The sequence below is a fragment of the Ananas comosus genome, linkage group 9, assembly GCF_001540865.1.
Source record: "Ananas comosus cultivar F153 linkage group 9, ASM154086v1, whole genome shotgun sequence".
Taxonomy (NCBI): domain Eukaryota; kingdom Viridiplantae; phylum Streptophyta; class Magnoliopsida; order Poales; family Bromeliaceae; genus Ananas; species Ananas comosus.
Window position 1 is genome coordinate 9,404,351 of NC_033629.1, and position 72,089 is coordinate 9,476,439.

Below are 72,089 nucleotides of genomic sequence, written 5' to 3' on the forward strand. Positions count from 1 at the left end.
TCTGCATGAGACCATTGAACTATTTGATAAAGTTTAGACAACTCTATTACCAAAAACTAAAAGTTCAGATATTTAATTACAAAAATGCTAAAGTTTAAGAAACAACGCTACCGGTACACCCCAAAGTAGGGTGTACATTTTACACCCGCTCCATTTCAAGAAAAATTAATAATCTACCTCTCACATTAACTTCTTTTGTTTTTATTAAAAATTATTTAGATTTTTATCAATTCTAGGATGACGAGGGTGAGTTATATACCCCTTTTTGGTTGTACAAGAAGTATTTTTTAAGTTTAAAATTAAGGACTATGCTTGAGTTTAAAACTGCCCTTTTAAATAGTAATATGAAATTCCTCTAATTTAAATTTCACTTTTAAATTTTAAGTATTTAATTTTTAAAATTTAAATTTATCGTATTTAGAAATAAAACTATTTCTAAAATTTCTATAATTTAAATTAATGCATAATTTGAGAAGCACTAAAACATTTAAAGTAGATTCCTAAATTAATGCCTAATAATTACATAAATTTGGTTAATCAATTAATTTCCTAAATTAGTGCTAATTAATGCATAAATTTAGGACCTCAATTAAAAATTTCTTTAAATATTGTATTATTTAATTACCAAACTAACCTTGAATAAAATAATTCTTTTACCTGCTAAGTATTAAAGTTATATTTTTATACTCTATTAATCAACGGTTAAGATTTTTTTTTAAAAAAAAAAAAAAGTACCGAATCATTTCTCTTCCTTTATACATCACACTATCAAATTGTCTTAATATTAGACTTCTCCACCAGAAAAAAAAAGTCAACAATTTTTTATTTTCTTAATTATCAGTAGTAACTATATAGAGCCACGAGAGACACACGAGTAGTTGAGATCTAAAATAACAGCTGCTACAATAGTTAACATGGTGTCCGAGAAAGGTCTCAATTAATTACTTAATTTCCTCCTTTACACAGGTTTCACATGCATTGAGTATTAAAATATAATAAAATTTTCTAATTATTGGTGAAGGAGCATAATTTATATCTATAAAATATATAAATCTCCATCGTATCACCAAAAAGGCTCTTCAATGAGTCACGCCTCCACTTATGGCAAACAACCAGTGAGTAGGTTCGGCTTGAAATTAATTTCGAGCCTAAATTTAAGCTCAAGCTTGGATTGAAATTAATTCGAGCCGAGCTACGCAGCGAGCCTAATTTCAAGTCGAGCGAGCTCAAGCCTAAACGAGCGCTTGAAATTCTGAACATTATACGATCAATAGTTTAATTTGTATAGAACATTATCTATATATTTGATACAAAAACATGTCTAATAGTTCAAAGTACAAAATAATTATATGAAAATATAGTATTATAATTAAAAAAAATAATTTATGAGTTGAATATCTAATTTTTTCAGCCTCACATGTCTTTTCTTCCGCCTTCAATTTCTATATTATTCATTTTCATTTATGCAGTCAAAATAAAATAATTTTATAGATAAATATTGGATTAAACTACCCAATCATATATAACTAAAATTAAAATTTTAATGAATAATAATTTTTTTTACTTTAAAAATATTCTATATATTTTTTCAAGCATACAATAAAAAGTAAGGTAGGCAACGGCGGGCATAGATGTTACTTGGTAACTTAGAGGGCTTCTGGCTTGGCCACTTAGGTGAGAGGCAGAAAATGAGAAAGAGAGAAAAATATTGAAAAATTAAACTCTATAAAGAAAAGAAAGAAAGAAAGAAAGGAAAATTTATAAATTTAGTAAAAAGTTTGCTCTTTTATTTGTCTATTGGGTTTGTTTTTATGGCAACAATATTAGCCAATTTTAACTAAACTCAGATTATTCACTCAACCTATATATAATTAAAATATATTATATTTATATTTTTTAATATATATATATATATATATATATATATAGTGTAGAACTACTATGCTATCGAAATATAGAGGATTTATTGTTTTTGAATTTTTGACTCTTTGATTAAAAATTGTATCGTTGAGATGATTGCGGTCTCCCCTAGGATTAAATAATACTCATAGGATTGAGTGGTCCCTATAAGGTAATAATAATATTAATCCAAAGATAAGAAACGATTAAAAGGATTGATCTAAGAATCAAAAAATCGAAAGCACCAGATCTCTATACTTTCGATAGTATAGTAGCTCTACTATATATATATTCGAGCTTTTCGAGCTTTTCGAGCCTAATTCGAACGAGCCGAGTAATACTCAAGCTCGGCTTGAAATGAATTTCGAGCCTTTTTTTTTTGTTCAAGCTCGGCTCAATTAATTTCGAGTCGAGCTCGAGCGAGCCAAATATCGAGTCGAACGCGAGTCGAACACGAGCCGGCTCGCTCATTTGCCAGCCCTACCAGTGAGAACTAACTTACCACATAGCTAATAGGACTTTTTGATTAATGTACGGTAAACCGATTATAAAATATGTATCAAAAATAAATTTTTATAATACAATAAATTATTTAAATATTTTATATTACACATACTATATTGAATTTTATTTTATAATACTAATTATCAAATATTTTATCAATCATTCAATATGCTTTTGTGGTGTATAAAATACTAGTATACACTATTGAAAGCAAAACTTTTTTCTCTTGGAATTATGAGTGCACTCTATTAAACATTCTCCACACCAGATGTATATAAGTATATACACCACATACTTAAAATCTCCAACAGGGATTTTAAAATTTAATTCAGTAAATGTATTTAAATTATTACATTTTGTACGTTAAATATATTTTATTAAGTTTTAATATTATAACAGCCTGACTAGCTAGCAATAATAATAACTCATTTGGCCCAAAACATCAACCCAAAATATTTAAACACAGTTATTATTACCAGTGTCTATGGTCTCTTAAATACTCAATTAAAACTCCATTCTCATCCAATATAGAACTATTGGAGTGCCACAAACTCTCCCCATTTTGGGTTCCAACGTTCTCGTCAACCCAATCACACACACATCCCAAAATCACAAGGCGATATGAGACTTATTTTGCCAACCTTGTTATTCCGATGAGAACTTGCCACATGGCTAATAGGAAGTTTGGATGCACCCAGTGCACCGTAAACCGATTAAAAAATATGTATCAAAGATGAATTTCTATAGTATAAATTATTTAAATATTTTATTTTACACATACTATATATGTCGTATTTTATTTCAGGGGGCTCTACAGCTGGTGTTACACATGAATAGACTTGGGGGGATTTATATCCTCCTCGAGAATCATTATAGCAGCTTTTACCACGGAGACCCCCCCCCCCCCNCCCCCCCCACATCCTTCTTCAACCATGACCTGACACCTTCGGCACTTGAGTCTGTGTTCCCCTCTCTCGGCATTTTCTGCCAATTGTGCAAACGGGCCCACCCTGGCTGCTCCTCTCGGGTTGGGCCTTCCAGGGTCTGACGCTACTCCACGATCGGGTGTAGTTTCGATCATCTGGCCAGCTTGGGTCCACACTTCGTCTCCTTGGGTTTGTGCTTGGGCTTGGTCCTGCTGTAAACCGAACTTCTGTAAACCCAACTTCAATCTGCTTCGGGCCAAAGGTAGCCTCAACCTCAAGTCGGTTTGGGCCGGCTGCAGGATCGACCTTCGAAGGCCTTCTGACTGCCGCTGAGCCCCCACTCTGCTACTCGAACTTCAACGGGCCACTACTATGCAGCCAAATACATATTCTACTCGGGTATCCTGCAATGGCCGGGATGGACTTCGGCAGCTCACTACCCGCTACTACGATTGCAACCTCTCCCTGTTACTCACTCCCAATCAGACCCCCACCCTGCGAACTGGGCTCATCCTCACTTACGCTGGACTCGGGGACTCAACCTCTCGACACTGCTTGTGAAGACAACATCGCTCTGTTTCAACCAAGATCGAGTGCACGCCTTTAGAACCAAAGGGCGAGCTCTGCTTTATGCAAGACTATGCACAGGAAAGCGCGCCTTCTTGGGGACGAGACTGCTGAATCCGGGACAGCTTCGCGCAAATGGTCAAGGAAGAGGGTCAAGGCGAAAAGTCTTTTCTGTGGTGTGAAGCTGTCTGATGCTGGTGCTAAGGAGTTCCACAACTTCCTATGTGGGAAGGTCTAGGCTCCCGACATCCAAGGTGGTTTAGATGTCTTTCTTGTGCGTGTTGCTGTTTTTGATGTTTAAAATATTATGTTGGAATGTCCGAGGTCTTAACGACGCCTCTAAGCGACGCTGCGTCAAGTTGGTAGCTTCTAGCTTCTTTAGTGCTGTCGTTTGTTTACAAGAATCAAAAGTGGACTATGTTTCTCGTTCCTTTCTTCGCTCTTGTTGTGGCTCCTCCTTTGATAGGCGTCAATTTATTCCCGCATGCGGGGCTTCCGAAGGCTTAATCACTTGTTGGAGTTCCAAATACTTCTCGTGGAGCGAGGTCATCGTCAGGAAATACTCTCTTTCCCTTCGTTTAACTAATCTCACGAGCAGGACGACCTTCTTTCTCACGAATGTTTACAGGCCTCCTACCTGGGACGGAAAGGAAGAATTTTGCTCCGAACTTCTATCTCTACAAAATGTATGCACTTCAAACTGGGCTATTTGTGGAGATTTCAACTTCACCAGAAACCATTCTGAACGAAAAGGAAACTCCTGGAGCACTAAAGCCATGACTATGTTCTCGGATCTAATAATCAACCTATCAGTTATCGATTTACCCCTGTCTAACCAATGTTTCACCTGGACTAATATGCAACATAGACCCTCTATGGCAAAACTTGATAGATTCCTTATCTCAACTGAATGGGATCATTCCTTCCCTCATTGCAACGTTAAGGCACTACCTAGGATCACCTCCGACCACTCTCCGATTGTGCTGTCAACTGGATCTCATCACTCACCCGCACCTCGGAGATTCCGCTTTGAACGTGTTTGGCTCACCAAAGAGGATTTTCACTCAAAAGTGCCTACCTGGTAGGACGAAATTCCAGCCAAGGATTCGGCAATTCTAACGATCACAGCCACACTCAGACACTGCAGAGCTAGAATAAAGGAGTGGTGTAAGACGAACTTCCACAGCATTTCCTACTCGAAGAGGCAGCTGCAGGAGGAAATTCTTGCTATTGATCACTTAGAAGAACAGCACGATCTACCTCTGGAGCTAATAGATAAAAGGGCGATTCTTAAATCACGTCTCCACGTAATCCTAGAGAAGGAAGAAATCCTGTGGAAAACTAGGACCAAACAACTTTGGCTAAAAGAAGGAGACGGGAATACTAAATTTTTCCATGCGATTGCTAACGGACGGAGGCGCAGCAACTTTATTGATGTCATCGAAGACAGCAATGGCAGAGAAATCTCTAATGAAGAACTTAAGAGATCATGTTTCTTCCAAGCCTTCAAGCAACGGTTCGGTCAAACAGAAGCTAACCCACCTGCCTATGGAGATTGGAGCAGTCTTTACCACTCTAATAGACTGAGCAATTAACGCTGGCTCCCTAATGTCACCATTCACTCTAGAGGAAGTTAAATCTGCTACATTTTAACTTGGAAGTGATAAGGCCCCTGGACCAGATGGCTTTTCTCTTACTTTCTTCCAAACTTTCTGGGAGACGGTAAAAGCCGACATTTTTAACGTTTTCACTGATCTATATGACAACAAGGTTTTTATTGGCCCATCTGACTATTCTACTGTGTGCCTCATCCCCCAAAAGAAGGAGCACGCAAGGTTAACGACTACCGTCCGATAAGTCTCATTAACAGCATTCAGAAAATTATTTCTAAGGTCCTTGCCAACAGGCTCGCTCTTACTCTGCCATCCATAATCTCCTCAACGCAATCGGCATTTCTTAAAGATCGACTACTGACTGACTCGTTCGTCATTGCTAGTGAACTAGTCAACTGATGCTCCAAAACTGGCAAGGATTGCATAAGCATCAAGATTGATTTCAAAAAAGCTTTTGATAACGGCAGCTGGGCCTTTCTGAAAAGTATACTGCATTGGTTGGGATTCAATGACAAATGGTGGGCCTGGATCGAACAGTGCATCTGTAACGCAAAAGTCGCCATCCTGGTCAATGACATCCCGACCTCGTGGCTTAAAACAAGAAAAGGGCTCAGACAAGGCGACCCTCTCTCCCCCTACCTCTTTATCTTGGTGGCCGACTGTCTGGCTAGGCTGACCAACATCGCGAGGGACAACAACCTACTTTGTGGAATCGGACCGTCGATCGACTGTCAAACAGTGCTTCAATATGCGTATGACACAATCTTTTTTTCCGAACCTAGGAAATACATCATGCGGAACCTACAGTTTATTTGGAAAATCTTTGAATGGGTATCTGGACTCTGAATTAATATGGACAAATATGAGCTATACTACCTGGGACCGGACTCACATAAAGCAGACAGACTCGCTAATATCTTAGGATGTAAAGTCGGGAACCTACCGGTTCGCTATTTGGGGCTACCGCTGTACAATAAGCGCCTCCGTAGAGAGGACTGGGCGTGGTTATCGACCGTATAACTGCACAAATTGAAGGGTGGAAAGCTAAACTCCTCTCCCAAGGGGGTAGAATAACACTAGTCAACTCGGTCCTTACTAACTTACTGTTATTCTATCTATTCATCTTCAAAGCGCCGCAGTGGGTTCTACACCGGATAGAAACTCTCAGAAGAGCCTTCTTCTGGAAAGGAGGCGACATCATCTCTGGAGGAGCATGCCTTGTCAATTGGACAATAATCTGTAAGAGCAAGAAAGATGGTAGGTTAGGGATCAAAGATATTGAATCTATGAATTTGGCACTTTTATCGAAATGGTGGTGGCGCTTCTTTAATGAGCCGCATCTACCTTGGTGCAAAATCATCAGGTCTCTTTACTACACTAGGAGAAGGCCCCTACACGAGGGTCGAACCTTTGTTCCTTACTCGCAATGGTGGAAGAGTGTGGTTTGTTGCCATAACATCTTTAAATGTGGTTTATCTTTCAAGCTTAGTGACGGACGAAATATCAGGCTGTGGTCTGACATCTGGACAGGGAAAATGCCCTTAGGCACCTTGTTTCCAAAAATCTATGCAACTATTGTGCACAAAGACACTCAAGTATCAAAGTGCAGGAATGCAAATGGATGGCATTGGCGCTTTATCACTAGGGGTTTCCAGGCATCTCAATCAGCCCAACGCCGATCACAGCTGGCGCTGCTCAAAGACTTGCTTCTGTACAGCAGACCTGATTTACCCAAATGGAGATGGACCTCCAACCAACAGTGTCACGCCCCGGGGTCCATTTTCGTTTGAAAACACAGCGAAAATAGCTAGAATTTTTTTTTTTTGAAAGACCTGACCCCAGGGTATGCCAGATACGCCACAAATACAGAGAGTTCACTGATCACACGGACAGAGTCTCCCCTGTATTTGCACGGCGTCGCACAAGTACAACAATTAAACAGGATACAACCACAGCTAAATGATTATAGAAACGACTATACAATCATTCATTCACCATTCACATCACAGTTATATATTCAATATTTAAATATAAATCTACATCTATCAGTTAAAACATTTCCAACTCAGAAACAGATTTTGAAATACTAAGATACAAAATCCACAGAAAACCTTTTAAAAACTACTCCCTACATGAAAACTTTTATCTTTTAGAAACGCTACCACGAGGGGTAGAAAATCATTCAACATTTGAAATCCACAAATCCTTTTTATTACATCATAAATCCAACTGAAAACTCAGATATTCAAATAATATAACAAAACTGAACCATAATATATCTAAGTTATTTATTCAAGCATGAAGGATAAAGAATAACCGACACGGGACGAAGCTCTATCGTACGCTAGACACGCTCCTCACCAGCTGTCCCACTCGGACCTGCGACGTCACCTGTAATGGGGGCGGGGGGGTGAGAGCATGTAAACATGTCTCCCCTCCTAGTGAGTACCCCTCGCCCACCCCAATAGTCCCACATCGGATGGGAATGTAGTTGTCATTGGGTTTATAAGAGACTTAGACACTAGTAATAATAACTGGGCTTAAGTATTTTAGGCCGGTGGTTGGGCCCAACGAGTTATTATTGCTAGTGGCTGGGTCGTTACATTTGGTATCAGAGCCGGTTCACCAGCTGGACATGTGTGGCGAGTCTCGGCTGAGCCAGGGTCTAGATGACGGGCTAGCGAGACAAGTCTAACATCGCCTGGTGATCTTGGGCTGTGTGTGATTGGACTGACGAGGACGTCAGGGCCTTAACGGGGGGAGTCTGTGACACCCCAATTGTCCCACATCGGATCGGAATGTGGTTGTCATTGGGTTTATAAGAGACTTAGACACTAGTAATAATAACTGGGTTTAAGTATTTTGGGCTGTTGGCTAGGCCCAACGAGTTATTATTGCTAGTGGGCTGGGTCGTTACAAATAGTTTACAGTCAAATCCTCATATCAGCTCCTCAATTATGGTTGAATTCGAGACCGGATGAACCAACACCTTTGGGGATTGAAAATACCAATCAAAATCAAAATCTTCACCTGGCTCTTACTTCGAAAGAGACTACTCACTGCAGACAGGTTGCTCACCAGAGGCATGGCCCTGGACCAACACTGTGTGTATTGTGCGGTGCTACCAGAAAGCTGTGATCATCTTTTCTACAACTGTGTTTTCGTTCGCTTCTTATTTTTTTTCGTGGCAGGCCTGGACGTATCACCTGATGCCCTGGGGGACGTCCGCGAGCTTTGGTTCAAAGTAACCGAAACTCCCGACGCCACGGCTAGAACTAGAGGCTTAACCTTCCTGACGGCAATCTGGTCGGTCGTCTGGACTGACAGAAATTCGACTATTTTTCGAGGCATTTCCCACAACGGCGTTCGATCTTTTGAGCACATCAAACTATTGACTTCGGACTAGACCTCACTTCACTCAGCTAGCACTCCCCCCCTCTTCTGCTCTCCCTCTCTTTTTTTATTTCTATATTTTTTTGTTTCTTACTTTAGATTTTTTCTGTACTTCTTTTTGGACTCGGAGGCCTCAGCTGTCTCCATCTTGTATGCTTAATTCATCTTGCTTTATGAATAAAGCAGGTAGCTTGCTACCTAATTCTCAAAAAAAAAAAAAAATACTAATTATTAAATATTTTATCAATCATTCAATATACTTTTGCGATGTATGAAATTTTAGCATACACTAAGTGAAAGCAAAGATTTCTTCTCTCTTGAAATTATGAGTGCACTCTATTAAGTATTTTCTAGACCGGAAGTGTATAAATATATACACTACATACTTAAAACCTTCAATAGAGATTTTAAAATTTAATATAATAAATATATTTCAATTATTACCCTTTGTAGATTTGATATATTTATTTAAGTTTTACTATTAAAAATTATTCCTTTAATATAAGTTGTGATATATATTGTGTTAATATACACCAAGTGCATATAATATTAATTTCTTTTCTCTCTAATCAATTTTAACACGGTAAGGATAAACTCATATATTTGGTAATTTAGAATAAGTCCTCCAATTTTTATTGTTTAGTTAAAAATTTTATTTATAAAATAGCTATTAAAACTATTAAGTTTGATTGAATTTTTAGATGAGATATTTGAAAATTTTAATTCTATAAATACTGAAAGTTAAAAAATATTAATAAAAAAGATTAGTTTTTATAATATATAAAAGGCTGTAAGAGCTTTCTTTTGTTATAACTTTTTTTTAATTTTAAAATTTTTATAATTATTGACTGAAATATCTGAAATATATCAACTCTCAGCGAAGCGCAAACCTTATACTAGTTAAAATAAGTTGATGAAAGATATAAATCAAATCGATAAGGACTTGCTTGATTTATCTATTTTAGACTCTTAAATCTAAATAAAAATTCACGGACTTCGATAGTTGTCTTATGTTTTACAAGAATCGAACTCCGATTCTTATTTCATTCTGAAACGAAAATAATCCAATCTATTTCTAATATAGTTTGACTTTGAATTCTGAATTAACGCATTTCAGAATAAACTACTCACAACTCTCTCTCCCACGAACGTCTTTTTTCTCATCTTTCTTCATCATTTTTTTCTTGCTTAATCATAACATTCTGTCAAAATCCTAAATAGCCCAATTGTTCATTCCGATTTTCATTCCAATAATAAATCAAATAATTATGGATCATCCATATTCTACTTACTATTTTATTGCAATTTAGTTTAATTGTCTATTGGCATGGTAGTCATGAATCAAAACTAACAAAGGGTAAATTATACTTTTGGTCCTCAAATCATGAAACACAAGACATTTTAATCCTTAAACTTTTTGAATTGTAGCAATATCGTAATTAATAATAAAATAATAATTAAGATGCTATATCATTTAAATATTAGTAATTAATTAATATTTATTCAAAAAAATTAGATTGTGAAACTTGATTGCAGTAATTTAAAATATTTGAGAATTAAAATGTCATAGGCCTTATAGCTCGAACTAGAAATGACAAATAATTAAAATTTGAATACTAAAGTGTCGCGCGCTCATAGTTTAAGTCAGAAAATTACAACGAGTTAAATTTCGAGAACTAAAATGTCATGCCTCCTGATATACACCCATTCAATCTAAAAATGAAAATTTTTTTTACTAGTTACTAGTCACATAATATGAGTAACGAATAATTTTGCACTTATGAATGAGTACTAGGATGTAAGATGTACATCAACTTTTTGATGTACAACTATCTTTTTTTCAATTCTAAAAATTGAATGAGTTACCGATCCTCCCTAGAGCAAGTGGCAAAGGGCTTGGTGGTTGATACCCGAGGCCCAAGATCGAATGCTAGTTGATTCATATTTCTAGTTAAGTTTATTTCTAAATAAAATAAACGAAGTGGGTAGCATACTACCTATCTCTCAAAAAAAAAAAAAAAAAAAAAAAAAAATTGAATGAGTTGATTTCAAAGTAAGGTACAGCACAGGAGCCTCCAATTTTTTAACTAGATATGAATGCTGCAAAAAGCGTGTCCTTGGTTGGATTGTTGGGTGATTAACGGCGATGGCGATGCCCAGGAGGAGAGATCCAACGGTGGCTGGCTGATGTAGACTCATCGGACGGCTGAGATTGGTCGAGAAGTGGTGAGGCAATTAATAAGCTGATCCACCTCCCACCAACCTGCGTGGTATCGTCCTCGCTAATTACTTTGCGCCACGTGTCCAATAATTAGACGTTGGATTGTTTAATTTTCATTTGGTTTTGTTTATAGGTTGCAAATGCGTGCACGGCACTCGTTCGTCTGGAAATGTCACCGGGTACGGATATTCGAAATTTTATCTAAATTCAAGTCCGAATAGAGCGGATATATTCAATACTAAATGAGTACGGATTCGAATATAGATATCAAAAATAAAAATTCGACAGATATAAATTTGGATATGAATGTTGACCGTACCCATATCCGAATCTGAATCCGATCCGAATCCGAATTTATTTTGCATTATATATAATATATATAATTAAATTTGATATTATATTTAAATTTGTATTTTAAAACTTTACATTTAATATAATATATTTTGAAATATTGAAAAAATAATAATTATTTCGGGTTCGAATTTTCGGGTTCGGATTCGGATTCAGATTTCGGATTTTTGGTTGGGTTCGGATTTGGATATGAATTTTTAAAATCCGTCGGGTTCGGATTCGGATCTCAAGTTTGGAGTTAGGTTCGGATTTTTTAAAATCCGCCCCGAATCCCGCCAGTTGACATCTCTAGCTTGTCCGTCGCCTTTGCTGCTGCCGTAGTATGTTTACGTTGAATTTATGACACAACCAGAGTCTGCATAAGATCATTAATGAGCGAATAAACATTACTCTATGCTAGTAGATTCGAAGTTATTAAACTTAAGCTTTTACGTTATATTGATGAATTCTATTAGACATGTCATATTCTTTAAATATATGTAGGCTTAAGGAGCGTTTAGTTCGGTGTAAAACGTACCAAAAAATTATTTTCGGTATGAAAAATATTTTTTTACTTGTTTGATTCGACGTAAAAGTATTTTTACCGATTTCAAGAAAAATTAAAATTTTTCTTTTTCACTGTTTTTTGACTAAAAACGAAAACATAAGCTGCATAAAGCTTTTTTCGTTCATTTTTTTTCAAGCAAACTAAACAAATGTGAATTTTTTCATTCAACCAAATGAATATTAATAAAAAATTATTTTATTTTCCTACAAGCTAAACACTACAAAATGTAAAATTTTTTCATCGAAATTTTTTTTTTACATAAATTTATTTTTTACGAATTTACGTTGAACCAAATGGACCCTTAGGTCGGATAAGGATTTTCTGGCCTTGCCATATCACCGTCGACAACATAGGCATTTAAGCCAAAGATCAGGGATCTTTAATTGTGCAAAAAAAAAAAAAAAAATTACGAGGCTTCTGAAGTTTGTAATAATACGTAATTTATTTTTACAATTCATAAGGTTGTACTGGTTATTTCTAAGATTTGTAGAACCAAGCAATTAAACCTAATTTTTGGGCATCTATAATTACTATTAGGGTGCGTTTGGTTCGCATTATGAAAGATTACTAGGAATAAAAGATGTCCGAGAATCTTATTCCTATTCATTCTATTACTAAGAATGTGGAATTCCTGTGTTTGGTTCGCACGGTAATATTAATTAGCCATGTTATTTAATATTGCAAAAAATATACAATTAATTAATTAATTTATTTATTTAATTTTAGATAATGTTACCAAAAGTTTCAACATCTTTTTAGAAAAAAGGGAGAGAGAGTATAAGTTAGAGAGAGAGAGCATAATTAAAAAAATAGAAAAAAAAATATAGTCGAAATTAGAGGGAGTGAGAGAGTTGAAATTTTAGAAAGAGAGAGAGAGAGAAAGCTTAGTTTAGAGAGAGAAAAAAAAAGTTGAATTTTAGAGAGAAAAATAAGTTTAGAGAGAGATATAAGGTTAGAGTGTAAAGAAAAATAATATCAATTAGCCAGCGGATAGGAAGAAAGAAAGAGATTAGACATATTATGATTACCCCAATCGATTAATATGAGGATACCCGCCACCCTCAAGGGAATGAGATTAGTACTTTGGGGTGAATCTTATTCTCAAGTGAATCCAATATTACCAACTAGATTACTTAGTGCGTTTAGCCAAATACCGTCATATTTTTTTACTCTCATTGAATTACTAGGAATCTTTAAAAGATAACGCGAATCAAACGCACGCTTAGTTTATTCCTTTTGTAACTATTGATTGATCATAAGAGAGTACTTCCCACTGCTAGATCCAGTTTAAGTCACCACATGTCTATTAAAATCCATCCGGTAATTATTGTGACTGTCCGAATTTTCTTTCAGACTTCTCCGTTAGCTAATTTTTAGTCAGCAGGAAAAGAAAAAAAAAAAAAAAACTTTTTAATCAGCTTAATTTCTTCTTCAATTCCTTCTCTATTGTTTTCTCCATATTTTTGGGTCATATATCTTCTGAGACCTTTCTTTTCTTTCATATATGCTAATTTTTTTCGGATCTTCTTCAAGATCTTTTAGAACTCTTATTGGTTTATAAGAGCCTTTTTTTATGAAATGATCGAAATTAAGAGTTATTAATTCTCTATGTATGTTGTTGGAGATTTGGTGCTGGATTTCAGTTTTGAATGCTTTTTATTTTTATTTTTATTTTTTTATTTATTTGGGCTTAATTGTTAGACTTTGAATTTATTTTTAGTTCTGTGGATTGAGAACCAACATCAAATTAATGCACCATTTAAACTTCTTTTTTCCTTTATTTTATTTTGATTAGATTGGAATCGTCATCAATATCTCATCCTTTGTAGTTCGTAAAGTTGGATTGGACTGTTTGGCCCGGCCAAACTGCATTAGTCCCTACGATGAGCCGTCTGGCATCATTTTTGGAACATGTTTTCGGAGGATGGAAAGCCGCCCAAGTACCAGGGATGTCAGCAGGTCATATACGAGGCGGATTTTTAAAAATTCAAATTCGAACCCGACTATCGAGCCCAGAATTCAAAAATGAAACCAAATTTTTGACGAATTTTAAAAATTCATATACAAACTGAAACCCGATTAAAATGTAAAATCCGAATCTAAACATGAATCCAACATGTTTCAAAACATACATTATTAATTCTAAATTTTTAAAATACAAATTTAAATATAATATCAAATATTTATATATAAATTATATAATGTAAAATTAATTCGAATTCAGATCGGATTCAGGTTTCGGCTTGGGTCGGGAACAAACAAAATCTTTGCCTGAATTCAAATCCGTTGAGTTTTCGTCTTTTCATATCCGTATCCGAAGCTATAACCGTTTAGCATCGCATAAATCCACTCAGTTGAGATTCGAATTCGGATAAAATTTCCGGAACGAATACCCATCAACATCCCTATGCCCAACCACAGAAGCAAACCTAACGGAGCTTCTGTGGTGAAAAAATGGGGTTAACCCCAACCTTGGAATATTTTTCATTTTTTGTTCCAGCTTATTTTGTAGAGGTTAGTCTCTTTTGGTTTAGAATTTAAAATTTAATTTAAATTTATGCTTATATTTTATATGTAAATTAAAATTTGAAACTCAAAATTAGATTTTTTTAATTCAAATTTTAATTTTAAAATTTGATCTTGGATTCCAATTTCAAATGTAAATTCTAATTTCGAAATTGAATTTTAAATTTTTGATTTTAGATTTACATTTTTTTAATTTGAATTATTTGGAATAGAATTTTTAATTCAAATTCCATTTTTTTACTTAAATTTAAATTTAGATTTAGATTTTAAACTTAGATTTTAATTTAATTTCAAACTTTAGTTTTGAATTCCAAATTCAAAAATTAAATTTTGAATTTAAATTTTAAATTCAAATTTAGATTTAAAATTAAATTTTATATTCAAATTTTAACCAAATTTTGAATTTAATTTAAATTAAATTTTAATTTGATTTTGATTTCTCTCTCTTGCCGTCTCTCTTGTTAATTACTTTTATTTTTATAATTAATTTTTGTTATTGATACCTGTTGAACTTCTAGCTTTTTACTTTAAATTATAGTAAAATAAAAAAAAATTATTTGATATAAAATTTTATTAAATATTAGCTACTAATGGTCTTAAATCTATTTGCTAAAAACCAACTAATATTAATAACTTTGATAGAATTTTTGAAAAGTTTGAGAAAATTGTTAATTTAATAGATCAATTATTTTAAATGGGAGGTTAATAAATAGAGTCCGACTACTATACTCTTACGAGTAAAAACTTTTTTATACTCATAAATTTTCGACCATTAAATTTATCTCTTTCACCATTTTTATCCATTAGTTTATACTATTTCAACCAACCACCCACTCATATAGACCACTATCATCCTAACCGGACGCCGCTATCTTCTTAACTGCACATCTCTTTATTAAACGGCCGAAAATTTATCAGTATAAAATAACTTATACTTATAAGAGTATAGTATCCCTAGCCTAATAAATAATAATTAATGAGACCTTTTAATTAAATTTATATATATTTAAATATATTTTAATTTGTTTGTGATAACTTAATAAAGTTTCAACCAAACAACTTTTTATAGCGGACGATACTTTAATAACAAAAACAGTCAAACGCTTTAGGTATCGTTTGGTTCGGGTATAAGCAAGAACTAGCTATTACAGGGATAGGTACAAGTATGGGGATAAGAAAAATAGCGTTTGGATGAAAATTGGGTTGTTCCCGAGGATAAGAAAAATATTAGGAAGTTTTATATAGAAAATGGAGGTGTTGGTGGGGATAACCGAGAACTACTATTCTCGGGTAAAAATTAGCGTTTGGGTATAAAGGGGGGGATAAGGGCCTATCCCTATCCTTATTCCCAAACCAATACAGTTTTTGTTTACAGCACTATACTATTTTATACAGTGCCTTTTTAATGGCAAACAGGGCCAAAAGTACAATCCAATTCATCTAGCCAGTTCTGAGTCTTATTTCAAATAATTTATGGGCCTAGAATGCGTATATATTTGCGAACTAGGCCGAGCAAATTTGAACCGGCCCCAAAAGAAGCCCAACCCACCCAGTATCTACTCAGATTGTTACACTTTATAAGTACATCATATAAACTACATTATTAGAACCACAAAACAAGAGTCTAAGTCGAACCACAAAACAAGAATTTTTGCACACACCTATTTACCATGAGTCAAATATTGATCATTTTAGTACCATCATTGATTGTTCTGAGCACTTTTTGACTCTTTTTACTTTTTATACACGTAAATCTTTAAAATAGTAAGGACTACACAAATTACATATAATAAAATTGAAGCTTGATTTTGATGTTAATAATTGAAGGGGAAACTTCAATTCGCCTCTCTCTAGTTTTGCCTATTTTCACTTAGCTACCCTATTATTGTAAACTTGTTGAAATATTTTATTTTAATTACTGTCTTATAATTTTTATCGTTCTAAAGATTTACTATTGAGTGGAGTATCAGAATATTGGGTCCCTTCCATTTTTTTTTAATACTTTTTTATTTTTATTTTTTCAAAAGAAAGGGTCAAAAAAATTTAAAAAAACTACTTATCTCTTTTTCTTCAAAAAATAATTATTTAAAAAGTTTTTAAAAAATTGGCATAATTATGTAAATTAAAAAATGTAAATCAAAAGTTTATAATTTAAAAACTACTTTTCTCTTTTTCTTAAAAAATAAATTTAAAAAAAAATACAAAAAAGGACAAGAAGAAAGGGGAAAAACCCGGGTTGGCACGAAACCCGGCCCAGGCCGGGCCTTCCCCTCTAAGTAAATGGGCCGGCACAGCCCAGCCCGGATTCCTAATTGGGGCGGGCCATGCCGACCTTTGGCCCGAATCGGCCCGAAAAATGTGGGCCGTGCCAGCCCGGCTCGGACCACATTACACCCCTAGTTACAGGATTGCAGAGTGAGTACATATGTGGTTATTACCATAGTTAAGGGGCTGATTAGTGTTTATTCTTAGGGCCTATTTCATTTATAGTACTTTTTAAGATGTCTAGAAATGACATTTGAAATTTTATGTTTATTTTATTTTATAACAATAATTTGATGTGGCATGAATTATAATTTTTTCCGAAATCTTATAATCCCCTCTATAACATAGGATTAGAAGATCCACCTCTTTCCTTGGTAATTGTTTTTTTAAAAAAAATAAATGATTTAAAAAGGCTATGTATTCTTTTGTTAATTTTATACTGGTTTTTTCCATACAAAATCCACTAGTTTTGGGTTTTTGTAGAAAATAGGCCATAATTTATGTTTTTACAGATTGGGTCGAAATTTTTTGAAAACTAACCAAAATATCCACGTGCCTTAAACATCTCATCTCTCCCTTTTCCACTTCCTCCTCGTGCGCCTCTATCTCCACTGCTGCCGATAGCCTCGAGGACTCATCCTAACTTCACCACCTCCTTACCACCCGTCGTGCGTAACTACGCCATGGTGTTACTGATGATCAAGAGAAAGATAACAAGTTTAAGCTGCTCGTCATCATGGCCACTCAAAGCTTTGCCAGAGATTGACATGAAGGTGGCAGAAGAGGAGGGCGGCGATTGTTGGTTGAGAATGCTTCTAAAGCATATTCATGGCACGAGCATGGGTGACGATGGCCAAATGGTGGCGGTAGTGAGAGAGAAAATTCTAGCAGACAATGTGATGTTGAACTATTTAAAAAATATATTGTTTGGACATATGTTATACTATTTAATAAAAAAAAAACTTATACTATTTTACAGTTTAATATGCATATCAAATAGGGAAACTTTTTTGGTAAATTATGCAACATATGTTCGAATAGTGTAACTTTTCTAAAATAGTGCAACAACGTGTCGTCCGTTAGATTTTTTTTTGCATTCACTACCACCACCACTTCATCGTTGCGGCCCCGCTCACAAATCCGCTCACGAGCCTACTTCAGGTGCATCCTCGACCAATGATCATAGCCTTTCTCCTCTGTCATCTCAGTCTCCATCTCTACCAATGCTCTGAGCAGTGGCACCGTTGTCTCTATAGTGACGACATTGCCGGAAAAACGTTGAGAACGGCCACGACCATGAGCTACTCAAGTTTCATCATTGTCCTTTCACTCGTGCATGAGATTGATTGGGGAGGAGTGTGGCAGAGACGTTGGTTGGTGGATGAGAAGTGAGAAGAAGCAGGAGGAAAAGAGATCAGGGAGAAAGAGCATACAAATATTTTGGTTATTTAAAAAAAAAATCATGCTGAATCTGTAAAATCGAAAAAAGTGACCTACTTTTGAAAAATTGCAAAACTAGTGAATTTTTTTATTCAAAATTACCATTTTATATTTATTCTAAAATTTTAAATTGATCATAAAAGACAAATAAAATTATTAATCTTCTAAATTTAGGACTATTTACATAGATTTTATATACTCAAATAGTTATTATTTTTATACGACTAATTTTGTGTAAAATAATATATAACCAGTGAAGGGGCCACGCCTCGCAGCAAATAGTACGAGAACATCAAAATATTCTCTTGTGTACCTCACTTGCCACACCTACCAAAGGTCCCTAACTGTTGGCGGTGGAGATGGGTTTGACGATAGCTTGTCTGACAATGGTAATAGTCACGGCAACGATGATCCCTTCGGTCGCGCCGAAGAAGGGAGGTGGGCGCTCATTAGTGAGAGAAAGGGAGAGAGGGACACGGCGATGTAGAAGGAAAGGTGAGAGATATTGGAGAGATTGTAGATGGCATTAGACCGTTTAGATGGATTAATTAAAAGTCTGGTGAAGGAGAAGGGAAGAGAAATGAGAGGAAGCAACGTGAAATGTGGATTATTATTTATCTGTCACGCCCCGGATTACACTTTTCCCGGGCGCGTCAACAAATCCGCCGTATAAAAAGGAATTTTCCCTGTATACGAAGCGATAGTTGTACCTGTAAATCAAACACTACTACGAACAGTAGTAGAGAGCTGCTAGAGAAAACAGAAGCTAAACAAACTGAGTTTCATATACATAGTCCAAATCCAAAATATAAAACTACTCGCACTGGCGAGTTAAAGATAGGTATGTACATGAACTCCATCAAAACAACTACCTGCAGTAGGGCGCCTCTAGCTCTGTCAGTCGGGTAGGGCTCTAGCTCGCAATGCCCTTGCCTCGATCCTGATCCGCGGAAGGCACAGTAGCCGAAACCTGTGGCTCTGCAAAAACATAGGAAACAACTGGGCGTGAGAACTACTGTAAAAACAAGTAGTCCTCAGTGGGTACCGCCCAAAACAACATCGGTCCACCCACTAAGTCTACAGAAGGGAGCAAGAATAGCCGAAAAGCAGGAAATAAACTCAACCGCTACACATCACTATACTATCATGCTCTACACTAACCAACTGTAGGAAATGTCAAACCTGACCCAATCCAATCGGGACTGTAAGCATACCCGTCCCCGGGACTGTAAATACACCCGTCCCTGCCCCGTTACGACTATCGGGCTCTATCCACACTAACTGGTTCGTAGAGAGCAAGTCCAACTGGCATGAGCGACACCAACGCGAAAGCACAAAGCCTGACTCCGGAGTGGCACTCGTGGGCGCTACCCAACCGAGTATGCAGCGTATCTCTGTCGAGCTCAATCAGGCTCCAACTAGCCAAAGTCAAGTAAACAGGGTCAAAACAGGTCTACAAACCAAACCCACGTGCCCTCGGCACAATCTGTGACCAAAACAAGAATCTGGGTCCACCGCTAACCCGAACGGCACCCAACGACCCGAAACAGCCTACACTCTGCTGAAAAATAAGCTCGGCATCTCAGCACGAGCGTAAATGCCTTCTAAACTACCCCAGGTACCCATCGCAACGATACTGCAACGATACAATCGAATCACGGCTCCTTGAGCTAAATCTAGTAGTTTAAGCATATGACGGGTCAAAACGCAGGTTTTCTCCTAAGTCAAAATTCAAGTCCAACATGTATAATATAAACATTCATTTCAGCATGCTTTTATATTCATATTACATCCAAAATGCTAATCGATGAATTAAAGCATGATATACAAAATCGAACTATACACGTCGACTAAACATGTACTTAGGAGCGAAACCGATGATACACCCACCTCTAGTGCAATTCCTGGCAGCAAGATGGTCTCGGATCACAAGCAACACTGCTGGAAACACCTCCAAACCAGCAACAAAGCCCCTCAAGATCTGGATTTACAATTCACCCAAAAATCCAATAAAACCATCAATTTACCAAAATTTCAGCACTTAAGCTTAATTATCTCAATTCCAATATCAAAACTCACCTAATGATCTCCAAATCGGGTGAGGACAGATCCAAATCTAGCAACTACTGATGGGTGATCAATCTCAGGTCCAAAATCCCACTGCCTACAAAGTTAGCATCAAGAAAAGCTCAAAAATTCCAATTTCAGCTCAAAGTCAACAGCAGTCCAGAAAAATCTCAGTTCGACTAAGCTAACCTCAACCAAAATCTGTAATTCAGGGCTTCGTGGATTCCTCTGGAAGTCAAGAATCCAGCAAACCAAGTTTCGTCGAAATCCGACCTTCCTACGTCGCGCACGAGCCAAAATACTGGAGGTCGTCGTTGAAGAACTGCAGAATCAGCACTCCATCAAGCTGGATCAATGGAAATTTGATGAAATTTGAGGCAAATCCGAGGGTAGAGATGCTAAAAGAGGCTTCTCTATGAAGAAGGGAGGAAAAGAGCAGCAAAGAGGCGCATTCCATCTATTTATAGTGAGTTAGAATAATCCAAAAAGCCTCAGGAACTCAAGCTGCTATCCAGTGTCCCTGCAGAAACGGGCGTTTCTGGGCGCCCGGAACCATGTTCTGGGCGACCAGAACATCCCGACTGCACAAACCGGGCTCCTCGGACTCTCCGCTCATGGTGTGCTGCGCCCGTAAATGGCTCCGGCGGAACTCACCTACCGCCTGCCACGCGTCGAAGCAAGCGATATTCACGATGTCGAATTTTCGGACCCACATCTGGGCGCCCGGAACATGGAATCCGAATTGGCTTCCAGTTTCAGTTAAATTCAACACTCAGTTCTGGGCGACCCTAAAAATGTTCTGGGCGCCCGAATCTGGCAAAACTCCAGTTTTGCCTATTTGAGTGCGCCGAGTCCAATTCTGCATCCAATTCGTGCAGAATTGACTCTGACTCAGTCCGACACTCTCCAGAGATGTCGACTAGTCACTAATACTGAAGCCAATCCTATCCAAAGATCAAGAACACTACATCCTAATGAAATAAGGATATGAATGAATTATATGTTTCTTATTTATTAAGAAACATACTTCTAACATCCTAATTGATATTTCTATCCTTATCTCTATGTGAGAATCAGGATATCTATTCTTATCTTTATCTCTTTATAAGAATTAGGATATTTAAAATGATCCTGATAATCTATATGTATGAACCTTTTTTCTCTGCGATCTAGTACTTAAGAAAAGTTAAACTGATTTCTTCCTTCTTTTCTCCGCATTCTCTTTGAGATTTTCACCTACATTTTTGAGGTTTTGGAGGGTTTACGATAGTGGAGGCTCTAGTAGCCTTCCACGATCGATGATCAAGCATAGAGATCTCGACATGACGTTCAATCAAAGATTGAGAAGGTTGTCGCAGATCTAGGAGGCTGTAAGATGAGTACGATGATCCGACAAGTTCTACTGCTGGAACTACAGTAAGTATGAGGTTTTATAATAGTAGTGTTTTCTCGCTTTTGCAAACACTTCTAAATATTCATTAGTTGCCCATCTAGTAGTATTCAGAAAATTGGGACACTACCATTTACAACCATCTTTACAAAGCCAAAGAGAAAAAAAGACCAAGTATTTATTATTGTCTATAAGTAATTAACAACACATCATTCACTACAAAGCAAATTATTGTCTGCAAGTAATAACACACATCGTTCACTACAAAGCACAAGCACAATAAATAGAATAAATCAGCACCAACAATAGCAACATGGAGATACGCAACTTCTACTTCTTAGGGATTGTCACACTTATCATCATCTCAAACACCCCTTTGATATCCTTGTAGGGTGACATGAGCACCACCAAACCTTCATTGTTAGAAGAAAAGGATGAAGGAGATACCATATGGTATGACACATGAACCGGCTTATTCCCTTGTGTTAGTGCCAACTCCTTAATCCCAAACGGGTCCCATTGCACCACCTTAATAAAGTTGTCCAATTGAAGATCGATGGCCGGTGATGGTTCCTCTACCCTTGTGCATGATTCTATCCTCAAGTCCTTGGGAACACCATTGCCGTAGTTGATCATGAGGCAGAATTTGTCCACTACTTTACCGTTGACTCTCTCTGTAGCTTCCTTCAGGCAAGAAGACGCGATCGCCTTGTAGGGTAATTCGTTTCGGCCTTCATTGTAAGATATTTTGAATAAAATAGTGGCAGTACTTGCAGCACCAGAATCAAAGGGGATAGATTTAAGGTACTTGGGGCGGGTGGGCGTCTGGTAGTGGCCAAAGTGGAAAATTGAGTTTTTCATAAAGAGGCCTTGGCCTAGCATTTTGGTTTGAGTTTCCACCGATGATTTGAGGAATTGGATTAAAAATAAAGGGTCGGCTAAAAGGAGGCTACAACTGATTCCAATAGCGTATCCATCCCCTTGAAATTGTGTCACCTATAAAAATAGATAAATAAATGATTAAATGATTAACATAAATGAAAAGTTCAGGTGCATTAACTACCTTTCGGTGTGATACATAATGCCACTTAATTGTACTAATATACCAAGATAAGAAATTAGTTGAGAACTTCCTTGCATAGACCACATGCACAAAAGAAGTAACTTGTGTTGTAACTTTGTGCATATGTATATGCACTATGTACTTAAAAAAGTATTGATACAAGGCATGCTTATATGCCTATGTATTTCTTTCTTGATGATCATACAAGTGCTGTTTGCAAGATATTAATGCAAATATTAGAATGACTATAAATTTCAATTATGAATGCTACATATTATATAATCATTATTTAGCGCAGTTGATTGCTATTCTTATAAATACATTAGATATTTTTCATATTCCAAATTATATCCTATCCTAGAAAGTACAAGAGGATAATCTGCACTTCACTTTTAGAAGACAAAATTCTACAAAAAATAATTATGCAACTTTGAACTTCACATATGAAAGTTAACTTCACAAATAAAAACTTTACGTTTTATGCATGTCATATATATTGTATCTAATTCTGATGATAATTCTATAAATTATATTTTAAAAACTTTATTTATTTTGTAAATAAAAAGTGCATACGATATTAATGGATTTATTTGTAAAAAAAAATCTATTATTTTAAATATAAAAGTTACCTAGAAGGATAAAACAATCAAAAAATTTGAGCTGATAAAATTTGAAGTAGAATTATTTTTGCAATTTTATTTTACTCTATGCGGATTTACTATCTAGTTTTTAACCCTTTGATGAAAACTATAGGGTTAGAATAATAATGGTCCCTTAGAGTTGAGTGGTGGTCACCCCAGGGTTTAGTGGTAGTTGGTGAAATAGTATTAATCTAATGGTACAAATAATTAAAGAAGTAAATCTAACAGCTAAAGCTGAATAGCCAAAGGTTCCAAATGCTATTAATAGCATTCTAGCTCAATTCTACATATAGAGTTGGACTGGATTACTATTAATAGTATTTGGGCTCTTTTACCATCAAGTTACCTTTAATGAAAATTTCAGGGTTAGGATGATAGTGGTCCCCTAGGTTGAGTGGTAGTCTCCCGAGGGTATAGTGGTAGTTAGTGAAATCGTATTGATCAAATGGTCGAAACAATCAAACTAATGGCTAAAAATTGGATAGCAAAAGAGCCTAAATACTATTAATAGTATTTCAACTCAAATCTACCTATAGAGTTTCCTAGAGTTCCCTAGGGTTAAGGCGTGGTCCAGCTCAGTTTTTAACCTCTGGATGAAAATTGTAGGGTTAGGATGATAATTGAACCTATGGTTGAGTGGTGGTCTCCCTGGCTTTAGTGGTAGTTGGTGAAATGGTATTGATCCTATGGTAGAAATAATCAAAAAAGTAAATCTAAAAACCACTAGACCCTGGAGGACCATTACTTAACCCTAGGGGACCACTATCTTCTTAACCGTATTCCAGCCCAACTAAATGAGTTGGGCTGGAATACAGTTAATACTATTTGGGCCCTTTTACTATCCAGTTGTAACCTTTGGATGAAAACTGTAGGGTACGGAAGATAGTGGTCCTCTAGTGTTGAGTGATGGTCGCCTAGGGTCTAGAGGTAGTTGGTGAAATAGTGTTGATCTAATGGTAGAAATTATCAGAGTTAATCTAACAGCTAAAAACAAGATAGTAAAAAGGCCCAAATATTATTAATAGTATTCCAGCCCAACTCTACGGGCGTGTTTGGTTCACTTTTTTTTAACCTTGGAATCCAAATCGGAATAGGCGAATCCGTTTGTGGGTGTTTGGTACGTGGGAGTCCCATTCCTATTCCGATTCCCGAGTGGAATGGAAATCCCCCAGTCACCTCTTTTTCCAATCCGACCTCCTAGGCCGGATTGGAAGTTGAATCGGGACGAAATGGATATTTATTCAGATTAAATTTATTTTTTCAACATTTTCAATTAAAATATAAGTTTAAATTTAGAAATTAAATATATAATTTTAAATTTTAATTTGAACTTGAATTAAAAATTAAAATTTAATCAAGTATTTTGAATCTAACTTATGAATTTGAATTTAAATTAAATTTTAATTTATATAAAGTTTTATTCAAATTTTATTTAAAACTTAAATTAAATTTATGAATTCAAATTAAAATTTAGACTTAATTTTAAGTTTGAATTTGAATAAATTGAAATTTAGTTTTATATTTTGAATTATCTACTCAACTTCAAAGTTTAATTTTTTTAAAAAAAATAGATTTAAAATTTTGACATTATTTCAAAATTTTGATGTAAATTTTCAATATTTAATTTTCAATTTTAATTCAAATTAATATATTATAAAGATAAAGCTAGTATAATAATTTGATTACGTTTTTTATATCTACCTAAGGTCCTGAACCAAACACCAACAATGGGAATGATTTATTCCGATTCCGATTCAGGTTGTGAATCAAACAGAATTAGGTAATGAGTCATTCCAATCCGATTCTAGCTTATTTCGATTCCGATTCTGATTCCGATTGCGACTTCGAACCAAACGCGACGCCCTATATGTAGAGTTGGTTGGAATGCTATTAAAAATATTTGGGCCCTTTTGCTATCTAGTTTTTGACCTTTGGATAAAAATTGTAGGGCTAAGATATACTAATCCCCTAGGGTTGAGTGGTAGTTGGTGAAATAGTATTAATCCAATAGTAGAAATAATAAAAAGAGTAAATATAACGACTAAAAACAGGATAGCAAAAGAGCCCAAATACTATTAATAGTTTTCTAGCTCAACTTAATTACATATAGAGTTGGCCTGGAATACTATTAATAGGATTTGGGCCCTTTTAGTATCCAGTTTTTAACTCTTGAATGAAAATTGTAGAATTAGAATGATAGTGGTCCCCTAGGGTTGAGTGGTGGTCCCCCAAGCGTTTAGTAGTAATTGGTGAAATAGTATTGATCCAAAGATAAAAATAATCAGAGTAAATCTAATGGCTAAAAACTAGATAGCAAAAGGGCCCAAATACTATTAAGGGTGTGTTTGGTTCAAGTTATCCTAACAGGATTATAGGCAATCCTGCCAGGATTACCGTGTTTGGTTCATCCGCTATGTAATCTAGTCGTTAATGTAGCATTATAAATCGAGCAGGATTACACCGAAAATATTAACGAGAGGGGGGTCATGTATCTTGCATTACTGAAAACCGGTAATACTACATATTATGTAAAATGACAATTTTACCTCTAACTCTCGAAACCCTTTCAATACGTTATTTTTAAAAAAATATTGTTTGTAAACAGTAAGAAAAAGTTTACGAAATATGGCTAAGGGCAATTTTGGAATAGACTATACTTTATTGTCCAGATTACTAAATTTTATAAACAGAACCAAATATAGTAACGCTATAAACACTGCAATCCAGCATTACATTACTGTATTAAACCAAACGCACTAATACAGCATCAATAGTAATCTCATTTAGAAATTCAAAATATCTGGATATATCAAAATACTCTGTAATATTACATAACTCGAACCAAACGCGCCCTAATAGCATTTCAGCTCAACTCTACATATAGAATTGGGCTCGAATACGATTAATAATATTTGGATTTTTTTACTATCCAGTTTTTAACGCTTGGGGGAAAATTGTAGGGTTAGGATAATACTGATCCCTAGGGTTTAGTGGTGGTCACCCTCGGGTTTGGTTGTAGTTGGTGAAATAGTATTGATCCAATGGTATAAATAATCAAAGGAATAAATCTAACGGCTAAAACTGGATAGCAAAAGGGTCCAAATACTATTAATAGTATTTCAGCTCAACTCTACATATAGAGTTGGGCTGAAATACTATTAATAGTTTTTAGGCCTTTTTACTATCAAGTTTTTAACCCTTAAATGAAAATTGAATAGTTAGAATGATAGTAGTCACCTAGGGTTAAGTGGTGGTCCCCCTAGGATTTAGCATTAGTTGGTGAAATAGTATTGATTCAATAGTAGAAATAATCAAAGGAGTAAATTTAACAGCTAAAAATTGGATAACAAAAGGGCCCAAATACTATTAATAATATTCCCGCCAAACTCTAAATGTAGAGTTGGGCTGGAATATTATTAATAGTATTTGCGCTCTTTTACTATCCAGATTTTAACCCTTGGATAAAAATTATAGGGTTAGGATGATAGTGGTCCCCAAGGGTTGACTGGTGATCCCTCCAAGGTTTAGTGATAGTTGGTGAAATAGTATTGATCCAACAGTAGAAATAATCAAAGGAGTAAACCTAACGACAATAAATTGGATAGCAAAAGGGCACAAATACTCTTAATAGTATACCAACTCAACTCTACATATATAGTTGGGCTGGAATACTATTAATAGTATTTGTGCCCTTTTGCTACCTAGTTTTTAACCCTTAGATGAAAATTGTAGGTTAGGATAATAGTAGTTTCTTAGGATTGAGCGGTGGTCTCCCAAGGTTTAGTTGTAGTTGGTGAAATGTTATTTGTCCAATAGTAAAATCATAGGAGTAAATTTAACGACTAAAAACTAGATAGCAAAAGGCCCCAAATACAATTAATAGTATTCCAGCTCAACTCTACATATAGAGTTGGCTTGGATACTGTTAATAGAATTTTGGCCCTTTTACTATCCAGTTTTTAATCTTTGAGTAAAAATTATGGATTTAGGATGATAGTGATTCCTCTAGAGTTGGTATAAGCGTGGTGGGTCCTACAAGACGTCTGTGTGATGTTAATAATCAAATGTATCTTTAATTAGTTAAATAATTTTTTATAAAGTAAAAATTATTAAGAACTTAATAGACTGGTTGTGATTTTTTGTAATTGCTGAAGTAATATATTTTTCACATGTATTGAGGTTATAATTCAGCATAATATTCTTTTTAATGAGGTTTACAGGAGAAAAATTCAATCCAAGGTTGGCGATAAGTGACACTTATTGATCGAGCAGTTTTTATACATGGAACCCATAATAACGCGCCTGGATATTAAGATACGTTTGTGCCTTAATACCATTAATTTTGAGAGTGGAGATAAATAGTACAAAGTTAGTGAGAAGGTTTAATGTTACTGGTAATCATTAGATAGAGAGAAGGTCGCAGTGTTAACTAGTGTCTATTTTAGTGTATCTTAGATTACAGTGAGCACGAAATTTATAAAATAAAATATATGAATCTAATAAAAATCATAATTTTAGGTTATGTGTGGAAAATTAAATAACAGAATTGTATAACTTGAGTGGAGTAAAGGTTATTGAATGGTATTGATGGAGTCCATTTCAATGAAAAAATTATTATTACTACACAGTACAATACACTATATAAAAGTTTTGAAGTTTCACCAGGTGTAGTTAGCAGTTTACCAACGCGATCAGTGTACTTTTATGATACATTTCATGTGTGTTGTTTGCCTTAACGTTTTGAATACACTGATTACAGTGTTATAAATACAGATTAGTTCGATTATAGCTCGGATGCGATGCTGTAAGTTGAAGACTGTATGATATAGTGACTTTAAACTCTAGCAGTTGAACTACTCTATTCATACCTGCAGCAACCTCTGATCTTAATGAAGATGATAGTTATATGCATATCTCAATATTTCATTTACAGTCCGGACAGAGTAAACTGTTTCCTTGATTTCATTCTCAATCTATGGTAAATGATGTTATGGTTCATGAGTAAAAGCAACCAAATGGAAGTGGAGGTCGAATGAAGAGGTAGTGATTTGTCATCATATGCTATAACAAGAAATCTACCACCAAATGGAATTTGCAAAGAAGAGAAAACGGCATTTCCCCAAATACAAATGAATATCATGGTCCTAAGCGAAGATATCAATGAGTCAGGCCATTAACTAAAAGTATCATAACTTTATCGGGTATAAAATGATCAAATTGTATATGAGCGATACAGTGGTATGGGATTCATGAACCCGGTCTATGCTCATTATCGAAGAGTTCTAGATTTTGACTGAGTGAAAACCCATTAATAGAACAATCAACAATGTATATATAGTTATGTGACTATATATAGAAGTAGCACCGAGAGAAGACTTTAACCGACTACCAAAAGGACGCATGGAATGGGATCCTAAAGGGATAACTTCCAGCGAGATGATGGTAGCGGAGACAGCGATTGTAGTTACCTCGTATAGAAAGCCGGTTATGTCTATAGGTGATTACTCAATGGAGAATTTTGAATAGCCCAGTGCGAAGGAGTCCGAACCAAGCAGAATATTAACCGAGAACTAGGAATGAGCAAGTATTAACTAATGTAAAATGAGAAACCACGCTAACGATACATCCTAAAAGGATAAGCTACCAATGGTTTTATCAAAGTGCCCAGTCCCAAGTAATGATTGAAGAGATGGTAATGCACTATGTTGAGGTAGGGGTGAAATTCCGAAGTGATGACAGTAAACATTGTCTCTTTAGGAAGGCACGGTAGCGGATTCTGCTTCATGGATGCCTATCCGGTTTCCTACCGGGGCATTATGAACAAGTTGAGCGAGAAGGGTTGGAGACAACCGTTGGATGTTTCTTACATATTAAGGTGCAAAAGGACAACGGAGGTGAGTTGGCGTGTGTTATTCACAATAGTTATTGAATCATAACTGGGTGAAAAATGCGATCAAAAGTAGATCTAATGGTTGTGAAAAGCTTGGTATTAGCACCAAGCTGCTTCGCATGCTATTAATGATAGTAGTCCGGTAATGATATATTAATATATATATATATATCTGTATATATATATATATTATATATATATATATATATAATATTATAGCGACGAGAGAGAGAGAGAGAGGATTGATGAGAGAAGCAGAGAGAGAGAGGTCGATTGCCGGGGAGACGAGATGAGAGAGACGCAGAGAGAGAAAGAGTTGGGTTGCGAATATATTGGCAGCATTTGGCTTTTTGCTATAAGTTTTTAAACATTGGATGAAAATTATAAGGTGTTAGGATGATATTAGTTCTTAAGGTGAGTGGTGCCCCAAGACTTGAGTGGGCCTAACTGAATTATAATATTAATTTATAATCCAATGTATTAGAAATGAATCAAAAATAATTGATACAAAGGCATAAAAACTGATAGCACAAAAAAGGACAAATATCTACTAATAGTATTCTTAAGCCCGACCCTCTTATATAATATATATGGCTGGGGCTACTATACTCATATGAGCTATAGAGCCTTTTACTCATGACGCTTTTTCGACTCTTCAAATGAAAAATGTTGCTGTTAGGACTGAAAAGTGCGTTACGCGTCTAGTCCTGTTGATGTGAGGCCCCTAGCGTTGAAGGTGTGGCTGGTTGGTTGAATAGTATAATCTAACAGGGTTGAAAATGATTAAAGAGGTAATTTTTAACGCGCCAAAAACTTATGAGGATAAATCGGCCTCTATACTCATAAGAGTATAGGTTAGCCTCCTCGTCTCTTCTCTCTGCGCCTCTCTCGTCTCTCTCTCTCTCTCTTCTCTCTCTCCTTATATATAATATATACTCTGGATAGAGCACCGCGAAGGCAAGGGCTGCGGGGCTCGCCAGTTCACCGCCGGCGGCGAGCCGTCTCCCTGTTAGCCAATCGGCGAGCGGTCCTGTAAACCTCGCGGCTTAAGGTTGTTCATGTATAATGATATCGTATCGTATAGTATATTAGTATGGCTGGGGGCTACTATACTTTTATGCAGTACTAGACGCCCCTTGTATCATTAAATTTGTTAACCGTTATATTGATGGGATGTGTGGTAGGATGATGATGGTTCCTTCACTTCTAGAATGATAGTGGTCCCTTTAGGATGAGTAGATACGTTGGTTGAATAGTATGATCTAACGGATGAAAATGATCAATAAAATAAATCTAAGGCCCGAAACTTCATGAGTCATAGGGAGCTAATACTTCATAAAAGTATAGTAGGGCGGGCATAAATACTGGGGTGGTATCCTATTAGTAATATAATTGAGCTAGAATATTTTTAGCAAAGCACAACCCCTTGGTTGCTTCTGCCCGGGGTTTCTATTCTCTGTGGATTCTCACTCTTTGATTAGTAATAGCCCGTTGGATGAATAAAGCATTATTCGTCTACCAACTATCACCATCATCCCAACACATCCTTCCATCCATATTGGCTAAAAATTCAAAAGCATCACTCTTGATGTTTTGAGAGTATTCTAGCTCAACTCTATATATATATATATATAATACGATTATGGTATGTAATATGTATTATATATATATAGTATATATACTATATATAATATATATATGGTATTATATGTAAATATATTATAATATTCTATAATATGCTATATAGTAATATATATATATATATATATTATATTATATTACATATGTATATAATATATATATACATAGGTTATATATATATTTATATATATATAATATATATATATATATATTTATATATATTGTATATATATATAATTTATATAATTGTAGAACTAGGCTGGAATCACTATTTAATCAGCACACAGCTATTTGGCTGCTATTACGCTTTTTATAACCTTTGAATGTGAGAAATGTGGAGTGGTTAGGATGATGTAGGCCGCCTAGGAAGTGTGAGGATGTTGGTTTGAATTAGGGATAATCTAACTGGTAAAAATAATCAAAGGTTATAATCTAACGGTTTGATTTGTGGAAAACCGAATTAGCCACCAATCCTTTAGTGTTTCCAAGATTTAGTAGTTCTAGGCGGACTCTCTCGTCTCTTTTCAATTCTCTCTGCTCTCTGGTCTCTTCTCCTCTCTTCTCTATATATATATTTATATATATATATATAATATATATATATACATATATATATATAAGCCGGACGCTCTCTCTCTCTCTCTCTCTCTCTCTCTCTCTCTCTATATATATATATATATATATAGAGTGAGGCTACTATACTTCTGAAAGTACGGAGCCTTATATATATATAGAGTGAGGCTACTATGCTTCTGGAAGCACGGAGCCTTCCATACTTCCACGTCGTTTCCATGTTGCAACTTTCGAATTGTCGATCGGCTCTGTTAAACTTAATCTAGAGTATTTGAAGTACCCAGAAAATAAATTATTCGATTTTTCGATATTATTTGCCTAGTGAACGAAGGGGCTCAAAATCGACGGCTGAAAATAAAAATCTTATAAAACGTGATAATATAACATTAAAATTTTAGATCAAAGATATTGATCTTGTTTTATATAATATAAAGAATTTGCTACCAAAATTTCACGTGATTTGGATATTTCTATGCCGTTAAACTTGCAAACGGCTTACTACGACCATTAAAATTATTGATTTTGAGCCCCTTCGATCACTAGGCAAATGATATCGAAAAATTATAAAAGGTACTTCAAATACTCTAGATCAAGTTTAACGGAGCCGATCGACGATTCGAAAGTCGCAACATCGAAAACGACCTGAAAGAACGAAAGGCTCCGTGTTTCCAAAAGCATAGTAGCCTCTTATATATATATATATATATATATATATATATATATATATATATATATATATATATATATATATATATATGTGAAAGGTGTGACGCCGACTTTCCCAGGGGAATGATGAGGGGGGTCACCAAATTATGGATACTCGTCTGCACGCTTACTATTTTAACTCTTTGAGGTCTTAGCACACCCAAATGCCTTAAGCCGGGTTTTAAGAGTTTAGCCTAATGTATATTTCTATATAGGACTATTCTGGGTTCTTCAAATCTCCCCCTCTTTAAGCCCTGACGTCCTCGTCAAGGCTTCAGACTCACACAATACCAGGCGATGTGAGACGCATCTCGCTAGCCCGTCATCCAGACCCAGTGCTCTAGCGAGACTCATTACATTCCGGCTGGGAGTATATCGCAGTAATTGGCTCTGATACATCACTGTGAGCCCCGACTTCCCAGGGGGTCACCCATCCTAGGACTACTCCCGTCCTAGCACGCTTAACTCTCTTAACCTCTTGGGTCTAGCCACCACCCAAAATGCTTAAGCCGGGTTAAGAGTTTAGCCCTATTATATCTCATATATAGGACTATCTGGGTTCTCACAAAAGGTGAGGTCCCACGACATATGTGGTTAACATTGCTCAAAATACGAATGGCAGAGCCATCCAATAATATATGGAAATAGAATTATCATTTTGGGCATGTTTGGTTCGTACATTTTGGATCCGGAATAGAAATCGATTTGATCAAATTCTGCTAATTTTGTTTGGTTCACAGGAATCAGTCTGGGACTCCCATTCTGGATCGGAATGGGAATGGTCCATTAGCTTACAAATTGATTCTGGTCTCCAAGCCCGGATTGAAGTTTCAATTCTAAGCCCACACTCACCTTTTCCTAAGGCCCAGCCCAACGTTTCTTCATGTTATCCATCCTTTCTCTCCTTGTAGGCCTGTACCAATCTCTTCCCTCTTTTCTCATCATTAAAAAAAAAAAGTGACATATCATTCTTTATTATAATTTTCACTACAACAGAATTTGGTTATAGGGACACATGTTTGGGACACTTCTGTGTAAGTGTCTCATTTATGCCAAAATTTTTTAAATAATATACTAATGCCTAAATATAAAGCCCAATTCAATCAAAAATAAAATGTTACACTACTCAACCCACCCCATCCAGCCCGTTTGGCCCGATTACAAACAGAAAAGAAAAAAAAAAAATCAATTACCATCTTCCCTTCTCCCCTTACTCAATCCACTGAAATTCTACTGAAATTCTAGACGAAAAGCCCTTTCCTCTCCTCCTCCTTCGTCATCGCAGCAACGAGGTAGAGTTCCGGCGGTTGCTAAATGCTTAAATAAGTGTTGGTAAATTAGCAGCACTCTTTTTAGCTTATAGCGACACTCTTTAACTGTCACTATATACCTAGCGACCCCACATATAGCAACACTTTTTAAAAGTATCGGTAATTTAGCCAGCAGCACTTTTTTTGACCTATACCGATATTTAAAAGTGTCGCTATGAACCATTTTTGTTGTAGTGTTTATTCAAAAAAATTTATGCATTTTTTTTGTAATTTCTTGTATAAAAATTTTTAAAATTAATTCTTTTTTTTTGGCATAGCTCTAACTTGAGAGTACTATTAATTTTTTTTTTATAAATTTTAGATAGTTTTATAAAATTATATTTAAAAGTAAAATTAGTATTATGTTATTCTATTATTTTTTTACTTTGTATCAACCAAATAGTGAAATAAGAATAATTCATTCCAATTTTCATTCCAGAAATAAACCAAACGTCTTGAGGGAGTGGGGCAATCCAATTGTCATTCCAATTCATTCCTATTCCATTATTTATTCCAATTCCACTCTTGAACCAAACAAGCCCATATATGTAGTGCGGTTCTTTAAGGGCCCCTTTTTAATGAGATTTTGTCAAGATAATTTGATAAATCATCTAACACTCGAATCTTAAATGACCTTTTCAATGTAGAATGTTTTTGTTCGAATCTCAACACCACATCAAGATAGCAGATTTATAGAATGCCCAATAAAGGAGAACGAAGTCTTCCTCATTCTTTTATTTTTTTTGGTATATATGTTCAAAAATAATATAAAATAATTAATGTAGGTAAGGGGATATTGGAGTGCTCATATATGCCTCTTTTGCCTTTTCCAATTATTGGAAGACATTTCTAAGTCAATAGGATAAGGAGATAAAGGCATATGGAATTTCTACCATAGACACAGATGCAGGTAAACCAAACCCCAACTAACAGGAACTAATAAGGCTTGCTTATTACTATGACAAGCATGATATAGACTTCTCAAACATGTCAATTACTTGAAGTTTGGCCGTTGCATCTCAAATAGTATTTCTTTGGCTGAGGCTCTAAAATTCATTCAATCTACGTGTCAAATTGTTTTGGAAGTAGCCAATTCATGAAAGGTATCAATAATGTTAGCTAGAGATTATGCCTTCTTTTCATTGTTATATATTGATTTGATCCATGCACCAAGTTCATGGAAATTAATTGGAAGTCTAAATTAAGTTGGGCGTTAAATTGGACTTGGCCCGGTTTAATTCCTATGTATTGCGCCCAATTCAAGTTGGCTCTGGGGTAGAGTTACTAGAGTAGGATAAGGATAAGAATTCACTTATATGTATATGTGAATACCATGTATACACATCACGCATGGTACGGACGAATTCAATATAGACACTTCACACTTTTTAATAGATTAGAGGTGACGGTTCCCTTTAAGCCGTATACACAAGTGCAAATTACTACAGAAGTGCAAATTAATAGATTACAGGTGACGGTTCTCTTTAAGCCGTATTATTATTATATATACAGTTGAAATTAAATTTAAATTTAATTATTATTACAATCAGTGAAAATTAATATAATAACTAAATATTAGTTAATCTTAAATATATTCACAATAAAAGAAAGAGATATTCATAATGGTGTCTGTGGGCCGGGTCGGGTCTGGATAGTTGATATACTGTATCCGTATCCTAAAAAGAAATTAGTAGAAAAAAAACATATATACCCTAATATTTAACTTTCGATCGGATCTGGGTCTGGATACTTAATTAAGTTAATAATATATCCATCAAGTTTATTTGAGTGGGTCTGAGTAGTGACTACCCGTATACTATCCGCCTTAAGATCGGATTTGGATCGGATATGGGTCGTGTCTAGATCGGGTATGGGTCAGGCCTGGATCAAATATGGACACCCGTATGCATATATTTTTTATAGATTTTATTAAATAGTTTATGGACAAACCATAAATCTCTCATTATAAAAAATTTCCATTCTACTTAGTTGCACCGTCTAATAAAAGTAGTTTAAAAGAAAGATTCAGGGTTAAACAAATAAGGAGAAAATAAAAAAATAAAAATGTCCCATTGAAATACACTGAGACACTTCGTCTATAAGTCCTATTGAAATTTATCCCTCAATTTTAAATTTTTTTTATTTACTATCGGATATTTCACTAGGTCCCGGTCTAGGTCCGGATCCAGATCCAGATTTGAAAACTCTTCCAAACCCTACCCATTAAAATGTCGGGCTCGGGTTGGGTCCAAGTCGGATATGGATATAAAGTATCCGGATCGATATCCGAAACTTTAATGGTAATTTTTTTTACCCATATACTATTTATTATTTATCAGATCTAATTCGGGTTCGGGTAGGATCTAAGTAGGGTTTGGATTGAATATGGGATATCAAATATTTTGAACGGTTTTAAATATTAAACTATATAAAAATATTTAATAAAAAAATATTATTAGAAAATAATGAATTAAAAGTTTATTTCATTACGTATTTATTTCCAGTGATTTATATTCTTATATTTATATTTCTATTCTTATCATTGTATTTTTTAAGACGGCTCGGTGGAGAAACCGAAATTTAAAATAGGTATTTTTATACGTAGTATAGATGTAGATATATCTTAATACATCACGTGCAGACAATCATTTTTAAAAGGCAAATCAAATTATTTGAATGGTCAGAAAAGTGAAACCAAAATTTTTTTTCAATTTAGATAATTATTTTCAGTGATCCTTATATACGTATAGTTTTCAACATGATGAACAACCTAGTTGCACCAATTCTAGTGGTCAACCTCATACACGCTTGAGTAAATGAGAGAGTAGAACAAACTGTTTATTTCCAGAGACTTAAACTAAAAGTGAGAAAACAAAAACGAAAACAGAAGCAATGAAATTTGAGCTCCAGATGTAAACGGTAATTTAAATACGGATTAATTTTATACAGATTTCTGTAAATATAGTAAATTATAAATATAAAGTTCAACTTTCATACGTTGTTTCTATAAAAATTCTAATATTTTCTAATATATCCTTAATTACCGTTAGAATTCGTTAGAAAACTTTTAGTTAACCATAAGTTAAATATATATCTAATTCTGATTAGTTTATGAGATAACTCGATATTTTTATCATTTTATATTATACTGTTATACCCTTTGGATAGACATATTTGTACTGGTAAAAATGATATTTTATTTAAAATATAAATCATTTTGTAACGGTAACAAGATAGAAGGACAAAATTAAAAATATTAGAATATTTATAGCGACAATATATAAAAATTAAATTTTATAGAAATATATATTTATAGTTCAGTATATTTGCAGGGACCTGCATGTATTTAACCCCTTAAATATATACATTGATTCGTACGTACTGACCTGCATGTACAACAAAGCAGAGTACTCAGGACTCTCGCCATCTACGTCCACCCAGTACGCCAGCGGCTCTTCCTTGTCTGCCTCTGCCGCGACAGCCTCCAAGAATTCCGCCATGCTGACCTCCGTCACGGCGGCGTGCACGATCCGAACCCCGGCATCGTTCAGCTTCACCTCCCACTCTCCCTCTCCCTCCCCGACACCAGCTCTCCGAAGCCGCCCCGCGAGCTCCGGCATCTCCGCCAGCGCCGTGCCCAGCGACTCCTTCATCCACGCCGCCACTGTCCACGCCGACTCCTCCTTCCCGGCGCTTCTGTAGTAAAGTACTATGCGGAGGCGGCTCTGAAAGAGCGGGGCGGCGTAGGCGTTGGCATTGGCGTTGGCATTGGCGTTGGCGTTGGCGTTGGCGGCAGCGGCAGTGATGTGGCGGAGACGCCGCGCACCGGGCTCCGTCACTCGGCATGGTACTGTCGTTTGTATCCCCTCGATGTGGAGCTCTTTCGGGAGAATTCGACCAGCCATTAGAACACAGAATTCAAACTACGATGTTTGTGTTCCTTTTTTTTTTTGTCTTATTTTTTTGGCTTTTTTAGCTATATTTGATTTTACTCTTTTTGGAGGGAACTACAATGAAGGGCGATCGAGGAGATTGAGTGAGGAGTACTTGAAAGAAAAATAAAGAGTACCGCTGGGGGGAGTTATCAGTTATGCGAGTTGGCTCGTGCAGTTGAGCTAATAATTTATAGGAACATTTGCATAGTATTTATATTTTTTTGAGAAAGAGAACGTAGAATACTACTCGTTTTATTTATTTTTTTAAAAGAATATATATATTACACGAATACTGAGACTTTCTCCAAGATTCGATTCGGTAGAAATGCATAAAGATCCCTCAACTGTAGACGATTTTGACATCACCTCCCTCTTAACACTTTTTTCGTCGACAGCCTCTTTATTTTTATTTTTTTATTTGCATGATTTTAGGAATTAAATTATGGAGTTATCTAATTCAGTCAGTTCAGTTGGTCCTAGGACTTTTCATTAATTTAAATTGCATAGTATTTTTTGACTTTGTAGTACATAAATTATGAACCATTTTAATTTGATTATAAATTTTTAATTAATTTTAATTAAACTATCCAATTTTTTAATTTATTTGATTGGAGTCAGTCGACGGCACTTTGACTATCAAATTTTGATTTTATGTCGTACCCCGAGATTTTTTTAAAAAATCCATGTTAGGAAAATAAGCAAAAAGACGTGTAAATTTTTTAAAAAACACCCTGCAAATGAACACAAACCCATCACATGAGTAAGGAATCTCCTGTACAAACGGATAGAACCTCTCCTATCCTATATATGCATGGCATAGCACCTGAATACAATATCAACCATACATACAACCAAACAAGAAACAATAACGGGTAAAAACAAAAAAGAAAAACTAAACTACTAACAAAGAGATAATTACAGAAAACTAATAATCCATACACTATAACAAAAACGGTGTATAGCGACACTTTTAAATATCGGTACAGGTCAAAAAAAAGCATTACTTGCTAAATTACTGACACTTTTTGCTATATATGGGGTCGCTATATGTAAGGCCGCCTTGATGTTTGGCACTCACTCTTCCAGCGACTTGTGGCGGAGGGACACGTGGTGATCGTAGCTCTCTACGGTCCCTGCGAGATACTCGCGGCTGAACTCTAGCCGCCTGTAATATATGAGATTTGAATAAAGGAATTCAAATTTAAATTTTGAATTTTGTATGTGTATATATATATATATATATATATATATATATATATATATATATATGTGTGTGTGTGTGTGTGTGTGTGTGTGTGTGTGTGTGTGTGTGTGTGTATATATATGTGTGTGTGTGTGTGTGTGTGTATATATATATAGGGTTATATTGGTGGTGTTGAGAGATGATGGATTTCGTCACAAATCGGCGACCAAATCTGGCGAAACAAAATAGTAGTTTCGATGCCCCGATCGTGTTGAATAGGCTAGCGCAGTCCATTCGCAAATCCGACGAACGAATCTCCCGATATCGCGCGAAGATTGAGTAAGGGTTGAAAGTGGCAAAACGAAAAATTCGCAAAACTCCCTATATTTTATGTACCATTTTGCGTGATTTTGAACGTTGAGGTGCATATGCGCAAAATACACGCGTTGTGAGGAACTTGTTAAAAATATTCATCTTTGGAGGACTTTCATGCAAAATTACATTTGGAGTATACATAGGCATTAGGGTTTCATGCATGAAACCCTAACCCTAGTAGCTCTCCTCCCTTAGCTGACTTTCCTAACCGCCTTAGCACCCCCCCCTGCCTTAGCCGTGCGCGCCCCGACCGCCTACACATGCCGCCGGCCACCGGAACAGGCTGTTCCTCCCTCTCTTTCATTTTCTTCACCAACCTTCACCACACTTTGTTTGAGCAACAACCTGGAGGGGCTCCTCACCCTCGGGCTCCTCCCCTGGTCGTGCTTCGACCTCCGGCGACTTTCCCCACCGGTCGTTGCGGGCCCTGTGCGCCACCGTCGCCATCTAGGTAACTTGCGGCCACCTAGAGCAAGAGCGGGCTGAGGCTAAGCCTCTTCTTTTGACTCGCGCCGCCACCGCCTTAGGCCAATTGGGATGCCCTCCTCTGACCTCCGGCGACCTATAGCTATCGCCCCATAGCGCCCCGGCTGTCGTAGCTCCCTGAACCCGAGCCGAACCCGTGCGGGCGTGGGTTGCTCTGCCGCCATGGCCGCCGCCTCCCGCCGCCGGCCAACGCAAGCCCCGGCTTCCACCCATCGGCTGTACCCACCTGCCGCCGGCGTGCCCGCCACCGTTCCCCCGCCGGCCGTGCCCTAACTCCCCTTGGCCCGGTAAGCATTTATTAAGCTATTTTGTGCCTCACTTCCAATTCGGGTCACTATTCTGGCAACCTAAGGGCACCCCGATGCTTTCGGAAGTGAGCACAATGATCCCTTATCAGTGCCGTTCATCGTGCTTATCTCCTTTGGGCTCAGTAAGCCCCAGTTTGCCAGATAAGCGCAGTTTAGGTTTAGCGTGAGCAATTCACTGAACTTTGTGTCGCCCCTGCACTCTCCACAGTGGACGGCTGTGTTCCGAATCATGAGCACGGCCTCTGGCACGTCGAAACCCGTCAGCATGTGTCTCGGCCGGCCTCGAAAGCCCTCAGTTTGTGCTATCGAGACATAAAACCTCGAAAATCACAAAAAATAATGTGATTTTAGGTATTTGAGGGGGCTTTTGTGCAAATGTATACTTCATGGCTGCTGTGGGTAGTATATGCGGGTGGCGGGTGACCTCTGGACTGATTGTCCAAGGTTTGAGGCCTTTGCAAAAATCGAATATCGATTTTCGGCATATTTTTCAGCGAAATTCGTTGACAGAACGCGGTTTCGGTTTTGATTCCTTCCAACGATGTTGAAGCACATTATATTTGTCGCTGAGCCTGGTTGGCTAGTCACTTACATCGTTTCAAGGGTTCGGAGGCGACGGGTGAGAGATTGTGGGTTCCGGTGTTGAAATTGACACTTTCAAGAACCCGAATCGAAGCGGCTATTCGACGATAATCGTTTCCATGTGAATCTACGTGATTGCTGCCAGGACACCCTTATTATGGTGTTGTGTGGCAGCGGGTGACTCGTGGTGCAAGTCAGTGAGTTTCGGGACACGTCGTGCGTCCGGATGGAGTCCCGGTGCGATTTTCGAAACTTCCGGTGAGTTACGGTAATCGGTTTTAGAAAACCGATTCTCGTGGGATTAATTGTGGGGTTGTGAGTTTAGTATTCCTTATATATGGGTTAGATACTAACCCAATGGACTCTCCGTAGGTCCAGTTGATGTTCTTCCACAGTCGGGAGATAGGTGCTACATTTGTACAGGTGGGTACTTCGATCTGAAGTCGGTACAGTGGTGCACACTCGGTGACATTTTTTTCACCATTTCTTTATTATTACCTTGCATATCATGTGATGAGCCTAACACCCCTTTTGACTTCTTATTATTGCTCTACTTGGTTATTTTTCATATTCAGTATCATGATTTAGAAGTAGAGCGAATTATCGGTTGTACTTGAGATCTGTGACCTATTCGGTCGGTTCAGTGATTTTGGTATTGTGAACTATTTAGTCGGTTCGGTTACTTGATAACCTACACGGTCGGCATACCATGAGGGGTAGGATTGTCGGCTAGTTGCCGACAGTTGGCTATTGAGTATATCAGTATCGATCGCCACTACTCGTACGCATTTCACGAACACCAGCGTTCTGATCCATCGCAAGAGGGTGTTCTTTTTTGAAAAATTAGTTGGGAGTGCCAGCCCGTGAGCCCAGAAGCCTAGTCTGGGTTATATGCAGGTAGAGTGGCAGTGGCACAGGCTTGAGGTCTGCGGACCGACATGGAAGGTTTCTGAATTTGGTATATTTGGGACTGATCGTCCGGTTGATGCACGCATACAGTAGCGGTAATGGCATATATATATCCTGTTCTCTTTATTTGTTATTATTACTGTATTATCGTTGTATATACCTTTAGTTATCTCTTCCTTTACTGATGAGTACCATTCATCTTCGTCCCCTTGCGGTACCCACTGGGATGGGAGACATGTGTACATGTTCTTACCCCCCGCCATTTTCAGTTGACGTTGCTCGTCCGAGCCGGGACAAGGCGTGAGACGCGTTGTTAGCGGTCAATAAAGTTACGGCTCGGTGACATTCGATTTAGACTCTACCTTCTTTCCATGAACAAAATAACTTAGACATTTTATGCCTCAGTTGATTTCTTTTCAGTTTGANTATATATATATATGGTTTTGTGAAGTTAAATAAAGTACTTGTGGTTTTCATGTGAAATTATGAAAACAGTTTCTACCCCTCATGGTAGTTTGTTTTTAAAGGAAAAAGTTTTCGTATGGAATACGGTTTTAAAAAGGGTTTTTCGCTTTTCATAATTTTTAGTATTTCAAAATGAGTTTTTAGGTGGGAAACGTTTTAAACTGATAGGTGTGGATTTATGAATAAAATATTGTAATCTTGTGACTGACCGAATGTGATTCGTATTATGTGATGTGGTGAATGTATATAGTTGTATATATACTATGGTTGTATCTTGTACTTATGTGACGCCGTGTAAATATAGAGGAGACCCTGTCCGTGTGAACAGTGGGTTTTCTATATTTGTAGCGGATCTGATATCCCCTGGGATCAAGGCTTTCAAAAGAAAAAAAAAATTTTGGCGCTTCCGCATCGATTCTAACACTTCAAAGGAACCTCGGGGTGTGACACCGCCAAAACCCTACCTCATCGGCTATGGCGGCGGAAGAGGAGAAAAAGAGATGGTGATCAATTTTTCTATTTTTTTCTTTTATATTTGTAATCAGGCCAAGTGAGCTGGGTGGAGTTGGTTAAGTAGATGAACTTTTTTTTTTTGATTGGATTGAGCTTTATATTTAGGTCTTACTAGTTTTTTTTAAAAAAAATTATATAAATGGGACACTTAAACAAAAGTATCCCAAAAATGTGTCCCTATAACCTATTCTATTGTAGAGATATAAGAATCAATTAAACTAAAGACTTAAACTGCCATCTTAACATCATAAATAATTAGAAGGTAATGATCAAGAGATATTAATCAAGAATTAAACCAACAGAAACTGAAAACTGAACTAAGTACAGAATTGTAAAGACCAATGAGAGACCAATATAGGACATAGCTATCTAGTACCGTCCTCATGTACCATCCCTATCCTCACCGACCATGCTACCTGAAAAGAGATGGGTGAGAAACAAATCTAAAATTTTTCAGTGAGTACCGCAAGCCAACGAAGGAAGGTTGTATTCATCGACAAATGAGTGATAAAATCTACTGTAATGAATAGGAAAAGTAGATACATTAGTAATGAAATAATAACAAGCAATAAATGCATGAATAACCACTACTATTGATAGATTTTCTAGGTATGTAAAATAAGAAGAAAATTAAATACATACCAAAATTCAAAATCAAAATAAAATAAGATAACTCACAGAACGCCATAGAGAAGAAATTCTTGATTAATCTGCGGAAGCGAGAATTTTGGCTATGATCTAGAAGTCACAAACCGCACTTAGGTAGTTTGGTTTCTATTCCTATCTCAGGCACTCTGCCGTTTGGTGCGAAACCGATAGTAATTCTTCACCAGAATGCATATGGGAAGGCGGCAGGACCAATACCCCTTTATATAGAGTCCAGATCGACTTCCCATCAAAGTCTGATTGGGATTCTATTTAAATTAAATAGATGGAATAGGGATAAAATATACCATATCACTATCTATTAGAATTGACCTTTATGTAGTGTCCCGAGGGTTTGGTATCGGATTGGTTTCAGTATTAGCGATTGGTCGACACATTTGTAGAGTGTCGGACTGAATCGGAATTGTTTTTGCCCAAAATGGATGCGAAAACAGACTCGACGCACTCAAATAAGAAAAACTAGAGTTTTTTCAGTTTCGGGCGCCCAGAACATGGTTTGGGTCGCCCAGAACTGAGTACTGAACTGAACTGAAACTGGAAGCCAATTCGGATCCTGTTTTCGGGCGCTCAGAAGTGGGTCCGAATGTTCACTTTGGGAGTATCGACTGTGCTGACACGTGTATGGTGGTAGGTGAGGTCCGCCGAACCATGTTTAGGGCGCATCATACCGCGGGCGGAGGAACCGAAGAGGAGTGTTTGTTCAGCCTGGGAGTTTCGGACGCCTAGAAGTGGGTTTTGGGTGCTCGAAAGTGCAGAATTCTGCAGGAGTAACGGGTTTGCATTTTCTGTTCCTGAGGCCTATTGTACCATTCCACCTTCCTATAAAAGCTTGGGTGCAATCCCCTGCGAAGCTTTTTCACCCTTCTTCACAGAGAGACCTTATTTTTGCACTCTAATCCCTCAAAATACTCCAAATTATCCAATTCCATCTTGAAGATTGCAGTTCTAGCAGTTTTCCAGCAGCGACCTTCAGTGTTTTGGCTCGTGTGCTACGTAGGAAACTCCGATTGCTGCGAAACTTGGTTTGGTGGTTAGAAGACTTCTTGGAGTTTTCGTGGAGCCCATTTTGACAGCATTTGATTGAGGTTTGTATGGTCAATTTGATATTTTTCTGAGTTGTTGTTATGCTTAAGCTGAAATTGGGACTTTTATGGTTTTCTTGGATCAATTCTTGGAGGAAGCTGGAATTTCGACCAGAGGAGGTTGCTCCATCATTCTCTACAGGTTTTGGGACATTTCTTCACCTAAATGGAGAATTGGAAGGTGAGTTTGACATTGAGATTTTGGAGAATTTAAGTTTAAGGGCTGAAATTGAATGTATTGATGGAAACTTTGGAATTTTGTACTTTGATCCTTAGAGAGGTTTGTTGCTGGTTGGAGACTAAGCTTGGCAGGAGTTTTTCCAGCGACTTCTCACCTTGGTCGAATTCGTGCTGGAGATGGGTTAATGATATGCTTACCGGATTCTACGGATTTTCTCCTAAGCCTAGTTGATGTCAGCATGTATATTTTTTAGTTTTTGTATATCATGTTATTTAGCTCGAATTCGTTGATTTGCTTGTTAATTGAAATCTAAATTTGGAGCATACAGTAGTGATTTAGATAAATTATACATGTTGGACTTGGAACTTGACTTGGGAGAAAACTATCGATTCTATACCGTCATTTTCTCAAACTACCAGATTTAGCTCTAAGAGCCGTAGTTTGTGTTGTATCACTGCAGTTTGTGGGCGGTGGATACCCAGGATAGTGTAGAATTAATTTACGCTCGTGCTTGGATACCGAGTTTATTTTTACAGTAGTGTATAGACTGTTCCGGACTGTCGGGTGCCGTTGCACGCCCCGGATTACTCGTTTACTCAGGCACACTAACAGACCCGCCGTATATATAGAAATTTTCCGAGTATACGAAGCGATAGCTGTACCTGTACCTGTAATCATGCAACACTACAACCAGTAGTATAGAGCTACTAAAAAGAATGACATATATAACAACAAAGGTTCACTATACATACATAGTATCCAGGTACACAAAATTAGTCGCTCCAACGAGATACAAATATCAGTATGTATAAGAACCAAAAACTACAACTATCTGTAGCTGGTATGCTCTAGATCAGCAACAACCGAAAAGAGATCTAGCTCGCAACTCCCTTTCCATGATCTGTATAAGCAGTAGCAGCAGCCGCAACCGAATGCTCTGCAAAAGATCCACAACTGGGTGTGAGAACTACTGCAAAAAGAAGTAGTCCACAGTGGGTACAGCTACCGACCTCAACGGCTCACCTACTAAGTCTACAGAAGGGATGTTCAATGATAGTAAAGGAACTGGAAATAATCTACAGCTACATGCTACTATACTATCATGATCCAATACTAACTATCTGTAGAACAATGCCATCTCTGACCTAATCTCACTAGGGACTGTGAATACACCCGTCCTGCCTGTCGAAACTACAGTAACAACCACCACGCTGGGTAGTCAGTGGAGAGCGAGTCCAACCAGGACACAACGACACCAACGCAAATGCACAAAGCCCGACTGCAGAGTGGTACTCGTGGGCGCTACCCAACCGAGTATGTAAGTATATCTCTGTCGAGCTCAATCAGGCTCTGACAGGGTATAGTCAAAGTAAACAGGGTCTAACAACCAAACTCACGTGCCCTCGGCACAATCTGATGCAAAAATAGTAATCTGGGTCCACCATCAACCTCAACAACACCCGACAGTCCGAAAGAGCCTAAACACTGCTGTAAAAATAAGCTCGGTATCCCAGTACGAGCGTAAATACATTCTACACTATCTTGGGTATCTACCGCCAACCAACTGCGGCGATACAAATAAACTACAACTCCTAAGCTATCCGCGTATCAAATGCGCACTAACAGCGTGGATACAAACCACAACAGCTTTCGAAGCTATCTGAGTATCAAATGCGCACTACCAGCGTGGATACGAACCGCAACCGCTTCAGAAGTTATCAGAGTATCAAATGCGCACTAGCAGCGTGGATACGAACCACAATAGCTTCAGAAGCTATCTGATAGTTTTAGAAGGTGACAGTGTAGAACCTATAGTTTTCTCCTAAGTCAAATCCAAGTCCGACATGTATAATTTGTTTAAATTGATAACTAAACTCCCAATTCAGATTTCAAGATCATGCAACTTCATGAATTTGAGCTATTAAACATGATAAGAAAACACAACAATACATGCTGTCAACTGAAACTTAGGAGAAAATCGTAGAATCCGGTAAGCATATCATTAACCCACCTCCAGAGCGAGTCCGACAAGCTAGAAGTCGTGGAGTCATTGGGAAAACTCGGCCGCGTCCACCCTAGAACCAACAGCAAAACAACTCCAAAGATCTAAACACAAAAACCACAAAAATTTCATCAATATTCTAAATTTCAGCACTTAAGCTTAAATTCAACTAATTCCAATGTCAAAACTCATCTATCAATCAACCAATCCACAATTCAAGTGATGAACAGACCCAAAACCAGTGGAGAATGATGGAACAACTTTCTCTGGTCGAAATTCCAGCTTTTTCAAAGAATTGATTCAAGAAATCCATAAAAATTTAGAAATTCAGCTCCAATACAATTGCAGCTCAGTAAAGCACCAAATTGACCATACAAACCTCAATCAAATGCTGTCAAAATGGCTCCAAAAAATCTCCAAGAAGTTAGCTAACCACAAAACCAAGCTTCGCAGCAATCGGAGCTTCCTACATTACACATGAGCAAAAACGCCGAAGGTCGCTGCTGGAATTCTGCAAAGACTGCAATCCTCAAGGTGGAATTGTGGAATTTGGAGTAATTTGAGGGGTTAAAGTGCAAAATAAGGGTCTCTCTGTGAAGAAGGGTGAAAAAACTTCTCAGGGGATCACACCCAAGCTTTTATAGGGAGTTGAAAAGGTCTGATAAGCCCCCAGGAACAAGAAACACTAATCTGTTGTCCATGCAGAAACGGGCACTTTCGAGCGCCCGAAACCAAGTTCTGGGCGCCCGAAACCAAGTTCTGGGCGTCCGAAACCTCCAGGCCACACAAACATTCCTCCTCGGTTTCTCCGCCCGCGATATGCTCCGCCTTTATCCTGGTCCGGTGGATCTCACATACTACACACACGTGTCAGCACGGTCGATATTCCCAAGGTGCAAATTCGAACCCACTTCTGGGTGCCCGGAACACAGGATCCGAATTGGCTTCCAGTTTCAGTCAGTTCTGCACTCAAGATCTGGGAGACCCAAACCAGGTTCTGGGCGCCCGAAACTGGCAAAACTCCAGTTTTGCTGATTTGGGTGCGCCGAGTCTGGTTCTGCATTCATTTCGTGCAAAAACATCTCCGACTTAGTCCGACACTCTCCAGATGTGTCAACCAGCCAATAATACTGTAGCCAATCCGATACCAAACTTCCGGAACACTACAGCCGTTGTGGTTGACGTTGGGCCCAGTTTGTAGTTTTTGCATTGGGTTGTGCCGAGGGCACGTAGATTATGGTTGTTCGACCTGTGAGACCTTTTCACTTGAATTACAGCCTGTGAGAGCCTGATTGAGCTCGGCAGAGACACGCTTGCATACTCGATTAGGTAGCGCCCACGAGTGTCACTCTGGAGTCGGGCTTAGTGCTTTTGCATTGATGTCAGTTTGTCCTATTTGGACTTACTCTCCACTGACGACCTAGCGTGGTGGCAGTTAATGTAGCTTCGACAAGCGGAACGGGTGTGTTCACAGCCTCTAGTGAGATTGAGTCAGGATTTGCATTTTCTACAGATAGTTAGTTTTGGATCATGATAGTATAGTGGCATATAGCTGTAGATTTGTTTCAGCTTTCCTTACTATCCCTGTTTACTTCTGTAGACTTAGTGGGTTAGCCGTTGAGGTCGGTAGCGGTACTCACTGAAGACTACTTCTTTTTGCAGTAGTTCTGACACCCAGTTGTGGATCCTTTTTGCAGAGCCTTCTTCTTCGGCTGCTGCTATCGTGGTTACTGATCGTGGAAAGGAAGTCGCGAGCTAGATCCCTTCCCTGTTGCTGCTGACCTAGAGATATATATACCAGCTACAGATAATTGTAGTTTTTGGTTCTTATACATACTGATGTTAGTAACTAGCCGGAGCGAGTATTTTTGTACCAGGATACTATGTATGTATGTTGAACTGATGTTATTTTTTTATCTGTATTTCTTTTAGCAGTTCTATAATACTAGTTGTAGTATTTATGANCCTGTTGCTGCTGACCTAGAGATATATATACCAGCTACAGATAATTGTAGTTTTTGGTTCTTATACATACTGATGTTAGTAACTAGCCGGAGCGAGTATTTTTGTACCAGGATACTATGTATGTATGTTGAACTGATGTTATTTTTTTATCTGTATTTCTTTTAGCAGTTCTATAATACTAGTTGTAGTATTTATGATTTCAGGTACAGGTAGAGCTATCGTTTCGTATGCAGGAAAAATTTCTATGTATACGGCGGATCTGTTAGTGTGCCCGGGGAAATGAGTAATCCGAGGCGTGACACTTTATCTATAGTAAATCCAAATTTGAATATGATTAATTTGGTGACATTTATGAAAATCCTAACAATATAATCTACTGTAATGAATCGGAAAAGTAGATACATTAGTAATGAAATAATAACAAGCAATAAATGCGTGAATAACCACTATTATTGTGACGCCCCACTTCCCAGGGGCTCGCCTATTCTAGGATTACTCTAGTCCTAGCACGCTTAATTCTCTTAACCTCTTAAGACTAGTCACCGCTCAAAATAATATAGCCTGATTAAGAGCTTTTTAGTCCTATTATATCTTATAAATAGCACTACCTGCGACCTGACATTATCCCTTCTCCCTTCCCTTTAAGCCCTTGACATCCTCGCCAAGCACATACTCAAAAGTAATAGGTGATGTGAGACTCGTCTCACTAGCCTTGATGGACCTTACGTGGGAGCCGTATGTGGGAGCCGTGCTCTGTCTACAACAGACATCAACATACGAGCCTCACTCTCCCCACTATATAATCTGGGCCAGCCGAGACTTATCTCTCACTTTTGCCTGGTAATTGGCTTCGATACTAACTATGACGCCCCACTTCCCAAAGGGTCACCTATTCTAAGACTACTCTAGTTCTAGCATGCTTAACTCACTTAACTTCTTGGGTTTAACCACTGTCCAAAATGTTATAATCGGTTTAAGAGTTTTTTAGTCCTACTATATCTTATATATATGACTTCCTGGGATTTCATAACTATAAGGTAAGATAGGATTCGATACACAACTACAATATACAAGAATATAGGTACAATAGCAGTAATAACAAGAAGAGAACTAAAAACACCAATCATTACATAAATGGGCACTACTGTAATGAACAACAGTATATAAAGTGCGTCAAATGGATGAATAATACAAATAATTCAATCAACTGCTCTATTGGTCTAAAGACCTTAGGCAAAACTACATCATGCTCGCCCTTTGTGTGATGCCCCAACTTCCCAGGGGGGTCGCCTATCCTAGGATTGCACCCATCCTAGCACATTTAACTCTCTTAATCTCTTGGGACTAGCCACCGCCCAAAATGTTTAAGCCGGATTTTTAGAGTTTTAGCCCTATTACATCTTATATATAGGATTACTTGGGGTCTCATATTCCCCCCCCTCTAAGCCCTGACGTACTTGTCAGGCTCAGGCTCACAAATACTAGATGATGTGAGACTCGTCTCGCTAACCTAAACCGATCTTGTGATGAGCTGCGTACCACCCACAACAGTCAACAGCATAAGAGTCTCGCTTTCCTTGCTGTATAATCCTGGCTCAACCAAGATTTATCTTACACTTCTGGCTGGTAATTAGCTCAGATATCAACTGTAACTGTAAGGACTGAGATTTTTGCAGTGTAGCTAAACTCTCAGTTGACGATGTTTTTGTGTGTAATTTAATTACAAAAGCACTCGTCAAGTTTCGGGCGAAATCGAGTTAAAACGGAAATTCTACGCGATTTCCAAGTTTCACTTAAAGTGAATAGTAACTCGATTTTCCGGAGAAGCCGCGGTGAGAAGTTGGCTTCTGGCTCGTACCGGACTCTGTCATAGCAGTCCAATAGCTCGTTTCGACCGGGTCAGCTATTCTGGAACTAATGACGCTGACGGATTTTGAGTTTGACGCACGGATTTCGAGAAAATTCAAAAATACATGTTTTATATGTATTTTTGTGTGTGTTTCCTTCTATTCGAAGAAGGTTGGATTTTGTCGTGAATCCGTGGTCGATCAAGACGAAACGAAATCGCAGCTTTGTTGTCTCCGAGGTGCTGATCGCACCGGTGCAATCCGTTCGCAAATCTGACGGACGGATCTGCGGAGATCGCGCGTTGATCGAGGAGAGGTCGGTAGTGGCAAAACGGTATTTTCGCGAAAGTCGCGATATTTTATGTACCGTTTTGCGTGAGATCGCACGTGGAGGGTCGTTCACGCGTTTTAGTCGTTCGGTGAAGGGCTCGGATTGAAATTCCGGTGTTTGGTGGACCCTTTTTGCAAGTTGCGCCTTGTATATAAGTCTCTTTAGAGTTTGGAGCCACTCAACCCTAACCCTAGCTACCCTAGTCTCCCTAGCCACCTTCATCTCCTTCCCCTGCACCTGCTGCGCGTGCCCAGGCCGCCGCCGACCGAGCCCCGGCCGGCCAACCACCGCGACAGCCACCACTTCTCTCTTTCTCAATCTCTTTCTCTCTCCCTCTCTCCTCTCGGGTTGTGTGAAGGCCCGGGGCTGTGCCTCCTGCTGACCCTCCCCTTGGACTTCACCGTGCTCCGGCAACTTTCCCCGCCGACCGCCGCCGTCGCCTGCGCCGCCGCAGCCGCTCCTGCCGCCTGCAGCAGCCCAGGCCGAGCCTGGCCGAACCGGGTTGCCGCAGCCACCAGCGCGCCGCCGCCGCCTGGAAACTCTCCCGCCGCCGTCAACGAAGCCCCGGCACCCCTTCCCGCCGGTCGCCGCCGCCCCAGCGCGCCGCCGCCGCCGCCTCGGCAGGCTGCAGCCGCCCAACCCGAGCCCAGGCCGAGGCAAGCCTGCGGCCTTTTTCTCTGCGCCGCCGCCACCGTGGACCACCCCGGCCGGCTTCCCGGAGCCCGGGCACCCCTTCCCGCCGGTCGCCGCCTCCCCGGTGCGCCGCCGTCGCCGCCTCGGCCAGCCGCAGCCGCCCCAGCCCCGCTCTGGCCGAGGCGAGCGTGCGACGCTCCCCCTGCGCCGCCGCCGCTTGGGTCCGCACCAGAATCACTCCCCCGACCTCCTGTAGCCCGCCTCCGCCGTCCCGGAGCTCCCCGGCCGCCGCCGTGGCCGCAGCAACTCCTGGAACCCGAGCTCGATCTCGTGCGGGCTCGGTTTGCTCCGCCGCCGCCGCCGCCGCTTCCAGCCGCCACGTGAGGTGAGCACGGTGTTCCTCACCTCCCCCTCACCTGACTCAGGGCCCCGCGCACGCCGTCGTGCCGCCGGAGGCCGGCCGGAGCAAGGTTGCTCCGGCCAAGCCCGAAATGGAGCTTATTGAGTGGGTTTCTCGTTCTGGGCTTCCCGAGCCTCCCCGATCTGTACGGAAGGGAGCACGATGATCCTGGCAAGTTGCTGATCATCGTGCTCACCTTAGTTTCTGTCGGGGAGACTCCGTTCCACTGTTTTTGGCGTTGTCGCTCCGTTTCAGCCTGTTTGGCTGCTGTTTTGGGTTTGCGCACGCTTATCCGGCGATCCGAGGCTGTCCTGATGCCTCCGGAGGTGAGCACGGTGATCGTTGGTCAGTGATGATCACAGTGCTCACCTCACTTTGGATCAGAAGTGTCCGGTTAGTTCTGTTCGGCGCGATCTTCCCTGACTGCGCGCTATTCGTTGAACCTTCGGGTTGCTCCCGCGCTTCCCACAGCGAGCCGCTGTGCTCCGGATCGTGAGCACGGACTCCGGTACGTCGAGACCTGTCAGTACGTGTCTCTGCGGACTTCGGAAGTCCTCAGTTTGCGTGAACGAGCCGCTTGATCGCTCAAATTACATAAAATGATGATATTTTATGTAATTAGAGGGTCTTTTATGCATTTGTGCTTTGCGTGGCTACTGTGGGCAGTGTGTAGGAGTTTGTATTGATCGCTGGACTGATTGTCCATGGTCCGTTAGCTTTTGCGGAAATCGGTAGGTCGATTTCGGTGCGTTTTTCGGCGAAATTCGCCGAAAGAACGCGGTTTCGGTTCGGATTCTTTCCGACGGTGTTTGGTTGCTTCGTGTTTTGTCGCTAAGCCTTGTTGGCTAGTCACCATCGTCATTTTGTGGGTTCGATGATGATAGGTGAGCGACGGAGGGTTCCGGTGTCGAAATAGACACTTCCGGGAACCCGGATTCGTACGATGATCCGGCGATGATCGTATGTTGTGTTACCTCGTGTTCGCTGCCAAGACATCCAAATTGGAGTGCTTTGGGGCAGCGGGTGACTCGTGGCACGAGTCGGTGAGTTCGGGACACTTAGTGGGTCCCGACGGCGTCCCGGTGTGGTTTTCGGGACTTCCGGTGAGTTACGGGGATCGGTTTTGGGAAACCGATTACGGGGATCCTGTGTGGGGGTTTGTGAGTCTCGTGCTTTGGGTTAGTGGTTTGGATACTGACTTGGTGGATCTTCTTAGGTCCGGTAGACTTTTTTGCAGTCAGGAGACAGGCGCGACAGTGACAGGTGGGTGCTTCGAGCTGGTAGTCGGTGAGAGCGTTTCACTTCCTTCTCCTGTTTTTCTATTCCTGTGTTTAGACTCTACATGTCATTGCTTGTTATCGTTTGGTTATCGTACCCCTTGATTGCATTGTATAGTTGTGGATAGACATGTAGAGCAGGTTGCATTTGTATTTCAGTATCTCTGTGGACCTTGGGTCCAGGCAACACATCGACTCTCTTGTCGTGTGTTTCGATCTGGTTGATCGAGGTTCGGCATTGTACGCTCTAGCTTCTATTTCAGTTTGGCATTGTACGCCCTCGTTGTTGGCTTCGGCCTAGGCACCGGCTTTAGCCGGGTTTGTTTTTGTTTGAGCATACCAGCATGACTTAGTCACGGCACTTGGGGGTATTCATGACACCGGATCGGTTTGGCCACCGATCGGAGGTGTACTTATCCGGATAGGTCGTCCTGCGGGGCGGATGGATCAGGTCGGTGCAGTTGGTGACAGGTAGCACTTGAGGTCTGCGGACCGATACAGCAGGCACAGATTGGGTACAGTTTCTGGTTCAGTACATTGAGGCATTCTTTGCATTGTTTTCTATACAGTAGCAGGTTTATTTATTGCTTCCTATTTATCTGTTGTAGCTACTGTAGTTCTATTTCATATCAGCTTACAGATATATATTTGTTTATCTATCTCCTTTGGTTTTCGGTGATTACGACTTGCCTTCGTGGCTCTGTCGTACCCACTGAGAAAACCATGGTTGCGGTTTCTCACCCCCCCTTTCCCCCAGGTGACAGAGACGAGAAGTTGGACTTTGGGCTCGACGAGAGGACGATCTAGTTAGACGGCAGTAGCGACCGTCACCCTGGTTATTTCTTTCCCGCACTTAGTAGTTTTCTTAATAAATGGTTCAGTTAGATGTTTGAATGTGGTGATTTCCGTTATGCATGAGATTATGGATGTTTTATTATACATGAGATTGGAGTTTTCGATCTGTGGTTTTGGTTCTGTGGAGATTTGGTTTTCTTGTAGTCCTGCATCGTGTTTTTCTACCCCTCGAGGTAGTCGGTTTTCAAAATAAAGTTTCCGTGTGGGAAACAGTTTTAAAAAGGTTTTCGAATGGCTTTTATAAATGATTGAATTAGAGTTTAAAAACAAAAGCTTCCATGTGGGGAGCACTTTTAAATATGATGTTTGTTGTATTGTGCATCGCATCATCCAGCGCCTAAGGAGTGCTTAGAGGCATGCATCATTCTAAGGATTGTTAGCTGTATGGAAATGTGTGACGCCCCAACTTCCCAGGGGGTCACCCATCCTAGGACTACTCCCGTCCTAGCACGCTTAACTCTCTTAACCTCTTGGGTCTTGCCACCACCCAAAATGCTTAAGCCGGGTTAAGAGTTTAGCCCTATTATATCTTATATATAGGACTATCTGGGGTCTCACAATCTCCCCTCCTTTAAGCCCTGACGTCCTCGTCAGGCTCAGACTCACAAGTACCAGGCGATGTGAGACTCATCTCGCTAGCCCGTCATCCAGACCCTGGCTCAGCCGAGACTCATCTCACATTTCCGGCTGGTAATTGGCTCTGATACCATCTGTGACGCCCCGACTTCCCAGGGGTCACCCATCCTAGGACTACTCCCGTCCTAGCACGCTTAACTCTCTTAACCTCTTAGGTCTAGCCACCACCCAAAATGCTTAAGCCGGGTTAAGAGTTTAGTCCTATTATATCTCATATATAGGACTATCTGGGGTCTCACAATCTCCCCTCCTTTAAGGTCCTGACGTCCTCGTCAGTCCAATCACACACAGCCCAAGATCACCAGGCTATGTGAGACTCGTCTCGCTAGCCCGTCATCCAGACCCTGGCTCAGCCGAGACTCATCTCACACTTCCGGCTGGTAATTGGCTCTGATACCATCTGTGACGCCCCAACTTCCCAGGGGGTCACCCATCCTAGGACTACTCCCGTCCTAGCACGCTTAACTCTCTTAACCTCTTAGGTCTAGCCACCACCCAAAATGCTTAAGCCGGGTTAAGAGTTTAGTCCTATTATATCTCATATATAGGACTATCTGGGGTCTCACAATCTCCCCTCCTTTAAGGTCCTGACGTCCTCGTCAGTCCAATCACACACAGCCCAAGATCACCAGGCTATGTGAGACTCGTCTCGCTAGCCCGTCATCCAGACCCTGGCTCAACCGAGACTAGCCACACATGTCCAGCTGGTGAACCGGCTCTGATACCAAATGTAACGACCCAGCCCACTAGCAATAATAACTCGTTGGGCCCAGTCAACAGCCCAAAATGCTTAAGCCCAGTTATTATTACTAGTGTCTAAGTCTCTTATAAACCCAATGACAACCCCTTTCCCATCCGATGTGAGACTATTGGGATGTCACAGACTCCCCCCGTTAAGGCCCTGACGTCTTCGTCAGTCCTCACACACACAGCCCAAGATCACCAGTTCTGATACCAAATGTAACGACCCAGCCCACTAGCAACAATAACTCGTTGGGCCCCAACCACCGACCCAAAATGCTTAAGCCGGGTTAAGAGTTTAGCCCTATTATATCTTATATATAGGACTATCTGGGGTCTCACAAAATGCATATCATGTCTTGGTTGTTGATTGGTAAATGTAGGTTGTGGTTGAAATCCTGTTGTATCGTTGGTACGCCGTGCAAATACAAAGGAGACTCTGTCCGAGTGGACAGAGGAACTTTGTATTTGTGGCGGGTCTGTACGTCGCGTGGGCCAGGTTGAGAAAGAGGTATTTAAAAAAAAAAAAAAAAAAAAATGGCACGTTTTCCGCAACTCTGTTTTAAAAAGACTTTTAAAATCGGCCCCGGGGCGTGACAGTAACACCCCAACTTTCTAGGGAGTCACCTATCCTAGGACTACTCCTGTCCTAACACGCTTAACTCTCTTAATTTTTTAGGCCTAGCACGCTTAAGTCGGATTTTTAGAGTTTTAACCCTCTTATATTTTATATATAGAACTATCTGGGTTCTCACACCCTAGCATATAACCCTAGCAAGTACTATTACGACGCTCATGGGTCAAAAGATGTGATTCAAATGGTTGTTCGATTTATAAATTTATTTGAGGAGAGGGACCTACTGAACAATTTGATAAAGTTTGGAAAGTTTTATTACCAAAAACTAAAAGTTCATGAATTTAATTAAAAAAAGTTCTAAAGTTGAAGAGACAATGCTATTGGTACACCTCAAAATAGGCTTCCAAGATTATTAATAATCTACTTGTTATATTAAATTTTTTTTATTTTTACTAAAACCCATTTAAATTTTATCAACTCTATTCTAGAGGGTGTAAATTAAATATATAGCTTTTTTTTTTTTTTGCCGATGTACAAGAAACATTTTCCAAGTTTAAGCGGACTATCCTCAAGTTTAAAATTGCCTCTTCGACTTTGACTCTTTTCATTTATACACCATACTGTCAAATTGTCTTAATTAGACTTCTCTGCTAGTAAAAAATGTTAGCAATTTTTAATTTTATTAGTTGTCATTAACTATATAGAACAATGAGAGATTGAGGAGTAGTTGAGATCTAAAGGACAGCGACTACAATTAAACAAATGAGCCTCCGCCATTAAGATACAATAAATTTTCTAATAAAATTAAAATAAGTTGATAAAAGGTATAAATCAAATCAACAATGGTTTGTTTGGTTTATTTATTTTAGACTCTGTAACCTAAATAAAAATTCACTGACTCAGATAGTAGTTATTAGTTTTGCAAGAATTGGATTCCGATTCTCATTTCATTCTGAAATAAAAATGATTCAATATATTTCTTTTCTAATTTGGTTTTGAATTCTGGATTAACTCATTCTAGAATAAACTAATCAAAACTCTCTCCCACAAACATCCTTCTCTCCTCTTTCCTCATCATTCTCTTCTCACTTGTCCAAAACATTCTCTCAAAATCGATAAATGATCCAATTGTTCATTCCAATTTTTATTCTAAAATAAATCGAATATTTATGGATCATCCACATTCTACTTACTATTGTAATGCAATTTAGTTTAATTGCCTATTGGCATGGTAATCATGAATCAAACTAATAACAGGTAAATTACACTTTGGTCCTCAAATCATGGGGCGCATAACATTTTAGTCCTCAAACTTTCTGAATTATAGCAATATCGTAAATAATTATATACAATGATAATTAAAATGCTATGTCACTTAGACATTACTAATTAATCGATCAATACTTATTCAAGAAAATTAAATTGTGAGATTTGACTATAATAATTCAAAAAGTTTGAGAATTAAAATATTACATGCCTTATAGCTCGAACAAGAAATGGCAACTAATTAAAGTTTAAGAAGTAAAGCTTCACGGGACTAATAGTTTGAGCCAAAAATTACAATATGTTAAATTTCGAGGATTGAAGTTTCAGCCCCCTCATAGTTTGAGGATCAAACGCGTAATTTTTTTATTCTAAAGAACAATGTTAGAGATAAACTCATAATTGGGTAAAAGATCTACTACACCTATTTCATCCAAGGGTGGATGTGTTTTACTAGTCACATGATGTGACTAATGGGTAATTCTTCACTTATGAATGAGTGGAGAGTAAAATGTACACACACTTTTCGATGTACAACTAGTTTTTTTTTTTTTTTTTGTCCGCTGTAAAAGTTGAGTAAGTCAATTTCAAACTAAGATACATAGCACATAAGTCTCCTACATTTTGCTAGCATTAGTAAGTTGGGGTGCCTCGGTGCTCGGTACACAATGTCGGTGTTTAGCCTAACTATTAAAAAGTGATTCTAGGTCCAAAAATAATTTTCGATTCAATAGAGCATTTGACAATCTCGTTTTTAAAATCTGACTCTAATTTTTATAAGTAGTTTTTTTTATTTTCGAAATTCAAAATTAGAAGCAGCTAAGACCTGATTTTTAGAATAAATTTTTTGATTTTCGAGACCCAAATTTAAAAAATAACTAAGACTCGCTTCTTGAAATCTAATTCTGATTTTGAACTCAGATTTTAAAATTGTATTTTAATTTTAGATTTAAATTTTAAATTTAAATTCAAATCTACTTTTTAAATTTTATATTTTTATGCAAATTTAAGATGGAGAATTTCAAATTTAAAAATTTAAATTGAAATTAAAAATTTAAATTTAAATTTAATAATTTAAATTTAAAATTTAAAATTATTTTTAAATAAAATTTAGTAAAAAGATTATTATATGAAAATATCAAAAAAATTTTGCCAAACATTTTTTTCAAAACTACTTCAGAAAAATTATTTTCATCTAAACTTTGCGAGACACTTTATAATTTTTAATCAAAATTAATTCTCCAAACCAGAATTAATTTTATAAAAATTACTTTTTGCAGAATTTAGGCCACATAAATGCTGCAAAAAGGGTCTCGTTGGTTGGATTGATGATTAATGGCAATGTAGACGTCCTGGAGGAGAGATCCAACGGTGGGTGGCTGAGCTGGACTCATCGGACGGCTGCGATTGGGCGGGAAGTGGTCACAATTGGGGCAAAATCAGTAATTACTTAGCGGAGGTAATTAATAAGCTGTTACAGCTCCCACCAACCTGCGTGGTATCGTCCTCGCTAATTAATTTGCGCCACGCGTCCAATTAGGTGGTACAGCATGGCCTCTGTACCCCTTTTTCCCCCTTTTTTTTTTTTTTTTCCTTGTTTTCATTTTCATTCGGCTTCATTCTCACTGTATATGATGGATAGAAAATTAAAATAATTAATATATGCTGGTGTAATTACCCACGTGATGTGGCAGATAGGTATATTATCGAAGTAATTTTTTTATATTATAGTTGATTAACAATGATAGTCAGAAATTATATATACATACATATATATCTATACTAGTTATAAAGGAGGGGGTTTTAAAATTAATTGAGAATTAAAATTTCTATATCCAAGTGAGAACACTTTTTATAAATCAATCATATTAGCGAGTACACCAGAACAGTAGAGTGTTCTGAGTATCGTAGGTAGTTAGTATCGCTCTTTTTTTTTTATCTTTAAGGCACTCTAATTCATTTCTTTCGTTTTTATTTTATTACAATAAAATATAGGATAAAATATGATATGATTTATTTTAGGATAAAAAATATATATAAATTCAAAATCAAGCATGATCACTTACTTGAGAGCTAATAGTCAATCCATAAATAACATATTATAATAAAATAATTTATAGTCAGGAGCCCTATAGGATAAATTGCACTGCTACCTCCTGAATTTTTGACGAGTTTCACTTAACCCCCCAAACTCCTAAAATAGATATCTAACATACTAAACTTTAATATTTCATTCGCTTTACCCCTTCCGTCAGTTTCCGGTTAACAGAGCTTGACGGAAAATTGACGGAATGGATAATATGAATGAAATATTATAGTTTAGGGTGTTAAATGTCCATTTTAGGAGTTCAAGGAATAAAGTGAAACTTCGCTAAAAGTTCAGAAAGTAACAATACAATTTACTCTATATATATATATATATATATATATATATATATATATATATATATNCTAGATCATGTTCAACGGTGCCGATCGTCGATTTGGAAGCTCTATCATCAAAAACAAATCGGTAGTAAACCGAGCAGTTTGCTACCGATGGTAGCCCAGTCACTCTCTCTCTCTCTCTCTCTCTCTCTCTCTATATATATATATATATATATATATATATATTACTCTAAATAGAGAGAGAGATTTGGAGAGAGGTGGAAGTCGACAACACCGATGCCATCGTCGGCCTTATCAATGACGTGTATAATGTCACGCCCCGGATTACACTTTCCCCGGGCACGCCGACAAATCCGCCGTATACAAAGGAATTTCCCCTGTATACGAAGCGATAGCTGTACCTGTAAATCAAACACTACTACAAACAGTAGTAGAGAGCTGCTAGAGAAAACTGAAGCTAAATAAAACAGAGTTTCATATACATAGATCAGATCCAAAATACAGAGCTACTCGCACTGGCGAGTTAAGTCAACTATGTACATAAACTCGAAACAAAACATCTACCTGCAGTAGGGCACCTCTAGCTCAGCACGTCGGGTAGGGCTCTAACTCGCGACGCCCTTGCCTCGATCCTGGTCCGCAGACGGTGCAGCAGCCGAAGCCGGTGGCTCTGCAAAAACATAGGTAACAACTGGGCGTGAGAACTACTGTAAAAACAAGTAGTCCTCAGTGGGTACCGCCCAAAACAACATCGGTCACCCACTAAGTCTACAGAAGGGAGTAAGGATAGAAGGAAAGCAGGAAGCATACTCTACCGCTATCACCCACTACACTATCATGCTCTACACTAACCCACTGTAGGAAATGTCAAATCTGACCCAATCCAAGTCGGGACTGTAAGCATACCCGTCCCCGGGACTGTGAATACACCCGTCCCTGCCCCGTTGCGACTATCGGGCTCTATCCACTCTAACTGGTCCGTGGAGAGCAAGTCCAACTGGCATGAGCGACACCAACGCAAAAGCACAAGCCTGACTCCGGAGTGGCACTCGTGGGCGCTACCCAACCGAGTATGCAGCGTATCTCTGTCGAGCTCAATCAGTCGCTCCAGACCTAGCCAGACTCAAGGTAGTCGACTCCTAAATGGTTTATAACCAACAGGTAACGTCCCTCGGCACCAAACTGACGCAAAGCAAAGGCGATACACGGGTCCCCACCGTCCAACTCTGACGCACCCAAACAGTCGGAACAACCTGAACGACCCCTGTAAAAATGCCACCCGGCGAACCTAGCACGAGTTAAAAATGGCGTAAAAAAACGGTGGTGTAAATTTAAGGGGTATGGTTAAAAGGTAAAAAAATGTGGCTAAAATACATTCAAACTACCTGCGAGTACTCGTCTCGAAGCAACTGCGACAAGTACAATTTTCTGACGGCTCCTAGAGATAAATCAAGGTAGTTAAAACTGGTGACAGGTCCAAATCGCAAGTTTTCCCTAATTCAATTTCCAAGTCCAACATGTATAATCTAATTACTTAATAAAATAATGCTCGCCAAATTCAGATTTGCATTCTAGATAATAAGTCATGAATTTGAGCCTAAACTATTGTAAAGAAATACGATTTTATACATGTCGACTAATAATACTTAGGAGTAATACGATAGAACCCACCTAAGTGCTATCTCCGCCAGCAAACGAACGCCTCGGCCTAGAAGGAAACTCTGCGGATCAATCGGGGATCTCCAAGGTCCGGTCGGCCAAGCCAACGCCTAAGCTAGAGACGACAAAAATCCACCAATTCAGTCCCCGTTCACACAGACCTGAGAAAGGTTCCAGTTTTGACCAATGCTAAACTTGTCCAATAATATGCATAATTGAGGCTCTGTGGTATATCGCTCGCTGTCTAGAATTCCAATAACCAGTTTTTTCGGTTCCGCGATCCGACGCTCCTACGCGGAGAACGAGCCGAAATACTAACAGTCGACGCAGGAAATCTGTGAAAATCAGCACTATGCTCGTTTGAAGATGGTTGAGGTACTCGAGGTAATTGCGACCAAATTACCTACCTCAACAGCGATGAACAGCGGTGCGGCGGACAGGAAACGGCGAAGACGCACCCTCGCCCGGCCGCTCGCAGCGCCCGGCAACACGTGCGCTCGATTGGCTCGCGGCGCGACTCGGCGACGAAGTCCTCAACCGTTGCTCCGATCGGCCTAGAGAGAGAGAGAGGGAGAGGAGATGGTGAAAACTCTCTCTCTCTCAGCCCAATCCACAGATAAATAGAGAGAGGGAAAGAGGGTGACATGAACGAGGTGGAATTTTACTGATTTAGCCCTCCACCAACTCCCTTGTACCGGTACACGGATTGCTGTACCGGTACAAGGCCAAACCCGAGAGCATCTGAGTTCTGTCGCACGCTCTGTACCGGTACAAATGGACCCTTGTACCGGTACAGCAAGCGTCTTTCCATGATGGTTGTACCGGTACAGCACAACCTTGTACCGGTACAACAGAGTAAAAATCCTGCAATTTCGCAGATTTTCACACAGAATGCTGCCCTCGCGTCAAACGGAGTCCGTTTCGCGTCTATTTGACGCCAACGCAACTCGAGCTTGTCTCGACACTCTCCAGAGCTGTCGACAAGTCCCCACTGACAGAAACTGGGTCTCACATATAATGTAATGGAGGGGGGGTTGAAGGGCTCCATTGATTATGCCCATGGCATTAGGAGAGGAAACGGTAGACGTTTTAGACTTCGAAAAAAAAGAAGGTAAATTGGAAGGATCCCTGTTGAAAAGTATGTCATTCTCATTTTCTCCACAATTACTCTATTAAATGAAAAATGTGAAGAGATTATTCTATTAAATAGAAAGTTAAATGCTATTATTCCATTAAATGGAAAGGTTAGGAGATTATTTGATTAAATAGAAAGGTAAATAGAAGATGAAAGGATTAGTCTATTAAATAAGAAGGTAAATGGGAAGGTGAAGAAACGACACTGTGAGATAAATCGGATACATGAGAGGAAGTATCTGGTAGAGGTGGGCCTAATATTCAACCCAAAGGATGAAGGAGGTGATAATAACACTGGTAGCTAGATAGGCCCAAGTTCAACAGAATTAATCTTTCACGTCGGATAAAAGTTATAGGAATTAATAGTTTTACTAGTGTAGATACCCGCAGGATGCAGCAGGTAGATAATTGAAACAAAATTTTAAAATTTTAATAAAATTTATATTTACAATTTATTGATGTATAGGAAGCTATACCAGGTTAAGCACAGCCAATTTGCATTACTAAATTCAATTGTTAAAAAAATAAAATTATAGCTAGAAGCTTATATAATTTTTTAAAAATTATCGAAATATAGTAAGAGATATACAATTTTATCATATTATGTGCCTTTTGAACATTCCATTGTAAAAGATAAAAAAGAGCCAGCTCTAGTTGAATCAAGCACCTCTGTTTAAGTATCAAAACAGATTGAGAATATGAAACACTTAAATAATAAGTTAATGTATCTGGCTTAAGAAAATTTTGGGTGAGATCTCAGGCTCCAATCTCTACATCATATTTTTTAGTTTATGAAAAGAACTTGACCTACAATAGTGCCTACTCAAAAAGATGGTCATGGGATGAAAATAAAACAAAACATAAATTAAAAAAAAACTAATAATTTTTTGGAGCACTTTTTCATCCACGCGAGCTTACTCATCCAAATCTCATACATCTTCTTAATTTTCAACTGGTAGTTGCTCCCCGCGCTAAGTTGCTTTTGGATTTCCATTGCCACCTATGAACAAACACCTCATCTGCATCACCAAACTGTGACATCTAAACCAACATAGCCTTGCTATCACATCAACCAGAAACTCTAATTCCCAAACAATTTGGATTTATCAAGAAATTCCTACAATTCTCGAGAAGCGAGCTCCCGCACAGCGTCCCCTTGAAGAGGAGGCTTAGGACGCCGCTCGCCTCGGCCCAGTTGTGGGCGCACGCGAGCCGCACGAGGAGGCAGCCGAGGCGGCGGCTGTTCACGGCTAGTAGGGACCCCAACGCTGATGGCCTAGTGGACACTTATATAGGCCCCGGCTCGACTTCGTAGGACGATGCTTCTTGAAGGAGGGAACATTCTTTGCATACTTTTCTTCTTCTTCTTATGTTTTTTCTTCTTCATTGTCCTCATTATTTTCATTAATACAATGAGAGAGAGAAATATGAGCATGGTGGTGGGAGATTAGATGATAATGTTGCATGGAAAATAACAGGCCATGCAAAAGAGAGAGGGCGGGGAGATTAATGGAGGAGGGGAATGAATTGGAGTTATAAAACCCACTCATTAGTGGGGGACAGGATTAATGGAGAAGGGGAGTGGACTGGAGTTATAAAGCCCACTTATTAGTGAAATATAGTGTGGGCGTGTTTGGTTAGCTTCTTTTTTACCATGAAATTGGAATCGGAATCGGAATGGGCGAATTTGTTTGTAGGTGTTTGGTACATAGGAGTTCCATTCCGATTCCAATTCCTGAGTGGAATGGGAATCCCCCAATCACCCCTTTTCCAATCCGGCCTAGGAGGCCGGATGGGAAGTTGGATCCATACGGAATAGACATTTATTAGGATTAAATTTATTTTTTCAACTTTTTTAATTAAAATATGAGTTTAAATTTAGAAATCAAATATATAATTTTAAATTTTAATTTGAATTTGAATTAAAAATTAAAATTTCATCAAGTATTTCGAATCTAACTTATGAATTTGAATTTAAATTAAATTTTAATTTATATAAAGTTTTATTCAATTTTATTTAAACTTAAATTAAATTTATGGACTCAAATTAAAATTTAAATTATAATTTTAAGTTTGAATTTGAATAAATCAAAATTTAGTTTCATATTTTGAATTATCCACTCAACTTCAAAGTTTATTTTTTTTAAAAAAAAAATAGATTTAAAATTTTGACATTATTTCAAAATTTTGATGTAAATTTTTAATATTTAATTTTCAATTTGAATTTAAATTAATATATTATAAAGATAAAGTTAGTATATTAATTTGATTACGTTTTTTATATCTACCTGAATTAACCAAATACCGATAATAGGAATGATTTATTTCGATTTCGATTTAGGTGATGAACCAAACAGAATTAGGTAATGAGTCATTCCGATTTCGATTCCATCTTATTTCGATTCCGATTCTGATTCCGATTCCGATTTTGAACCAAACACGCCCTGTATGTAATTAAATATTACACCATGAATTGATTAATTTAATCTCGAGGTGAGTGCTAGGAAAATCACCATTGAAAGAGAAAGAGCCAAGAAAGAGCCAATGAAGGGAGGAATTCTACACTGTCACACTTGCAGCACGTTATCAATAACAAGCCAATCACATTCCTTCTTTTCAAATAAAAGTACAATAAAAATACTTTTTTATAATCATGATGGGACATATATTCTTAAAAGGATTAATTTGATTGGTTTGTTACGCCACGTCACTAATATACCCGTTGTATTCTAGAATTTTTCCAATGAAGGAGGTAGCGCCACGTTGGATAAGCAATCGAGGTTTAATAGAGGGTTAGAGAAGATATAGATTAGGTTGTAAATATGCACTCAGCAACGTCTCCTTCTCGCTCATCTGTCCGTCGCCTTCGCTGCTACTGTACTATGTTTACATTGCATTTATGCCACAACTTAGTCTACACCAGATAATTAATAACCAGAGAATAAACATCATTCTATATATAATATACCCACGGATTCATACCTGTTTTATTGGTGAACTTTATTGGACATGTCATATTAATGGAATATCAGAACTCGATCTCTCAACTTGCCATGTACCACAGCCATTGACAATGTAGGCATTAAGTCAAAGATCGGTGACCTTTCATTGTACAAAAAAAATAATAATAATAATAAAAAAATAAAAATAGAAAAAAGAGGCTTCTAGAGCTTTTAATAATACATAATTTATTTTTAGGTAAACTTCAAATACCACACATATGGTTTCATACTTTTTCACTTTAGTACCGTATGATTCAAAATGTATCAATATAGTACCTTATGATTTCATTTTTTTTTTCTCGTCAGCTCCTTCGTTAACATTTTGTTCAATTATATACAAAAAATTTTAGATGCCCCATCTAGGTTAATCGAATACTCACTTTAGCACATTTTAGTATTAACTTTGCCATTGATTTAATGAAAAAAATTAGTGGAGAGAATAATAAAAAGAGAAAAATAAAACTACGGAGTACTAAATTAATACACTTTAAGACATAGGGTACTAAAATAAAAAAGTGCGAACTACAGGAGTGGCATTTGAAGTTTTTTTTTTATTTTTATAATTCATAAAGATGTACTGGGTTTTTCTAAAAGAATTTTAGAACCAAGCAATTAACCCTAATTTTGAGCCTCTATAATTATTATAGTTGATTCCTTTTTGTTACTATCAATTGATTACACGAGAGTGTCACCACATGTCTATTAAAATCCATCCAATAATTATTGTGACTATCCGAACCGTTGGCTAATTTTCATTAAACAAAAAGAGAACTCTTTAATCGATTTTCTTCTTCAATTCCTTCTCTAGTATAATCATATATCTTCTCAGAACTTTCTTTTTTTTAATATCTGTTAATTTTTTTGAATCTCCTTCCATTTCCTTTAAAACTCTTATTGATTTGTAAAATTGTTTCTTCTGATGATCGAAATTAAGAATTATTCTTTGTGTTTAGACTAGAGTTGGATATTTTTAGAGATTTGATGCTAGATCTGAGTTCTGAATACTCTTTATTTCTATATTTTTATTTATTTGGGCTTAATGTTGGAGTTTGAATTTTTTTTTCCTTCTGCGGATTGAGAACTAGCATCCAAATATTTTCTTTTTTCTTTTCCTTTTTTTTTTTCTATCTTCGTCTTGAATGGGGATCGACAATAGATCGATTCCTATTATTTTACTCTGATTAGTATGGAATCCAACATATAAATTTTTTTTTTGATTATTTTATTTTGATTTGGTTAGAAATGGTCATCAATATCTCATCCTTTTAAAAGTACCTGTGAACATGTTGTCGGATGATGGAAAGCCGCCCAACCAGGAATGCCAAAAATCCGAATCCTAATTTGACTATCAAATTCGAAATTCGAAATTCAAATATGATTCTAAATTTGACAAATTTTAAAAATTTATATTCAAATCCAGACCCAACTAAAAATTCAAACTCGAACCCTAACTTGAATCCAAACCTGAAAACTCGAACCGTAACAATTATTTCTCTTTATAATATTTCAAAATACATTATATTAAATCTAAATTTTAAAATACAAATTTAAATATAATATCAAAAATTTATATATAATATTTCAAAATATATTATATTAAATCTAAATTTTAAAATATAAATTTAAATATAATATCAAATATTTATATATAAATTTTGTCTGTACTTGGGATCAAGCCAAGTACAGACAAAATTCATGCCCAAATCTAAATCTATTGGATTTTCATTCTTTACATCCGTACCTGAAACTATATCCCTTTAAAATTGACAAAATCCGCTCCGTTAACATATTCGTGTTCGGATAAAATTATGGGGATCAATATCTATTGACATTCCTGAGCCCAACCGCAGAAGCAGCTCTAATTGAGCTCTTTCTCATATTTTTTATTTTTTTTCCCAACCTATTTTTTAGAGGTTACACTTTTTTCGTTTAGAATTCAAAAATTTAATTTTAATTTATGTTTATATTTTATATTTAAATTATATTTCGAATTAAATTTTGAGATTCATCATAAGAATTTTTAAAATTTCAATTTTAATTTTAAATTTTGATCTTGGGTTCGAATTTCAAACCTAAATTGTAATTCTAAAATAGAACATTAAATTTTTTATTTTAGATTTACATTTGAAATTTAACTTATTTTGGTTTAGAATTTTTAATTCAAACTCAAGCTTAATTTCAAATTCAAATTCAAATTTCTTCTCAAATTTAAATTTAAATTTACATTTTAAACTTATATTTTAAATTCAATTTCAAACTTTAATTTTGAATTCCAAATTCAAAGCTTGAATTTTGAATTCAAATTTTAAACCCAAATTTAGATTTTAAATTTGAATTCAACCTAAACTAAATTTTAATTTGATTTATTTTTTTTTTTATATTTTTTAATTTGTTTGTAGACTGTAGTAACTTAACAAAGTTTTTACTTGTAGTGTCCCTGGTGTCTAGCGGTCGGTGTGATTTCAGCATCTGAGACTTGTTGATATGCCTGGAGAGTGTCGGGACGAATCAGAGTCGTTTTGATGCGAAATGGACGCAAAACGAATGCAGAGCGACGCGAGAGTAGAGTTCTGACACTGAAATCTGCAAAGTACAGAATTTTAGTGTTGAGTATTGGTACATGAGGAGGAGTAGCGGTACCCCCATGTAATGACAGAACTGGATTGCTCTTGGGTTTGTGTATATCTGATGCTGAGTACAGGTACATGTTGTCGAGTACCGATATTGAGCTCGGGTACCGGTACTGCATCGGGCTGGTATCGGTACCCAGTGTGCGAGATCGCAGTTTGAGGGGCCGAGTACCAGTATTCAAGCTAAGTACCGGTACTCCAGCTGGAAAAGTGAGTTGGTAAGGGGTAGTTTGGTCTTTTCAAATGTCGTTCATTCTAACATTTGCCCAGCCTATATATATACACGGTAGGGTGTTTAGAGAGGGGATGCTGCTTCTTTTCCTCTCTTTCTCTAGCTGGTGGTTGCCGTGCGTCGGAAAGGTCGAGGCTTGAGCTCGTTCGGATTTGACGATTCTCGGAGGACCTTTCGTGCGTGTGGGTGTCGTGGTTGAGTCGTTAGAGATCAGGCGAACGAGTGGGTTCCCTCCTATCGACTTCTAGCCAACGTTGGACGAGCTTTTGGAGGTGGGTTGAATGTTTACCGAAATCATCGAATTTCCTCCTAAGTCTAGAGTTGACAGCATGTAGTTATTGTTTTGGTTATCATATTAGTAGTTCAAATTCATCGATTTGCATAGTTTATGGAATCTGAATTCCGGAGTCTTATTTTTAGAAGCTTTTTATATGTTGAACTGGAAATTGACTTAAGAGAAAACACGTTAAACCCTGCACTGTCATTTTCTAAAAAGTTATCAGATTTAGCTGCAGGAGCCGTGGTTTTTTTCTATCCCCGCTGTTAGTGCGAATTGGATACACATATTAGTGTAGAGTGAGTTTACGTTCGTGTTGGAAGGCCGAGTTCGTTTTACAGTTGTGTATAGACTGTTTCGTACGGTAAATTGCCGTCGTGGTTGGCGGTGGACTTAGATTTGCATCTGATTGTGCCAAGGGCACGTGAATTTTGATTGTTATGCCAGTTAGACTATTTTGCATTGACTATAGCCTGTGAGAGCATGATTGAGCTCGGCAGAGACACTCTTGCATACTCGGTTGGATCGCACCCACGAGTGCCGATCTGGAGTGAGACTTTTTACTTGCGTTGATGTCGCAATCGTCCTGTTTGGACCGTTTACTTGGACCAGCCATCCCTGTGGGTGGTGTACGGTGTAGCTTGGTTACTGGCCGGATGGGTCCGTTTGGGCAGCCCTAGTGAGATTAGGTCAATGTGATATATCTACAGATAGATTGTGTTGGTTAGCGATAGTATAGTGGCATGTAGTTGTAGAGTTCTTTCCAGCTTTCTTTACTATCTTTTGCATATCTTTCTATAGACTTAGTGGGTGAGTCGTTGAGGTCGGTGACGGTACCCACTGAGGATTACTCTTTTTACAGTAGTTCTCACACCCAGTTGTTGACACCTTTTTGCAAAGACCTCGTCTGCGGTTACTGTTGTTGCTGATTCGGACTGTAGGAAGGGAGTCGCGAGCTAGATCCCTACCAGTCTGGTCGTCGTGTTAGAGGAGTACCATATAGAGATAGTTTTGGGGTTGTCTGTCTACATATTGTTATATTGTCGTTGTACTCGTTGGAGCGAGATGGGTCGTGGACTTTTGTATGTATAGGAACTCCCCTTTTGTTATATATATATATATTTATGTTTCAGTTTAGCAGCTCTATACATTTGGTTGTAGCAATAACTTGCTTACAGGTACAGCTATCGCTTTGTATACACGAAAATTTTCTATGTCTACGGCGGGCAGGTCTGTTGGCGTGCCCGGAGAAACATGGTAATCCGAGGCGTGACATTACCAAACAACTTTTCCCAACAAAAGTAGCCAAATGTTTTACAGCTTTTTGTTTACAGCAATACTATTTTATAAGGGTAAACTTCAAATACCACTCCTGTGGTTTCGCACTTTCTCACTTTAGTGCCATGTGGTTTAAAGTTTTTCAAGTTAGTGTCCTGTGATTTTTTTTTTAATCTTTTCGTCAGCTTTTTCGTTAATATTTCGTTAAATTATATACAACAAATTCAGATACCACACTTAAGCTTTATCGAATATTGACTTTAGGGCCCGTTTGGTTCGAGTTATGTAATATTACAAAGTATCTCGATATATTCAGGTATTTTAGATTTCGGCGTGAGATTACTACTAATGCTGCATTAGAGCGTTTGGTTTAATACAGTAATATAATACTAGATTACAGTATTTATAGCATTAATATGTTTGGTTCAGTTTATAAAATTTAGTAATCCTGATATAAAAGTATAGTTTTTTCCAAAATTATCCTTGTTGTGGTCATTTGAATATTATTTTTTACGGAAATGATGTATGGAGGGAAGGAGATCGTGATGATTATTTGGGAGGAGACGCAATAGAAGATGATAGGTGTGCGTGAGAGAGAGAGAGAGAGAGAGAGAGAGAGAGAGAGACGTCGAGAGAGAAAGCGAGAGAAAACGGCGTGCGAGAGAGAGGGCCAGGGGACGGCGAGAGAGATGAAAATAATACTGTTAATTAGATTTTGGGTTGTTGGAGGGTAAAATTGTCATTTTACATAATATGTAGTATTAACGGGTTTCAGTAATGCAAGATACACGACCCCCCTCCCGTTAATATTTTCGATGTAATCCTACTCGATTTGTAATGTTACATTAACGACTAGATTACATAGCGGATTAACCAAACACAGTTATCCTGACAGGATTGCCTGCAATCCTGCCAGGATAACTCGAACCAAACGCACCCTTAGTATTATTTAGTTTAACTTTGTCACTGATTTAATGAAAAAAAATTAGTAGAATTGATAATAAAAAATAAAAATGAAACCATACGGCATAAAATTGATACACTTTAAACCACAGAGTACTAAACTGAAAAAGTGTGAAACCATAGGGGTGGTATTTGAAGCTTTCCCATTTTATAAAGTGCTTGTTCAACAGCACTATTCCTCGAAGCTAAGCCAAACAGGGCCAAAGTCAACCCAAAAAAAGGCCAACCCACCCAGTATTTACTCAGGTTGCAACACTAAATAATTGGATCATATACACTTTACATCAAAAGAACCACAAAACAAACATTCCAAAATCAAAATCTAACTGTTCTATGACAATATTAAAATGATCAAGATATATAAATAAATTACTTTTGGACACCTATTTACCATGAGTCAAATATTGATCATTTTACTACTATCAGTGACTGATGAGAGTACTTTTTTCAAACCTTACAATTTTTATATATAAATCTTTAAAATAGTGTAGATCACATATAATATTATAAATTGAAGATTGATTTTGATATTAATTGGCTCTCTCTGGTTTGGCGTATTTTCACTTAGCTTCCCTATTATTGAAAACTTGTTGAAATATTTTACTTTACTATTGTATTTTTTTTCTCTTCACAGTTCTAAAAATTTACTATTGAGTGGAGTATCAAAATATTATGATTTATAAATCAGAGTAGTAAGGTGATACATTTTGTAAACCACATAAAGGTAAAATATAGTATTTTAATAGTGTATAACAATTTGCATCCTATGATTTGTTAAATATATTATTTTACTAGTACATGGCCAGCGCTTCGCGGCGGGTAAATAGTATTTCAGTCAACTTAAATATTTTAATTTCTGTAAATTTTAATAAATATTATAAAAATTTAAAACCCTCAATATAAAAATTTAAACCTTGGTACTTTTTATACGTAGATTTTCTATATAATGTAGATCACATTTATTTAATTATATTATAATCTTATAATATGAATTATTAAAAATAACGGTGGGTGTATGTAATATTTATAGACTTAGTGCAGGCAATTAATATTTATACTTGAGAAGTGGGTTGAGAGGAAAAATTATTTTATGCACCGGGTGTATACATATATTTGTAGAGTTAATTTCATACAAGTCCCTACAAATATAGTAAATTACAAATATATCTCTATAAAGTTCAACTTTCATATGTTGTCTTTGCAAAACTCATGATATTTTTAAATATGTTCCTGCCGTTAGGATCCGTTAGAAAAAATTAATTAACTATAGGTAAAATACTTAATCATAGTTAGTTAATGAGGTGAATTGACCTTTTTACTCCTCTTTAATTAATAGTTGAAACTTTTGGAAGGACTATTTGTGATGCAAAAAAGAGCATTTTACTTATAAAATAAACAGTATTTTAACGGTAACAAACCCGAGAAATATATTTGAAATTATTAGGACTTTTATAGGAATAACATATGAAAGTTGAACTTTGTAAGGATATATTTGCAATTCACTATATTTGCAAGGATCTGTATGAAATTAACCCTATTTTATATGTATCACTGGTAAATTTTTTTATTGAAATTTAAAATCTGTAATATATACAAACTTTTCTATGATGTAGATCACATCTATTAAATTATAATTTAATTTTAAAATTTTAATAATTAAAATTATGTTTAGTGTATATTATATTTTAATAAACCAGGTGCATGCAAAAATTGATGTGAGAGAATTGAAGGGGACACATGTGGCTTCCTAATCGTTAACATGAGCCAACTCTCTATAGTGAA

At 37.7% G+C, this 72,089-nt stretch overlaps 1 protein-coding gene across 1 annotated transcript; it reads right to left on the reverse strand.

Annotated features, from left to right (window-relative positions):
• On the reverse strand, positions 21,861-37,604 carry LOC109715582. The gene is made up of 2 exons (XM_020240675.1): positions 36,919-37,604; positions 21,861-22,705 (listed from the first exon to the last, which is right to left on the reverse strand). The coding sequence occupies exons 1-2, from the start codon at positions 37,435-37,437 to the stop codon at positions 22,040-22,042; spliced, it is 1,185 nt and encodes a 394-aa protein (XP_020096264.1). The 5' UTR covers positions 37,438-37,604; the 3' UTR covers positions 21,861-22,039.

Excerpts from the sequence above, each read along its gene's own strand:
- LOC109715582 (XM_020240675.1), bottom strand. The coding sequence starts at position 37,437 with ATGGCTGGTCGAATTCTCCCGAAAGAGCTCCACATCGAGGGGATACAA. Across the intron at positions 22,706-36,918 it reads CTGCTTTGTTGTACATGCAG|GTGACACAATTTCAAGGGGA; the intron begins GTCAGTACGTAC and ends CTATTTTTATAG.